At 33.4% G+C, this 72,089-nt stretch overlaps 3 protein-coding genes across 3 annotated transcripts; 2 read left to right on the top strand and 1 right to left on the bottom strand.

The window, feature by feature from the left end:
* The first annotated feature begins 7,968 nt into the window (after window positions 1-7,968).
* Window positions 7,969-12,242, top strand: LOC131595859 (inosine triphosphate pyrophosphatase-like). Its single transcript, XM_058868361.1, has 9 exons — window positions 7,969-8,099; window positions 8,328-8,474; window positions 8,562-8,626; window positions 9,583-9,646; window positions 9,736-9,745; window positions 11,280-11,311; window positions 11,412-11,524; window positions 11,788-11,864; window positions 11,956-12,242. Exons 2-9 carry the CDS (start codon window positions 8,336-8,338, stop codon window positions 12,062-12,064), a joined length of 609 nt encoding a protein of 202 aa, XP_058724344.1. The 5' UTR covers window positions 7,969-8,099; window positions 8,328-8,335; the 3' UTR covers window positions 12,065-12,242.
* A 21,868-nt stretch (window positions 12,243-34,110) lies between these two features.
* Window positions 34,111-35,845, top strand: LOC131600232 (glycine-rich cell wall structural protein-like). Its single transcript, XM_058872423.1, has one exon. The coding sequence runs from the start codon at window positions 34,461-34,463 to the stop codon at window positions 35,553-35,555; it is 1,095 nt and encodes a 364-aa protein (XP_058728406.1). The 5' UTR covers window positions 34,111-34,460; the 3' UTR covers window positions 35,556-35,845.
* Window positions 35,846-39,968: 4,123 nt separating this feature from the next.
* On the bottom strand, window positions 39,969-44,266 carry LOC131595857 (probable pectate lyase 8). The gene is made up of 7 exons (XM_058868360.1): window positions 44,006-44,266; window positions 43,833-43,892; window positions 43,205-43,279; window positions 41,604-42,246; window positions 41,334-41,437; window positions 40,876-41,014; window positions 39,969-40,765 (listed from the first exon to the last, which is right to left on the bottom strand). Exons 1-7 carry the CDS (start codon window positions 44,110-44,112, stop codon window positions 40,544-40,546), a joined length of 1,350 nt encoding a protein of 449 aa, XP_058724343.1. The 5' UTR covers window positions 44,113-44,266; the 3' UTR covers window positions 39,969-40,543.
* Window positions 44,267-72,089: the final 27,823 nt, after the last annotated feature.

The raw sequence follows: 72,089 nt of genomic DNA, 5'->3' as shown, positions 1-72,089 counted from the left end.
AATTCTTTGAAAACCAAATATCCATAGGAATCGTTTTGAAATTTGAAAATAAATACTTTAGTTTTCAAATAAAAGTCATTATTGTTTAAAATAAAATAGGCATTGTATTGAAAGTGATCCTTAAGATTAAACATTATTATCGTATTCATGTGCTAATTTTGTGTGTAATAAAGAACCATATAAAAAAGGACATGTGAGTTGGAGAAAAAATAAAATTTTAACAAATGTAAATGTAAAATTTTAAATATAAATGAAAAATATGAAATAATTTACTTAATTGTAAATTTAACAATAATTATATAGAAAACAATGATCCACAAAAAAAAATGTTTAAGATAGGTTAAGAACACAATAGCAAAATTGAGTCAGGTAATTTAATAATTGACGGTCCAACAACAATTAAAAGAAAACGATATAGATCACTATGGTTTATTTTTAAATGAAAAATGATCATATAAATTCAATTATATTAAATAATCATATAAAAAAATACTATAAGATGGAGATAATAAAAATGAAATATTAACATTTAAAAATAAAAATTATCTCTCAATTAATAGTAATTGTTGATTAAAATAAAATAGCTACTATGTTGATAATGACCCGTGAAATAAAAAAATAATTTGATGCGATATAAAATATATTTAAAAACAAATATAAAATAAACAATAATCATGGAAATTTAATTGTATTAAATAATGATAAAAAATCGTGAGATGGAGAAAAAAATAAAAATAAAGATATTATCTCTTAAATAAAGACAATGATTGATTAAAATAAAATAGAAATTATGTTGATAGTGACCCGTGAGATAATAAATAATTAAATAGAGAAAAAAATTAAAATAAAAGTAAGAAAGTGTGAAAAAATAATTACTAAATGCATCCTTAGTTACTACAGTTTTCCATGAAATATTTTTTTAATCAAACTTTCTTGTTAATTGATGTTTTATATATATATGTCTAATTTTTTATTTAACCTCATATTTGTAACAAAAATGACTCAAAATCTCAAATATCAACTAATTTTTTATACTTTAAATTGTTTGATACAAAATACTTGATCCAAGAAAATAATTGGTATAGTAAAATTGAGAAGTGGATTGTACATTCTCACCTATCCATTAGTGATTATCCTTCATACTAGTAAGAGACCCGTGCTTCCGCACGGGTGATTTTTTTCCTGGTGTAGTATTTTTGTAATGATATGAATAATATAAATAAAAGGAATTATAAGCAATATGCATAATTAAAAGGAGTTGTTTTACTTGAATAGAGTTAGAGTTTTATTGGTTGCTCTCCCAATTCTTTGAAAACCAAATATCCATAGGAATCGTTTTGAAATTTGAAAATAAATACTTTAGTTTTCAAATAAAAGTCATTATTGTTTAAAATAAAATAGGCATTGTATTGAAAGTGATCCTTAAGATTAAATATTATTATCGTATTCATGTGCTAATTTTGTGTGTAATAAAGAACCATATAAAAAAGGACATGCGAGTTGGAGAAAAAATAAAATTTTAACAAATGCAAATGTAAAATTTTAAATATAAATGAAAAATATGAAATAATTTACTTAATTGTAAATTTAACAATAATTATATAGAAAACAATGATCCACAAAAAAAATGTTTAAGATAGGTTAAGAACACAATAGCAAAATTGAGTCAGGTAATTTAATAATTGACGGTCCAACAACAATTAAAAGAAAACGATATAGATCACTATGGTTTATTTTTAAATGAAAAATGATCATATAAATTCAATTATATTAAATAATCATATAAAAAAATACTATAAGATGGAGATAATAAAAATGAAATATTAACATTTAAAAAAAAAATATCTCTCAATTAATAGTAATTGTTGATTAAAATAAAATAGCTACTATGTTGATAATGACCCGTGAAATAAAAAAATAATTTGATGCGATATAAAATATATTTAAAAACAAATATAAAATAAACAATAATCATGGAAATTTAATTGTATTAAATAATGATAAAAAATCGTGAGATGGAGAAAAAAATAAAAATAAAGATATTATCTCTTAAATAAAGACAATGATTGATTAAAATAAAATAGAAATTATGTTGATAGTGACCCGTGAGATAATAAATAATTAAATAGAGAAAAAAATTAAAATAAAAGTAAGAAAGTGTGAAAAAATAATTACTAAATGCATCCTTAGTTACTACAGTTTTCCATGAAATATTTTTTTAATCAAACTTTCTTGTTAATTGATGTTTTATATATATATGTCTAATTTTTTATTTAACCTCATATTTGTAACAAAAATGACTCAAAATCTCAAATATCAACTAATTTTTTATACTTTAAATTGTTTGATACAAAATACTTGATCCAAGAAAATAATTGGTATAGTAAAATTGAGAAGTGGATTGTACATTCTCACCTATCCATTAGTGATTATCCTTCATACTAGTAAGAGACCCGTGCTTCCGCACGGGTGATTTTTTTCCTGGTGTAGTATTTTTGTAATGATATGAATAATATAAATAAAAGGAATTATAAGCAATATGCATAATTAAAAGGAGTTGTTTTACTTGAATAGAGTTAGAGTTTTATTGGTTGCTCTCCCAATTCTTTGAAAACCAAATATCCATAGGAATCGTTTTGAAATTTGAAAATAAATACTTTAGTTTTCAAATAAAAGTCATTATTGTTTAAAATAAAATAGGCATTGTATTGAAAGTGATCCTTAAGATTAAATATTATTATCGTATTCATGTGCTAATTTTGTGTGTAATAAAGAACCATATAAAAAAGGACATGTGAGTTGGAGAAAAAATAAAATTTTAACAAATGCAAATGTAAAATTTTAAATATAAATGAAAAATATGAAATAATTTACTTAATTGTAAATTTAACAATAATTATATAGAAAACAATGATCCACAAAAAAAATGTTTAAGATAGGTTAAGAACACAATAGCAAAATTGAGTCAGGTAATTTAATAATTGACGGTCCAACAACAATTAAAAGAAAACGATATAGATCACTATGGTTTATTTTTAAATGAAAAATGATCATATAAATTCAATTATATTAAATAATCATATAAAAAAATACTATAAGATGGAGATAATAAAAATGAAATATTAACATTTAAAAATAAAAATTATCTCTCAATTAATAGTAATTGTTGATTAAAATAAAATAGCTACTATGTTGATAATGACCCGTGAAATAAAAAAATAATTTGATGCGATATAAAATATATTTAAAAACAAATATAAAATAAACAATAATCATGGAAATTTAATTGTATTAAATAATGATAAAAAATCGTGAGATGGAGAAAAAAATAAAAATAAAGATATTATCTCTTAAATAAAGACAATGATTGATTAAAATAAAATAGAAATTATGTTGATAGTGACCCGTGAGATAATAAATGATTAAATAGAGAAAAAAATTAAAATAAAAGTAAGAAAGTGTGAAAAAATAATTACTAAATGCATCCTTAGTTACTACAGTTTTCCATGAAATATTTTTTTAATCAAACTTTCTTGTTAATTGATGTTTTATATATATATATGTCTAATTTTTTATTTAACCTCATATTTGTAACAAAAATGACTCAAAATCTCAAATATCAACTAATTTTTTATACTTTAAATTGTTTGATACAAAATACTTGATCCAAGAAAATAATTGGTATAGTAAAATTGAGAAGTGGATTGTACATTCTCACCTATCCATTAGTGATTATCCTTCATATACCATCATCTTCCTTTTTTCATCTTACAAAAACATACACCTTAGAACATAACAGTTGTGTCAATTCTATTGAGAATTGTAGTTTAGGACAAAAAGTTTATTGTAATTTTTGGTATTCAAGATTTGGTCATCCTTTGAATGAAAAATTGATAAAAGTAAATAAAAGGTTTCCTTTTGTTAAAAATATGCATTCTAATACTCCTTGAGATGTGTGTTTTTATGCAAAACAGAAAATACTATCTTTCTTCAATAGTACTCACAAATCTATTGCAAATTTTGATCTTTTATATATATATATATATATATATATATATATATATATATATATATATATATATATATATATATATATATATATATATATATATATATATATATATATATATATATATATATATATATATATATATATATATATATATATATAAGGATATTGAGGACCTTTATCAATTTGTTCAATGCATGGTCATAAATATGATCTCACAGTGGTTGATGATAAGAGTATAATTACTTGGATATTTCTCATAAAATGGAAATTAGAGACTTCTAATCTCATCAAGTATTTTGTTTCTATGGTTCATACTCAGTTCAATATTAAAATTAAATATATAAGCTTAGATAAAGGAAATGAATTTCTTCTTAAAGACTTTCATAATGAATATGGTATTTTACATTAAGCATTTTATGTTGGTACTCCTCAACAAAATTGTATTGTTGAGAGGAAGCACAAACACACACTAGGCACCACTAGAGCCTTGTTATTTCAAGCACATTTGCTATAAAAAAGTATGGTCTTATGTGAAGTTGTGATAAACACAAGAAAGGGGGCTTGAATTGGGTTTCAGGATTTGAAATAAATTCTTCCCAAGTCAAAAACAAAGAACACAAGAACAAAAATAAATGACACCGTTATTTTTATCATGGTTCACTGTTAATGAAGTTAATCCAGTCAGTCCGCCAAGGTGATGTTGCCTTCTCAAACAAGGACTTGATCCACTATAACCAAACTGATTACAAACACACAATAAAGACCAATTGTTAGTGTTGCAAACCACAAAGACTAGTCGTCAATGCCTTCTTGAGAAATTATGACTATATCCTAGTCTCTCAAGGAATAATCAACTTACAAGTTGAAATACTATGAGTTGTGTTTACAAGGTTACGTCTTGAAAGCAGATTATACAAGTTTAAATACAATCAAATAACACAACAACGTTAATAACAAGTTAATGAACAAAAGCTCCTTGCTTGTAAGTTAACGAACAAAAGTTCCTTGCGTTTACAAAACTTTACAAAGAATATATAAGAGAGATTTCAGCAGTGTTTCATCTTAAGTTTTCTAGCGAATTGTTGTTGTCTTCAATCTTCCAAGTCTTCCTTCTATAGTCAAAAAAATATCTTGGAGGATAGAATATAAATACTTAATTCCATATATTTTGTCCATAACGGTCAGTGAGTGAGTGGTAGGCAACATAGTATTGTCCTTGTGTCACCATATCAGGGTAGTGGGAACATTTGTACCTCGTACTATTTCCTCACGCAAATTAATTTTGATCTTATCTTCTAATCTTCAGAGGCTTCTGATGGTTGTTGATGAAGCATGCTTAGAAGGACCAAAAATTTAATCTTTAGAACCTAAGTCTTCAAAGTCTTCATAACTTGTTCATCCATAACCTTGTCTTCAGAATCTTCATCACTTGGTCTTCAGAATCTTCAGAACTTGCTCTTCCAGAAACTTGTCTTTAGAATCTTCAGAACTTGGACAATAGAACCAAAAAGCTAAAGAATTCTTCAGAAGCTCTTCAAGAAGAATCATGATCAGAAGCTTTATCACTAACGTTCATTGGAATCGTTGTTATAGAAGCATTTTGGAATTGATTGGGTCTTTGTAAACACCGTTTGTTTTTTCCAGAGTCCGAGTGTGTTGAGTCCATAACCTGATGAAGTTACATGCCTTATCTTCGGAGTCAGGACATGTTAGCAAAAGTTATACACTAGATAGAAACTTTTAAAGTACTAAATTGTTCTCTAAGATATTATATAATGTTATCATCAAAACTTAAGGCCTGATGCAGAACCAAATCTTGTCTTACAATCTTCCCCTTTTTGATGATGATAAAACCATGTATTTTGATGAACATTTTATACTAGGTTTAATCACATAAAACACATTCAAAGTTAGCTAAACTTCCCCCCCTGAGATTTATACTCTCCAAAATCATTTCAGCTTGTTTAGACGCTCCCTTTTGAGCTCAAGACTTACAAAATAATTTTGAAGTATAAATAAGAAAAAAGGAAAACAATATATCCCTATTTACAACATCATTAGAGTCTGGCGAGAAATGTATGGTTCTTCATCTCAGATCCTGGCTTGCTATCAGAACACGATGAAGTATCAGAACCGAGTTGTGAATATGCACTAAGCATCAGAACTTGATTCATGTTGAATCTTTACCATTTTTAGAAGCTCTATAATCAAAGGGCACATCATTGTTTGTATGGCCTCCAGAAGTTCCAGATTCTTCAGTCATATTTTTCTCTCAGGATCTTTTTTGAACCACTAGTAAGTGTTAAAGCACAAAATGTGCTCTGATACCAACTGAAGGTGAGAAAAACACAAGAGGGGAGAGGGTTGAATTGTGTTTGCCTTTTCCTTCTTTTCTGAAACTCTCGTGTGAGATTCTGAACCAAAGGTTTAGAATATGATACAGAAGTGATACTTTGCAGCGGATAAATAATGATCAGAGTTAGAGAGTAAGAGAAAGAGAGACACAAACAATATATCCTGGTTCCTCCCACAAATTAGGAGTAGTCCAGTCCCCTTGCACTTCCAAGAGATTTTCACTATAATCAAATATGATTACAAAGGCTCAAGCCCACAAGCAAGAGACTTCCAATGCTCAAACCCTCAAGTAAGTGACTTCTAATGCTTAAACAGACAAGCAAGAGACTTCATATGCTTAAGCACACAAGCAATAAAATTGAAATACTAAAGCACACAAGCAAGAGACTTTTGTAATCTAACTTGGAAAGAAAGACTCTTTGAGTATTACACTTGATATACAATCAGAGATGTGAATAAAATACAACACAAAAAGACTCTAAGACTCGGGAATTTCTAAAATATACAAGTGTTAAGAAATTCTAAGTTAGGCTTTTGCTTTGTTTTTGACAGAGTTACAACTATTTAGTTGTCAAGATGCACTATTTTATTTTTCTTCAAATCTTTAGCTCCTTAAATAGAGGAACATAAAAGGGTTGTTGAAGAAGACTTCATGCGCAACAAGTCTTTTAGAGAAACATCATCAGAGACGTTGGAAAGTTTCCTGATATTGTTAATGATGTTAAGAGGCCATTTGAAATTCCTTTGCTTTAAGAGGAATTAGTTGTTGCATTCCTTTTGTCATTTGCAGAATTGTACTAAGTTTTCTCGTGTATAGAAGAGGACAAAATGTCTTTAGAGTTTGCTAGTTATTGGACATAGTCTTGTTGATCCTTGAACTTTGACTGACTTCTGAGTCTTCATATTCTAGATCTTCAGAGGTTGACCTTCTTTAGAAGTTGATTTTTTCAGAGTTTGAGCCTTCAGAGTGTGGATCTCCAGAGTTTGACTTTCTTCAAACTTCAGTATTCAAAAATTTACCTCTTCAAAGAGATCTTGATCGTTAAGTGCATCCAACAGCCATCCGCAAAATTTACCTTGATTTTGAATACAATTTAATTTTGAAGCGAAATCAAGGTAATAAATTTTGAATACAATTTAATTTTTACTTTTCTCTATCACACACCGAGTTGAACGTTGGAGTGCTAATCTTGAAGGTATCTCCATTCCACCACATTAGATGTTACGATCCACCATCACCTCCATTCAATTTCTCATTTTTAGTTCCCGAACGAAACATATTTTATATGGGATATTATTAAATGACACCAAGGTGTCAAAGTTTAATTTGACATTAAACCTCAACCGTTAATAGTTTTCGATCAAAGAGTCATATAAATAGTCTATTTTTTAGAGAAAAAAAATAAGGTATATATATTTTTTATTATTTTATTTCATTTAATATGATCGCTTGATCAATTACTTTAACGAATGAGAATTTTTTTTTTAAAAGAACACATATAATATATTTTGTTAACGTATTTAATTTTATTTATTTATTTAAATATATTTTTAATTTAATTTATACTTTTTCTAGTTTCATTAAACTTTTTCAGCACCAAAATTAGTCTTCAATGAAATATATTATTAATATTAATTATGCAAGAAAGAATACATCGAGGTTTCAAAGTTTGAGTTACTCATTTCATTCAACCTAGCAGCCACCACTGTAATTGAAGCTTGCCGCTCACTGGTTCGTATTATGATTTTTCATTTCTTCTTCACCATCCATCTTCCATCTCTCTCCATATATTTGTTATATTTTCAAAAAATCCTCATTATAGCTAAATGCAACGTCGCGAAATGCATCGGACGCAACCGCTCCCCTCCGCACCGCCGCGAACGCGCCGATTTTGGACGCGATTAACTAGTTAGTTATATATACAATATTAGTGATTATGTTTGCTTCCTGTAACTCCAGGAAAAACAATGGCTGCTATAAAATCTGCTTCCGCGGGGTTGGTGCTGCCACGTCCGGTTACTTTCGTTACCGGAAATGCGAAAAAGCTTGAAGAAGTTCGCGCCATCTTGGGACAGTCCATTCCTTTTCAATCCCTCAAACTTGACTGTAATGACACTCATTCCTCATTCTGTCATTTTCCTGCTTGCCTTTTTTTTTTTTACAGTTTTATGCTTTTTGTTTGTTATTTTGTAGTGCCTGAGTTGCAAGGAGAGCCGGAAGATATCTCCAAAGAAAAGGCCCGTTTGGCTGCTATTCAGGTACTCTAATCTATTTAAGTGTTAGTAAATTAGTGGTTATAATTAGGTGTGGCAAACGGGCATGCCCGTCCCGTTTAGGTCTGCCCTGCAAAAGTCCGTGAAAAAACGGGCGGGGTGGGAGGAGCATATTTGACAGTGCGAGACTAAAACCTTGTCCCGCCCTGCAAAAAGTGAGGGCGGAGCGGGGAAAGCCCGCGGGCATTGAACCTTTTAGGCATAAAAATAGTAAAATTGTATGAAAAAGCTCATGCCCACATTAATGGGAGCGGACACATTAATGGGAGCGGGCCTAAAATCTTGCCCCGTCCCGCAAAAAAGTGTCGGGAAAACAGGTTTCCCCGCGGGCCGGGTCCGTTTTGCCACCCCTAGTTATAATCTCTGGAAAAATGTGTGTTTGAAACCAACGTTTGTGATTACGTTGAATTTATTTGTTTTTTCGAATTATTAGGGATGTTGACATGTCGGTGTCGTCTCTCCGGAGTTTGTGCTACATAGGTTATAATGTTTTTTTTTTCTTTAAAACTCTCTAAGACTATGTTTGGATTGATGGAACGTAACGGAGCAAAGCAAAATGAAACATAATATAATAAAATGGAACGGAGCGGAATAGAATATAAATTGCACTCCATTGTTTGACTATTTTATTAAAAATAGCTCATTCCATACACCTCAAACAGATGGAACGAAAAATGGAGGATTGAATGAAATGAATTCCATCATGTTCCATTCCACCCCATCTATTATTTGCAAATTCAAATAATAGAATCGCATTATTTACCATTCCGCTCCGTTCTGCCACATTCCATCAAACCTAACATACCCTAGGTGTCTCTTACCTCACCGAAGGAGTTACCTACTCGATAGTAAATACAACACACCTAGGTTTGTATGCTTTTAGATTGGTTTCCAGTTGTATTCTCTATATTAGCTTTTTCATTATTTTTATTTGTGGAAAGGTTAAAGGACCTGTTTTGGTGGAAGACACTTGCCTCTGTTTCAATGCCTTGAAGGGTCTTCCAGGTAGATATAATTTTCTTATTTTTCATGCTATGAAAGCGACTTTGTATTGCTTGGTACTGGTTTTAATTGAATATTTCAAACTTTTTCAGGGCCTTATATGTAAGCTCTCGATACCCCTGAATCATTGTACTCGAGGTTCTCTTTATCCTTCTTGTTTTCATATCTGTTTAGGACCTCATAAAAGTGTTGTTTATTTTACATTATAGTTTATAAGAGCACAATACTATGGACACATGAAAGTGTGCGGTGATATATCCATTTTCTTCATATCAATTTGTGGCTCCTAACTAGTTTTTGTCCTTAAGATGGGTATTAGTCCTTTTAATTCTGTTGCCCCTTCTAGCTCAGTTGTCTTTCAACTTTCTTCTTCCTTCCAAATCTAAAGAGTCTTTCTCATATGTTGGATACGGTTGGATCAGTGGTGCTTGTTATTTGTGTTGTAGGAAGTTGTGGAAGGCAAGCATATACACTAGAACATAAATGCAGAAATAAATCCTTTATCCTACTAAATGAGATTGGCACATGGAGTCTAGTTTCCTAGTGTGCCTGATCCCTGAAGGTCTCCCACCTTTTTTCATTTGGATTCACCTCTACCAATTTTGAGGCCTTGTTGGCCGCCATTTTCTCCAATTTCTCCAAGGGACTATAAGCCATTATTTGGATACTCAAACTAATTTTGGCTATTCACCATCAAATATTCTTCTATTGCTGCCGTTCATTCACTGAAAGTTGCATGCTTTGTGTCGCGACTGAATAGTATTATGCTCATTAATCATTACTACTATAGAAACTTATATTATCTTCTGTTCCAAAATAAACTTACAATGTCTTGTTTATAAAAAATTAGTTGAGAAGTACTCTACTCGTTGACATATGATATACCCTAGCATTCTCTTAAAATGATGACGGCACATAGCAAATAGTTGAGATAGCTCAATTGGTTGAGCAGAGAACAGAAAATTCTAATGTCACCAGTTCAAAGCTTGTTCTTGGCATACAGTTATTTTGTATTAGTAACTATCCATTTTCATTATAATAACAAGCCTACAAATAGTCTTGTAGCATGGTTTTGAATTGTCCGCTTCTAAGTAAGTGCATTATAGCTCCATAGCAGAGAAGAACGGCCACTGGGCGCTACAAGAAGTGCAGTAGCAGAGAGCTTCAGTGTAGTGCAAGCTTATCCATAATCTGAATTTTCTAAAATTATTGCTAGTTAAACTTTTATTTCCTTTACATGAAATAAAAGTTCAATTCTTAAAGTGTTATATTCGGATAGAGCACTGTACAAGCCTAGCCCAATAGGAGGGAACGTTCTTGTAGGCTAAGGATTGACACACTTATGTCATCATTATTCTGTTCAAACCCATAGTGATAGACTGGTAGGCAGGAAGAGAATGTTTTCTTGGTTATCATTGTATTTTTTTTTTCCCTCTCTCTTATCTCACGTGTGTACCATAGAATTAGCTTATAAAAGCACATTTATCTGAGTTCTTTGAAGCTTAACGTGAAAAGTATACTTGTTTCTAAAGCATCAGCAAGTGACATTTTTTTTTAATTCATTATAAGCATTAGGCAATATGGTTGTTAAATTCTTCAGATTATCATTGTCTAATTGCTTTGTTAAATCATGCAGCAAATGGTTTCTCCAGAAGATTGGTCATGAAGGTTGTGCCATAACTCTGTAACTGTGGAGTAGTCCTAAAACTTTTGCCTGGGTTTCAGGATATCTCAAATTAATGCATTCTTTGCTCTTATCATTTTGCAGGTCTCAACAATCTGTTGATGGCATATGATGATAAATCAGCTTATGCATTATGTGTATTTTCCTTTGTAGTCGGTCCAAACAGTGAACCTATCACATTTTCAGGAAAAACACCGGTATCGTTTCGAATCCTTCGTGCTGTTTACTAAATACACAATTATGTATGCATATATTTTCTTTGAATTGCATATTAAGACTGCACGCAAATTTTAAATTTTATAGAATCTGCTAAAATATAGTGGTTTCCCCGGTAAAACATGTTATTCTTGATCCTGACAATACTTGTGTTAAAGATGAATAGCCCAACCAAACTTGCGTGTTAACGATGACGAATAGAAATGAGTAAGGATGACTAAGTCATTTTGTGCTGTTATTTTAGGGGAAGATTGTTCCTCCAAGAGGACCCAATGATTTTGGATGGGATCCCATATTTCAACCTGATGGCTATGATGAAACGTAATTCTATAATTTATTTCATGTCATTTTCTGTATAAATGATTTAATGTAATTGTTTGCATGAGCTAATTTATTTCATTTAAAATTGTAGTTATGCAGAGATGTCCAAAGAAGAAAAGAACAAAATTTCTCACCGCTCCAAATCTCTTGCACTGGTGAAATCACATTTTGCTGAAGCTGGATATACCTTTCAGATCTAAAATGGTAGACTATAAGTAGTCAGAAGTTATATATTAGATAATAAATTTAAGCTTGGTTGAAAATGAATTTGCTCCAACACATTTAAATGCATGATTGATAAATATAATTTGGTTGAATGATATTATTGAAAGTACTTTTTGAATATATATGAAGAGATATCATCTTCTGAAACTGAAAGTCATTGGAGATAGTTGCAGTACCCAAGACAAATCTTTCCTTTGGCAAACTGAACACACAAGCTTAAGTCTTTGAATTGAACTCTTTCTTGCTCCCTTGCCGACACCGATGCCACATGTAGTGTTTTCCTACTCAAATTCACAATCTTTTAAGAAGTCCATTTATCACATCTACCTCATGTTTAATTTCTTCTGAATGATCAAATACTCCAAGCTCTTGTGATCATTATTGAATGGAATAAATCCTGCTATTGATATGTAATGCCTCTAAATCTTCCGGGCAAACACTTTGACATCAAGTAACGTGTAGGATAGTTCCTCTGGTGACTCGATTTCTTTGACAAACAGTCTAGTCTATATGATGCATCGTACTATGCGCCAAAACAAATTGTCCAAAAGAATTTAGAGAGACTAAGGGTGTGTTTGGCCTGACTTTTTTAGACGTAAAAGCTGCTTTAAAGTTAAAGCTAAAATTAAGAAGTTTAGAAATGAAGTTTAAACTGTTAGGTACTCCCTCGGATCAAAATAAATGTTGCATTTGTTATAAAAAATTAATTCAAAATAAGTATCATTTTTAATACAATTTTAGTATTTACTTTCCAATTGTATCATCTAAGTAATACTCCTAATTTACTATTTCTATCACTTTGTAATGATAATTAGAATACTTAATAGCCAATAATGATAATTTGATAAAATTGTTACTCTCCTCTTTCACTTAGAGATGATAATGAGTAGGATTTGAGTAGGGTGACAAACGGGGCCCTCCCCATTTAGACCCGACCCACAAAAGCTCGAAAAAATGGGCGGAGCAGGGTGGACATAGTTAGGGATGCATGCAGGCCTAAGACCTTGGCCCGTCCTGCAAAAAAAATGAGGGCGGGTGCGGGCTAAGTCTGCAGGCACTACACTTATTAAGCCTAAAAATGCAAAATTTTATATTAATTTCCATGCCCGCATGAAAAATGAGGCGCAACGGGACGGTCATATTAAGGGGTGAGGACCTAAAACCTTGGCCTGTCCGCACTAAAGTGCGGGCAAGACGGACATGCCCAATAGGTCGAGTCTGTTTTGCTACCCCTAATTATAGTATCCATTCCCATATTTACATTTTGAAAAAAATCTCCGTGCCCGAGTTCATACGCGCGTGGGCACCAACTTTTATACTCGTGCCTGTACTCTATGAGTACTTAAGTATCGATACCCGTACTCATTACCCGCAGTTATAGTACAAACATATTGATAAATTGAAAAATATGATATCATTTTATATTTTTAATAGCATGAACAAATATTTTAATTTTTTTATTGTTAAGTTATGAAACAATATGTTCCTGCATAACATTTTAGATTACTCCACGAAAGAAGATTCCGGTGAAGTCACACAAGAGTTTGTAAGTGTTTGGCTTTAGAGATTTGAGTCGTGCAAGTAATGCAATCTCAAGATAGTATGCGTCTTGCTTATCCCTCGATCGGGAGCCATATTTATAGTTGTTGGAGCAGTAGTCACCATCATAAATGGAGGAACCTTGGATTCCCTCCATAATGAGCAAACTACAGTAACCCCCTCCGTCTGGAAGTTAAGAGATTGTAACTCCTGTAATGGCGGAGTTCCTTCGTGTGTGTATAACGGTTACAACTGACTAGGTTAAATGGCTCCGACCCTGCTCGAGGTAACGTCCTCCGACATGGAGAATCCATCTTAACCGGGTTGAAGGTCATTGTCGAGTTGAAGGTCTTTGTCGAGCCGAGTTCATAGTTTCTTAAGGTCAAACCTAACTCTTATATATCTTGTCTCGTGCCTACCTCTCCTTTTTGGTGTCGGCTTGCTAACCGACTTAAAGATTCTAAATATGTACACAATTGAACACTTATATAAAAATGCGTAGTAGTTGAATGGTGATATATTATTTTAAAAGTGATAGATATACAATTTTATATAATAATATAAACGAAAATATATAAATATATATTGTAGGGGTATGAGAACCGACACTCATACCCTCTTATTTTAGTAGGTAATTATCAGTTCCCGTGCTCATATCCATTTTGCGGATTTTTATCATATTTGTTCAGTTTGAATATCAGGTCAGCGCAAGTTATGTCCTCGCAAACCTTAAACTGAAGTGACGACTTCTCACCATTGAAATACACAAATGCAAGGTGGGGATATGTATTCATTTTTTGATATCAGGTGTTTTGTAGAAAAAATGGGATGAGAGACACCCTATTCATACAAGGCTTAGATCACTTCGGACCTTAGAAACCTTATCATGTCATCAGAGAACTTTTCGGAGATACATTTCCGGATGAACCATATTATTTTACAAAAAAAGTTTATTCAGATATACACATCCGAAAAGTTCTCTGTTTAAAAAAAATAAAATGAGATTTATCGGGATATGCATATCTGAAATAAACCATAGACTAGAACCAAACCAGGAACTTAGAAAATATATATAGAAGTTGTAAACCATAAAACGAGTAAACAAAAACCCGACATTTGCGCAATAATTACTGATTATATATATATATCTATATATATATATATACATATATATATATATATATATAACTTATGTATTAAATTGTCTCAAGATTATATCGTTGACGATAATACATTCAAAAAGTGTATCAATTACAATCTAAAACGCCTCAAAAGATGCATCACCGCATAAATCTACGACTGGTTCCGCCTTCGACTTTTTCTTATTTGATTCACTTTCGAATTCGCTTAATTTGGTGAACACTTCCATCCTCTTCAAAAATTGATCCGACCAAGTTTTTGACTCTTTTGTTAAATGTGTCGTCCACTCCAACAATGTACTTGGTATAAGACACCCCGATTTCAAATAAACCTCAACAAAATTTAGCGACTTTCAAAGCCACCATATGCACATGATGCGTCAGGAAGGATCTTTAGGTGGGCCAATCCGAAGTGGAAAAAAATGTCTCTGAGAAACAATATCTTGTCATATCGATACACACCCTGTCATATGCACTTGCTATAATATGGCCTATTTAAGGAAAGCACGTCCATTTTGAAAACAATGTGGGACCGCTGACACAAGGAGTAAGTGAATCTTGAATTGAATCAAAATATTATTTTTTTTCCCGTATAACTTTGTGTAGAATTTCCAGTGCGCCGTCAACTCTTTCAAAAGAGCTTGGCGAACAAGAAAATCATTTTCTTCTCCTTTACTGAGCAAGCGGGATACGGTCTAAAAACTACAATTACCATCCTCCTTAACATTAAAATCCGCTCAATATGTTTGTGTACAAAAATCGTCATTTCTTCAATGAAGATTATTTTCGGCATCGCGACGAAGGAGGTGGTTTGCTAATGCGAGCACCCTTGTACACACTTTTTTGAGATTTTGGAGTCGGAGAATCTGAGAAATGTGAATCAACATGTTCAAAGTATGATGGAGACCACTTCGTTGAATTGTCATCATGTGTCAGTTTGACCTTTTTAGGAGCACCTTTGGTTTTATGGAGTGTGGGAGGATGATCATGCAAGGTGGTGATATATTCAATTTCCTACTTGACATTTTCGAACTGAATGAATAAAATAATTTTCATTGAAAAACGCTGGGAAAATGGGTTCAAGGATGTTTTCGGATTTGCATACCCGATACACTTAAGAAATATTCACAAAAGCATCTCCCAACCAAATTTTGACAAATAATTCATGGTGCATTCGGAAATGCTTCTCCGGAAATTTTTAAAAATATTTTTTAGTTTTTAGAAGTGTAGTTCACACAACAAATGTGAGAAAAAAATTGCTTTGACTATATACCTCTGTTGTAGACCGTAGACCGGTCTGACCATTTTCATTCCTAATCACCACCTCCCAACTGTTAGCGCAACATTGGGGGAGGGTCGAGTTCGGGAGCACCATGTGGAGATACTTTCGATACAAGTAAGTCGGTCCCTTTTTCGAACCAAAGGCTCATGATACCATTTGTTAACGCAACAATTGGGGGAGAGTCGAGTTCGGGAGCATTGTTAATTTCTGGGACATTCCACTTGAGCAACACACATTTGTGAGAGACACACCATTTCTCCACCTAAAACTTTAAGTTGATAGGTGAGAGGGGTTTCCCACTTATATATACTCAAGTCACCGCATACATTTTCAATGTGAGACTATTATCCACACTCTCACTTGCATTATTCTCAACATCAACGTATGTTACATTCTAAACCTAATTATCATTAACTTAAGCAATGAAGTGTTTGCAAATACACTTCTCTCTGCTCGGGCCGAAGAAGAGAATTTGATCAAACACGACCATCAAATTATGATCCATTGATCTGTTGTTGCTGTTGTAAACTCGAGTTTTAAATAAAAGAAAATTCAAATATCCTTGTATCTTCCTTAAAAAAAGTCTTATTTCAAAGTATATAGGAATCAACTAACAATGAATTCATAATATGATATTGTTTAGATATGGAATGAAAGTATTTTGACCCAAAAAACCATATCACTGTAAGTCGGAACTGTAATTATCTTATGTCAAGAAACGATGAACTAAGATAATTTAATTTTATGAATTTAGTAAAGTAGTACTTATTACCAATTAGAGAATCAAAACCTATAATTAAGACGTGCTTACAATTACACACTTTTACATGAGACATGAGAGTGAATCATACATCATAATCAATCAGTTTGAAACAAGAATATTATACAATTTCATTATAATCATTGCATGGTAACCATATTAACAAGCATAAAATTGTTACAATTATTCTTTTACGACCACAGGACCACCCTTTACAAATTTGTATATATGTTTCACATCATCATATCCAACCTCATGTTTCTGAATTATAAATTATAACATTAATAATTAGTAAATATCATTTGCCAAATGTTGTTTCTTAAAATAAAACAATAAAATCTTGGTAAGTGGGGTTCCTATTGAATCTTTAGGGTGATTATGCCTAAAATTTTCATTCACACAAAGTTTATTAGTATGGAGTTAAAGTAGTGAATAGTAACTCATTACAATTGAATCTAACTTTAAAAGACAAAATAAATATGAAGAAAAAGCAAAGAATTTGTTTTCATTGTTAGTATCCATCAAAAATGGAAAGTAAAGAAAAGTCTGAGGAAGAATAATTTCAATAAAAAGAAAAACAAAAACACATAAATTTTGTATCATAGATTGATGAATGATTTCTTTCATTCTTTTTATAGAAATTCATCGTCTACTAAGCTGGCCAAAGATCTACTAAGGCAAATGTTCAACTAGATGCAAGTTCAAACAAAATGACCTAATGTATAAAATCAATACACGTGAGATTTAAGGTACATTTTTTAATCTCCACTTTTTATTATATTTATTTTAAACTTTGAATTGACTTGGGCGTTGGAATATTAACCTTGCAGGTCCACCCCGCGCCATCGCATTAGAGATCAACAACACTTATTCAATGCCTTCCATCATCAATCAACACCAATTCTGGTTCCATAACGGAACAATGGCGTCGTCTGTGAGAATTGACTCCAAATTCTCGCAAAATTCCATAGATACAACATCCTCGATCAAAAACCATATCTCTACCAGAACCACCGAGAGAAGGAGACAGTCACCTCACACATTGCGATGAAGAGCTCCGTTAGATCTTTTGATTCCGTTCCACCTCAATTGACCGCAATCAGTGAGATCTGTAATGCAACAACATCCAGCGTAGATCCATCACTGAAGCACCTCTTCATAACAACAATTAACATTAAATTGTGAAACGAGGATCAAGTGGCACTAGGATGTCTAGATCGCGAGAACATAAATGAGATCGAAAAAAATAAATGGAACCTCGAGTGCAGAGTTACCTTAAGTTATCATAGTCATCGTCGTTAACGGTCACAAGATCCCTTGTAAACGGAAAAATTCACGTAACAAATTTATAACCAATGTGATTGAGAAATTAAATTTTTGTCAATCTAATTGGAATGCATATGAACGCAAAGATCCACTAGTCTTCGACAATTTGGTAACTCGCTATTGCGGAGTGACGAATCTAACATTATTGATGGAAAAGGAGCAAACGAGAGAAAATTGGCCCCAACTTTCTGAATATTTCTTGTAGGAGCGCCATCAAAAACGTCCTCGGCAAGAAAGAGACACCATGATCAATCTATACCGACCAGAAAAGACAGGGGATATTGAAGAAGCCACCTTTAAAAACTTAATCACTTCTTCAACGGAGATTTCCATGTAATCGAGGCTACTCCAATTGGATACGTGTAGGTAGATTTTGACTTTCCTTCCGAACAACTATTGACTGAACTTCATAGGATTGCTAGAGACCAATGTTGTCCCTAAGGTAAATAAATGAAAGGGATGAACAACTCAGGCAATCATTCATAAGAGCCAGTCAATAACAATCACTCAGAGGCGACCTAACCTCTACAACTATGGGCAGGTACGATAGCCACAAAGACATTGGTCACCAGAAAACATCCCTCGAGCAAAGGCACGCAAAAGAGACATCCTAAGAGACAGTTGTAGTTGTTGGGCATTCAAAGAGAAGTACCACACCAGCAGCGTCCAAGAAACATATCCTTGCAAAAGGAAACTGACTGATAAACGCATCCACATCAATATTTCCTAGTTATATCGTCGGTCAAGAAGAGAATCTAAGAGGAGCACAATACGCTTCCTTTGCAATTCTCTCGGCAAGATAAGTATTTTGTAAGGTTTTATGCAATTTTAATAAATAATTTTCTAAGTATGAGAAACATTGTGAATGCAAAGAATCTTATAACATTCTGTAGGACGACGTAAATTGCTCTCGAGGCAGATTCCTCAATTGGTGAACACACTTCAAGTGTACTTGACGCACCCCCTCTTAGGAACTAGCCACTCCAAGACTGTAGGTTATAGAGCCTGGAGATGTCCTCCCAAACCAGGGAAAATCTGGGGGGAAGGACAAAGACCTTAACTTTAACCGGAGATAGTTCCTAATGACGTTGAAGAATGAGGCAAATATACATCACCTATGGTCGAGACAACATAGTCGATAAGCACCCTAGACATTTTCGCTCCATCACCAAGAAAGCACCGAACGATCCCAAAGGTTTAGAGATGATAATCAAACTCAAACACGGCGGGGGGAAATGATTAATAAGATGTGATGAGTCGAAAGAATACAGAGATTTTAAATGAAGAACATCATGCACAATAATATAAATAAAGGCACTAAACGGAAAGGTGTATATATATATATATATATATATATATATATATATATATATATATATATATATATATATATATATATATATATATATATATATATATATATATATATATATATATATATATATATATATATATATATATATATATATATATATATATATATATATATATATATATATATATATGGAGCGTATCCGGTGAGAACTGATAACTATTGTGAGAAATGAGAACTAACGATATCAATCGTTTGATTTTATTAACGCTTAGGATTTATTTATTTTATATAGAGATCACCTTATTGAATTTTTTCTTTTATGTTTAAGATTTACAAATTCTATAGTAAGACAATCTTACCATAAATAATTATTCTAATATTTAGAATAAATTAAAGACTATTTTTTTCTAATTTTTTTTATTTGACAAAATTAAACAAATAACAGGATTAAAAAATTTAATTTCCCAACATCCAATATGCATCTCAACCATAATTTTAAATCAATAATGTGTTTTTATTTTAAAATAGTCACAATAGTAGAACATTCAAAAATAAAAAATTGATTTTATTTATCATAAATTAAAGAACTATATTAATTTTAAAGTATAAAAAATATTATAAATAAAATCAACTTTTTTATTTTAAATATTTTAGTATTGTGATTATTTTAAATAAAAATACATTAATTATTTAGTACTTGTATTTTAATTTTATTAAAATATTCGATAATGTGAAATTATTATTATTATCAATAGTTTAGTTTGATTTATTTATTTATTTGAAAGTTAGGATATTATTCATTTTTGTAAATTCTATAATTCAGACAATTTAAAATAAATTCTACCATTTTAACAATATTATAATAGTTGAGGTGCATATTTGTTAGGTGCCAAATTGTGTTTATATTTAGTTTAATTAATGGCACCTTTCGACCGTTTTTATCGGATATTCGTACAATTCCCTGAAGTTTTAGATAATTATTTATGGTTTATAATATTAAGCTTTCATTTTATGTTAATATGTGTTTTAGTTATGATTTTGTAGGTTTTAGCCAATTTTGGGGAAGTTTGGAGCTTGTTTTGAGCTTTGCAAGAGAGTGCCTGGCAGAAGTATGCGCGCGTCGCGCTGGGATGTGCGCGCGTCGCGCTCTGGGCAAGATATTTTGGAGCTTCCAGACAGAGAGTTGCGCGCGTCACGCGCATGGGCGGTTTATAATTTTAAGTGTATTGGCGCGAAGCGCGCTGGAGGGCGCGACGCGCCCTTGACAGATTTCAGAAATACTATATAAAGGAGTTTTCTGATATTTTAGGTAGTGGGCTGATTTTGAGAGCAAAAGAACACTTGTGCACTGTAGCAAACAAAGAATCGAAGACTGGAAGCTTTGATCGTCGATTAATCGCCTTTGATGCTTGTTGATCTTCATCCTTTACTTCTTGAGCAAGCTACCATTTTCATGGATAGCTAAATCTCTTTTGTATCAAGATAAGATGTAATCTTCCTAGCCTTTTGTAGGTTTTTCTTGTGAATATATGTGTATGAACAAGTGATGATCAATATAGATGGTTTAGTTTGTTTATTAAAGCCTTTTCTTTGGTATAAGTGTTTGAGACATCAATATTTGTATCTAGATCTAACTTTATCATCTATCAAGCTATAAATTGCAGACATGGATTTAGCGTTTGATGTTTACTTAGTATCGGTTTTAAAACGTTATTTGTATTGTTTAAACGGTGGAGAAATCGTCGGTTAAACAATACGGTAAATCTAACTATATCGTTGCGGACACGGACGATATAGGCGTCGATACGTAATTATGTTGATCGTTACCATGTTCATATACGTATATTTATAAGAAGACATACAAATTTAGGTCGATGAAATCGAATCTTGATACATTTTCTTTAACTTAGAACTTTCATTAATTTACTCTTTGCTACTAAAAGAATTGAATGACCTTTTGCAAACCCAAATTTAAAGTAACATTAACTCAAGACAAAATAGGCTATAGAACGGCGGTGATATCGCAATAATCCCTGTGGATACGATAATAACGAAAAGTACACCACAATACTCTTTCAACAAAATGGCGCCGTTGCCGGGGATTGTTGTTTAGATATTGCAAGCATTGCAATAGTATGTTTTGTATTGAGTCTTATAATTAATATCTTGTTTCTAAATTTATTTTCCTTGTGTTTGTTAATTTGCTTGGTTAGTTTTTCAGATTACAGTTTATGCGAGGACGTGTACCTGCAGATCAACTCCTTTTTGATCCTGAGATTGAGAGGACTGCTCGTAGAGAGAATAGCAAAACTCGTAGGAGGAGACAACTAGCTAGGGAAAGAAGACAACAACAAGAGGCATCTTCTTCTTCAACTCCGGTTGAAAACTTAGTTGAGGGAGAAATGGCAGGAGAGATTCCTAATGTTCCAGCTCGAGGGCCTTGTGTTAATAGCCCTCGACTCAATGCACAATTTGCTCGTGATCAAGCCAATGGAAGAAACTCCGAGATGAAAACGGGGTTACTTCAATTACTTTATCAGAATCCTTTCACAGGGGCAGATCACGAGGATCCATTTACTCATCTAACAAAGTTCTACGAGATCGCCGGAACAATTGGTGCTCCGGAAGACCAAGAAGAACAGGTGTTCAGGAGACTTTTTCCTCATTCCTTAATTGGAAAAGCTAAGGAATGGTACCTTGATCAACCTAATAATGTCATGACAAATTGGAACGAGTTAGAAGAGAAGTTCTTGGATCGGTTCTTTCCTCACAATAGGTTCATGGAAGCGAAAACTTCTATTGCGGTGTTCTCTCAAGGGTCGAATGAATCTCTCAATGAAGCATGGGAGAGGTTCAAGTCCATGGTTAGAAAGTGCAAAGGTCATGGGTTTGATGAGTTGTCTCAAATCCATATCTTTAGAAATGGACTCCAACCTCAACCAAAAACTCTTTTAGATGCTACCGCGGGTGGTTCGTTGATGTCAAAAACTGCTGCAGAAGCGATTGCTATCATTGATAGAATGGCTTTGAATGATCATCAAGGGCAACACAACCGTAGTGCATTGCAAAGAAAACCGGGAGTTCTTGAATTGAATACTAGTGATGCAATACTTGCTCAAAACAAGTTATTGACACAACAAGTAGAATTGCTCACTCAACAAATGTCAAAACTCCCTCAACAAATCAAAGAGATAAATGGGAGCCCTTCTAAAAATCAACATGTGATGTGTTGTGAATTGTGTAGGGGTGACCATCAAACAGGTTTTTGTCCTCCACCGGGTGAAGAGGTGAATTATGTGTCTAATCCTAATCAAGGATATGGTGGAAGACAACAACAACAACCTTACAACAATAACCAAGGTTACCAACAAAGAGGTAATCAAGGTTATCAACAAGGATGGAGGCCGGAAGCGGGCCCATCGAATCGTCAAAATCCTTACCAAGGCGGTTACAATCAACAACCTCAACAAACAAAGCTTTCTATCGAGGACACTCTTAGCCAATTCATGCAATTGCAAATTGCAAGCCAAAAGAGTACGGATGCCGCAATTAAGAACCTTGAAACTCAAGTCGGGCAATTGTCAAAGCAACTTGCCGATCAAAACAAAGGTCCTTTTCCGGCTACTACACAAGAAAATCCTCGTGAGCATTGTAAGTCAATTCTAACTCGTAGCGGTAGAAATATTGATATGGGTGTAGGAGAAATAGTTGAGGAGGAAATTGTTGAGAGTGAAAAAGATAGGGTGATTGAAGTAGAAAAAAATGTTGAGGGTGATTTAGTTGAAAATGAGAAAGAGAAAGAATTAGTGGAAAAAGAAACTCTTGAGAAAGTAGTAGAAAAAGAGAGAAAAAAATTGAGTGTGAGTGAAAAGGGAAAGAAGAAGGTGGATGATTCTATACAAGTGAAGAAATTACCTTACCCTCCCGGTCCGTCAAAGAAAGAAGATGCAAAGCACTATGCTCGGTTCTTGGATATTTTTAGCAAGTTGCAAATTAATGTTCCTTTTTCCGAAGCATTAGAGCAAATGCCGATGTATGCAAAATTCATCAAAGACATCATCACTAAGAAGAGAAGATTCTTGGATCAGGAGGTAGTAACGGTGAGCTCTTGTTGTAATGCGTTAATTCAACGCACTACTCCGATAAAATCGAATGATCCTGGGCGGGTAACCTTACCGGTGTCTATTGGAAATGTTCACATAGGCAAAGGTTTGGTCGATACCGGTTCTAGCATTAATTTGATCCCATTGTCTATGGTGAGAAGATTAGGAATCAACGATTTGAAGCCGACAAGAATGACGTTATCATTAGCAGATAAATCCACAGCTCATCCTCATGGAGTTGCGGAAGACTTGCTTGTCAAGGTTGACAAATTTTGGTATCCTGTTGATTTTATTGTCATAGACATGGAAGAAGATCCTGAGATTCCATTGATCTTAGGAAGGCCTTTTATGAAGACGGCCCGAATGATGATAGATATTGATGATGGCTTAATGAAATTAAGGTACCAAGATGAAGAATTATGTCTTGATCTCTTTGAAGCCATCAAGCATCCTAATGATGAGGATGATTGTTTTAGAATCGATGCTACCGAAAGGGCTATTATGAAAGTGGAGAATCAAATGCACTTGTCAAATCCTCTTGAGAAGACTTTAATGGAAGCTCTCGAAGTTCTCACCAAAGATCAAGAGAAGGAAATTGAAGATTGCTTGAGAAATTTAGAGGCTTGTGAGGAGATGAATCCATTTGAAACTCAAATTGAAGAGTTGAAGGATGAACCTAAAGTTGAAGAGCAAAAGGTGGAGTTGAATGTGTTACCATCTCACTTGAAATACGTGTTTCTCGGTGACAATTCTACTAAGCCGGTTATCATTAATAGTGGTTTGTCTAACAAGGAAGAGCATCGATTGAAGGAAGTGTTGACAAAGAATCAAGAAGCAATAGGATGGGTTTTATCCGACTTGAAGGGTATTAGTCCGGCCTATTGTATGCATAAGATTATGTTAGAAGATGATTTTCGGCCCGTGGCACAACCTCAAAGGCGATTGAATCCAACCATGAAAGAAGTTGTTAGAAAAGAGGTTGTGAAGTTATTAGAGGCGGGGATGATTTATCCCATCTCCGATAGTGAATGGGTGAGCCCGGTGCACGTGGTTCCTAAGAAGGGTGGATTGACAGTTGTGAGAAATGAGAAGAACGAGTTGATTCCTTCGAGAGCGGTGACCGGGTGGCGAATGTGTATTGATTATAGGAGGTTGAACCAAGCAACAAGAAAAGATCACTTTCCATTACCTTTTATGGATCAAATGTTAGAGAGGTTAGCCGGAAGAAATTTCTATTGTTTCTTGGATGGTTATTCGGGATACAATCAAATATCAGTGAATCCGGCGGACCACGAGAAAACTGCTTTTACATGTCCTTTTGGCGTTTTTGCATACCGAAGAATGCCATTTGGACTATGTAATGCTCCTGCAACATTTCAAAGGTGCATGCAAGCTATTTTCTCAGATTTGATCGAAAAAAGCATGGAGGTGTTCATGGATGATTTTTCTGTGTACGGGTCATCATTTGACTTGTGCTTGAAGAACCTTGATGTGGTGATGGAGAGATGCATTGAGACAAATTTGGTTCTCAACTGGGAGAAATGCACTTTCATGGTGACGGATGGGATTGTTCTTGGCCACAAGGTTTCTTCAAAGGGGCTTGAGGTCGATCCGGCAAAAATTGAAGTTATTGAAAAGCTTCCCCCTCCGGTGAATGTGAAAGGCATAAGGAGCTTCTTGGGACATGCTGGGTTCTATAGAAGATTCATCAAGGATTTCTCCAAGGTCGCAAAGCCTTTGAGTAATTTGCTCAACAAAGGTATGGAATTTAATTTTGATGAATCATGTCTAAAAGCTTTCCTAGAACTTAAAGCAAATTTGACCACCACACCCATAATTGTCGCTCCTAATTGGTCGCTTGAGTTTGAACTCATGTGCGATGCGAGTGACTATGCGGTTGGTGCGGTCTTAGGCCAAAGGAAGAACAAACAATTCCATGCTATACATTATGCGAGCAAAGTTTTAAATGAGGCACAGGTTAACTATGCCACTACCGAAAAAGAATTGCTCGCAATTGTATTTGCATTGGAAAAGTTTCGCTCTTACCTCATTGGTTCTAAAGTGGTGTGTTATACTGATCATGCCGCAATCAAATATCTTCTCACCAAGCCTGATTCAAAACAGAGGCTTATTCGGTGGATTCTTTTGCTTCAAGAGTTTGATCTTGAAGTGAAAGATAAGAAAGGTACAGAAAATTTGATTGCGGATCATTTGTCTCGGTTAGTGAATACCGAGGTGACAAACAATGAAAAAGAAGTGAGGGAAGAATTCCCCGATGAAAAACTGTACATGGTACAAGAAGTTAGACCCTGGTTCGCAGATATGGCTAATCACAAAGCATCTGGCTGGATACCGGAGGATCTAACTTGGAATCAAAGAAAAAAGTTTTTGAACGATGCTAATTTCTATGTTTGGGATGATCCTCACTTATTTAAGTTGAGTAGTGACAATCTTCTGAGAAGATGTGTCGCGGATGAGGAGGCGAAAAGCATTTTGTGGCATTGCCACAATTCGCCTTATGGTGGTCATTTTAATGGTTTGCGTACGGCCACAAAAGTCCTTCAATCGGGATTTTGGTGGCCTACTTTGTTCAAAGATGCTTACCACCATGTTGCCTCATGCGACAGTTGTCAAAGAACTGGTGGAATAGGGAAAAGAGAGGAAATGCCCCTCCAAAGTATTGTAGAAGTTGAGGTATTCGATTGCTGGGGCATTGATTTTGTTGGACCATTTCCTTCCTCAATGTCAAATGAATACATCTTGGTAGCTGTGGATTACGTGTCTAAGTGGGTGGAAGCGATTGCTTCACCCAAAGCAGATGGTAAGACCGTGATAAAGTTTTTGAAGAAAAATATATTTTCGCGGTTTGGCTCGCCAAGAGTATTAATTAGTGATGGTGGATCTCATTTTTGTAATGCTCCGCTTGAAAAAGTGTTGGAGCAATATGGAGTAAAGCACAAGGTAGCTACTCCATATCATCCACAAACTAATGGGCAAGTTGAGAGGACCAATCGTGAGATTAAGAGAATTCTTGAGAAAACTGTGTCTAGTTCTAGGAAGGATTGGTCAATGAAGTTAGATGAAACCTTGTGGGCGTATCGGACCGCTTTCAAAGCACCGATCGGTCTTACACCATTCCAAATGGTGTATGGTAAAAGTTGCCACCTTCCCGTAGAACTAGAGCATAAGGCATATTGGGCCTTAAAGCTTTTGAATTTTGACCACAAGTTGTGTGGAGAGAGAAGAAAAATTCAACTTAATGAGTTGGAAGAGATGAGATTGCATGCCTATAAGTCTAATTCAATTTACAAAGAAAAGACCAAATTCTATCATGATAGTAAGGTTAGAATGAAGGACTTTAAGGTAGGGCAATTAGTTTTACTCTTCAATTCCCGGTTAAGACTTTTCCCGGGAAAGTTGAAGTCTAAATGGTCCGGACCGTTTTTGGTAAAAGAAGTGAGAAGCCAAGGGGCTATTGTGATAGAGGACCAAAAATCAAACCAAGAGTGGGTAGTAAATGGTCAGAGGTTGAAGGTGTATCGGGGAAGCGATTTTAATCGTGAAACTTGCGTTTTATCGTTTGGCGATCCTTGATTGCCTTTGACCGTCGAGCTGACCGACGTTAAACAAAGCGCTCTTGGGAGGCACCCCAAGTTGTATATATTCACTTGTATTTGTGTTATTTTTGCAGGTGGGATTTTTGAGTTGTCGTCGAGCCAGAAACGATCTACCGGTATTTTTGGGCGTGCTGAAACAATGCAGTTTTTCTGCTGTTTCTGGTGTAGCGCGCGTCGCACCCATTAGCGCGCGTCGCGCGCTATGTGTACTCAAGGACCCCTTCCAGGCAGAGATGAGGGCGCGTCGCGCCGGTTCTGCGCGCGTCGCGCGCTGTACATATTTTTGAAAAAAAAAATAATTTTGTTTGGGCCCACCCATGCTGGGCCCGACCCGGTTTCATTTGCAGAAGGTTTAGTTAGGGTTTTGGGAGGTCTTTGCCTCCATTCCACCCTTTCTCCTCTTTGTTCCAAGAAAAGAAAAAACACAACACACACTTGTTCATTTAGATTGTTGCATTTCCTCACTATTTTTGTCTCTCTACCATCATCAATCATCAAGGTATGTTCTATCTTCTTCTCTATTTCCATTAAATTAGTTTTAGTTATTAGGTTTTTAGATTTAGGAATATTTTGAATAATTTTGAAAAATTAGGGTAGAAACCACGCTTTGACTGTAAATATTGCTTGCTGGAACCCTTAGAAGTGAGGAGAAGTTGGTTCTCCTCTTCTGTTTTGCAGAAAAATGAAGGATTTTTCTGGGTTTCGCAGAGCGCGCGTCGCGCCCTGTCCAGCGCGCGTCGCGCCCTGGGTTCAACTTTGAAATTTTTTTTATGCATTCTGAGTATTTGTTTAGGCCTGTTTTGTGATTGATGATGAATGTGGACTGATGTGGGTTTTTAGTTGAGAGGTTATGCTAACTTTGTTTCAATTGTGCGTGTTTTGTTTGAATTACAATTGTGCAGGAATGGCACCTTTTTTGAAAAGGAAGAAGACTGGTTCTGGTGAGGGATCTTCCTCACAAGCTGGCAGGTTTGATCGGACGAAGTTTCTAGGTCCGGAGCAAGAGGCGAGGTACCATGAGCTTGAAAGCCGCGTTGTGTGGAGTGAACGCACGGTGATTCCTATTGACCACGGCCTCTTCCAAAGGGCGTGGACTGCTTTGTCTGAAACATGCTGGGACAAGTTGTTCACTCCACCACAATTCTATCAGGTGGAGATTGTCAGAGAGTTTTATGCAAATGCCTTGCCTCCGAGCAGTTGGTCAGGTACTGAAGCTTACCCGTTTAAAACATGGGTGAGAGGTAAGGCCATTGATTTTAGCAAAGAGGCAATTTTTGATTTTCTGGATAACCCTCTTGCTTTGGTAGAAGAGTGTCAGTACCATCCCAAGTTGAATAGAGGAAATTGGGATGTAGACAGCATTAGGGACAGGATTTGCAGGACTGGTTTCACCTATACTCTGACTAGAGATGGGCTGCCAAAGACTTTTACTCGTAGTCAGTTGACGGAGGAGGCTCAGTTGGTGACTTCGGTGGTCCTTTACAACATTAGGCCACGGAGTCACACTTCTTCCCTCACCATTGATACGGCAGGTTTGGTTCAGGGTATTCTGAATGGTGATAACATTGATGTGTCCAGGATTGTGGCGAATGAGCTGAAAAGAGTCGCCCTGAATGGGACTCTTCATGGAGATGGAGTGAGATGTAGGTTGATTTTTCCTGGTCTAATAATGGGTTTGTGCAGGAAGGCTGGTGTCCGGTTCCCAACTGGTGGGATGATCCCCATGGATGGTATTATAGATGATATTTTTGCTAACAGGTACTGTTTGCCTGGAGGTCGTCCTTTTGGTGTTGCTGCTGGTGCATCTAACCTTCCCGATGCTTCTCAAGCTGTTCCGGTTGCTGCTGCACCGCCTGCTGGTTCACAGTATGGTGATGCAAGTGATTGGAACTATCAGATGCATATGGCGCATCAGAGAGCGTTTATGTTTTTGCAGGATTCTATCCGGCAGCTTTCTCTGCAGCAGCCTGTTGGTTCCAGGGATGATTTATCTGCCTATGCTTCATGGCCTGAGGGCAGGCCAGATCCTGAGGAGGGGATGGAGCAGGATGATCCGGAGACTTCCGATGAGGAGTAGACTTTATTTTTTTTTTACTGTTTTATGTTTTATTGTTTTTAGTTTTATGTTAGAACAATTTTTAGTTACTTTGTTTTTAATGTTTATAGTTTTGTTCCATCCTTTTGGATGAGGTACTTTGAAAGGCTAAGTTTACGCCTTTGGATAGTTAACACCTGTTTGGTGTGGTTTTTATTTTATATAAGTTCAGTTTATTTTATTTTTGCATTTATTTATTTTTAAGTAGTTTATTTTAGTTTAGTGTTTATATTTTAGAAATAATGGTTTGATAAGTTGTCCTGATGATTAATTAGCTGGAACACGAATTTTTGTTGCCACAATGAATTTGGATGATGCAACACAATTTGAGTGGTGATGATATAAGTTGAAAACTGTACGCGCAAGGTACATCCTTTATCAATTTTTTTTTTATTAAGTACCTTCGATTCTGATGCTTTTAATTGTACAAATTAGTTGTCATTAATTTCTGTGGATAAAATTAGTTCAATTGTGAATCACTTTAGCCTAGCTGTAGTTGTGAGGAGACTTTCCACTGTGTATATATATAAATTGTGCTGGATACCAGCAATGTGCGTTTTAACTCGTTTTTATTATGATTAATCTTGCATTGTTATTAAATTGTGTTAAGCATGAAAGTGATCAAGGCGTTTTGTTCTGCACTATGAGAAAAACTTCCAATCCAAATATAACCTACCCGGTGAGTGTGTGAGTATTTGTTAACCACTTTGAGCCATTTTGCCAAGATTCAATCGGTATCATGTCATGCCTTATAATTGCCGATTTTTGATGTGAATCTTGATGACTTTCTTTGAACCTTGAAAAGTACCATGAAATGTGGTTAGGATTGATTCCTTTTCGCCTTAGAATAGGGAGCATTCGTGATTATGTGGTGGTAATATTCAAGTTGGGGAGAATAAAATTTTGATCTTGGTTGTATTGGTGTGTAGAAGAAAATAAATAATTGCTCAAGAGAGAAAAAAAAAAAAAAAGAAAAAGAAAAAAAAAAGAAAAAGAAAAAGGAAAAGAGAAGAGCTTTGTGTATAGCTAGTTCTTTTAAAATAAAAAGATTAACTCTTGAGCAATAAAATTGTGTGATCGGTTGATAAGGATGTGTGGATATTATCATGATTTGAATGCTCTCTTAGGAATTGACCCCTTTTGTTTCAATGGCCTTGAGAAATGACACTTCCTTGTTAACCAAGCCAAGCTACAACCCGAAAGTCCTTAGTGATTCATGCTTATATACTTTTTATATATCTTATGCTTAGATGAGTTTATAATTAATTCGGTATGTTTGCGTCATTGTCTGGTGAGTGTTAGATCCTCCATTTTTGTTCTCTCAGTAGAGAAATACGTAGGTGTGATTCATTCTTGAACTTCTTTTGCTTTGTGGAATTTCTGACATAGAATTTGTATATAGGATTAGCATTGTTATCATGGTACTTTGATGAAAACTGGTAAAGCTTGATCTTTGTGTACTTTTGGAATTTGAACCATTCAATTGTTCTTGTTTCTACCTTGTTGTTTCATTTGTGATATTTTGTGTTCCCGGAAATTTATCATTGTTTTGTTTGAGGACAAACAAGAGTTTAAGTTGGGGAGAGTTGTTAGGTGCCAAATTGTGTTTATATTTAGTTTAATTAATGGCACCTTTCGACCGTTTTTATCGGATATTCGTACAATTCCCTGAAGTTTTAGATAATTATTTATGGTTTATAATATTAAGCTTTCATTTTATGTTAATATGTGTTTTAGTTATGATTTTGTAGGTTTTAGCCAATTTTGGGGAAGTTTGGAGCTTGTTTTGAGCTTTGCAAGAGAGTGCCTGGCAGAAGTATGCGCGCGTCGCGCTGGGATGTGCGCGCGTCGCGCTCTGGGCAAGATATTTTGGAGCTTCCAGACAGAGAGTTGCGCGCGTCACGCGCATGGGCGGTTTATAATTTTAAGTGTATTGGCGCGAAGCGCGCTGGAGGGCGCGACGCGCCCTTGACAGATTTCAGAAATACTATATAAAGGAGTTTTCTGATATTTTAGGTAGTGGGCTGATTTTGAGAGCAAAAGAACACTTGTGCACTGTAGCAAACAAAGAATCGAAGATTGGAAGCTTTGATCGTCGATTAATCGCCTTTGATGCTTGTTGATCTTCATCCTTTACTTCTTGAGCAAGCTACCATTTTCATGGATAGCTAAATCTCTTTTGTATCAAGATAAGATGTAATCTTCCTAGCCTTTTGTAGGTTTTTCTTGTGAATATATGTGTATGAACAAGTGATGATCAATATAGATGGTTTAGTTTGTTTATTAAAGCCTTTTCTTTGGTATAAGTGTTTGAGACATCAATATTTGTATCTAGATCTAACTTTATCATCTATCAAGCTATAAATTGCAGACATGGATTTAGCGTTTGATGTTTACTTAGTATCGGTTTTAAAACGTTATTTGTATTGTTTAAACGGTGGAGAAATCGTCGGTTAAACAATACGGTAAATCTAACTATATCGTTGCGGACACGGACGATATAGGCGTCGATACGTAATTATGTTGATCGTTACCATGTTCATATACGTATATTTATAAGAAGACATACAAATTTAGGTCGATGAAATCGAATCTTGATACATTTTCTTTAACTTAGAACTTTCATTAATTTACTCTTTGCTACTAAAAGAATTGAATGACCTTTTGCAAACCCAAATTTAAAGTAACATTAACTCAAGACAAAATAGGCTATAGAACGGCGGTGATATCGCAATAATCCCTGTGGATACGATAATAACGAAAAGTACACCACAATACTCTTTCAACAATATTGGATGTTGGAAAATTAACATTTTAAATCTTGTTATTTGTTTAATTTTGTCAAATAAAAAAATAAAATAAAAAATAGTCTTTAATTTATTCTAAATGTTAGAATAAGAAATAGAAAATTATTTATAGTAAGATTGTCTTATTATAGAATTTGTAAATCTTAAACATAAATGAAAAAATTCAATAAAGTGATCTCTATATAAAATAAATAAATCCTAAACGCTAATAAAATCAAACGATTGATATCGTTAGTTATTATTTCTCACAATAGTTATCAGTTCTCACCGGATACGCTCCCATATATATATATATATATATATATATATATATATATATATATATATATATATATATATATATATATATATATATATATATATATATATATATATATATATATATATATATATATATATATATATATATATATATGGAGCATATCAAGTGAGAGTATTTTTAAATGAGAGATGAGAGCAAAAAATATCAACCATTAGATTCTTCAAGAGACAGAATGTTAATACATTAATGAGGTTATTAATTTTAGGGAGTCTGGGCAAAAATTTTACATCCTATTTTTACTAATTTTAAACTGTGTTTCTACTAATTTTGCCCTAAATTTTGTCTAAAAATTCTGCCATTGATTTTGTCCAAAAATTTCATACCATTTTTTTATTAATTTTGTCTAAAAATTATTAATTTTGCCTTTGATATTGTCTAAAAATCGATTGGGATTGAGTCCGGGCGAGTGTTCGGGTTCGTTGGGTTGTAGCTCCGCCCATGCACTCAAATCTACCCACCCAGTAAATTGATTCGTTTTCCGGCTTTAATTTCTACCTCTTCCTCAAACTTTTACCTAATCATTTTTGTTGGAAAGCTCCCTGCCCCTTTTCTACTTCTATAATATCCCTCCACCAATAGTAGTTACAGTATGTGATTTGCTTGATCTTTTGAAGGTTCTTCCTTGTGCTGTTGATCAGGATATAGTGATTGAACCTTTTTCACTATAGGGACCAATAGGACTGACCACTAGAACAACCTATGCACCATTGTCGGTGCAAGAAAAAAAGTTGACCAATATATTCTTTACTTATGACTTTTGTTTCAATTACTATTGGACAGAAACTTTTTACCACAATTCTCAAATTTTGCTAAAAAAGTCTTCTTCTTTTTTTAATGTCAAAATCAATCTTACTCCCTCCGTCTCATAATAAATGTCCTATTTGAGCAATGCGCGGTTTTTAAGAAAATGATTAGATGTGTTGGTTTTAGTAAAAAAGTTAATGTCATTTACTAGAATACCCCTATTAATAGTAGTTGAATAACGTGAAAGTTACTAAATAGGGGTATAATAGTGGAAAAATAATAATGATTGATGCATTGGAATTGTAAATGGACAATTAATTTGAGACAAGGAAAAAATGCAAATGGGACACTTATTATGAGACGGAGGGAGTATTAATTACTACTCCTACTACACAATATTGAGATGCTCCTATCATGCTCTTTCTTCTTTACACTAATGCCAATGTAGTATCATGAAACTATTTGCGGCAATCTTGGAGAAACCAACAAGAAAACGATGGATTGGATGGACTTAATTGCTTAATTCAACAAGTAAACTGCTTCTAGTAGGTACCAATATCAATGTCCCTATTGCTCCTAAAATATTTGACTTGATCCTAAACTGCTTCTAGTAGGTACCAATATCAATGTACCTTAAGGATCAAGTCAAATTAAAGCTAATAACAATAAATTGGTCAAAGTTATTAGTTAGTTAGCTTTGGAGAGTAACAATACTCAACTCAAATTTAATATACTAAAGAACTCACCTTTTCAAATGTTACTCTATAATATCCTCAAGGCTTTGAAGAATAAACAAGTCACATTAAACCGTGTGTGTTACACAAAAATTAAATGGATCGGAATTCATATAAATGTCAACAAACAAATCAAAGAGATTGGCCAGTGTGGGTTGCAAATATCTATAGAGATAGAAAATGTATTTCAACTTTTTCTATAACAATAAAATTGATCCCTAACTAGGAGCCATTTGTGGCATTGGCGTGGAGGAAGAGAAGCATGGTCCAATACTTGCTGTAAACACAAACTGTTATGATTTGGACAATTACTATATGAGCGATAACCCATATGACCTTCTTAAATTTTCTCTTCTTTTGATTCTACCTACTTTTCTGATTTAGCCCTAAATTTATTAAAGTCTTCCCATGCATTTTTGACACTTGACAACTCTTTATTACCTTCACTTGCTATCTTTTATTACTCTCAACTGTCCACTATACTTATTCCACTATTATATAAGGCACCCTTTTGCATGCAATCTACAGCATCATAACAAGTTTTTCCCACTGAAAAACCGAGACAAAGAGTTGAAAGGTAAGTGTAAGATGGCTAAGTGGAGTGGAGTTTTTGTGTTTGTTGTACTTCTTGTAGTGCATGCAAGTGCAGCACGTACGGTTCCAAATGGGGGTGATGATGAAAAAAAGGGTGTGGTGCATGCAAGTGTTGCGCCACATGCAGAGAATTTAACTGGTAAGGGTGTTGATGAAAAGAAGAACTTTATAGGTGGTGGATTTGTGGGTGGGGCTGCTGGGATTGGTGGGTTTGTTGGTGGAATTGGGAAGGCTGGTGTAATAGGTGGTGGAATTGGAGGTGGAATTGTAAAAGGTGGTGCGATTGGCGGTGGGATAGGCGGAATAGGTGGTGGAATTGGGAAGGTTGGTGGAATAGGTGGTGGCATTGGAGGCGGAATTGTAAAAGGTGGTGCGATTGGTGGTGGCATTGGAGGCGGAATTGCAAAAGGTGGTGCGATTGGTGGTGGGATAGGCGGAATAGGTGGTGGAATTGGAAAGGCTGGTGGGTTAGGTGGTGGAATAGGAAAAGTGGGTGGAATTGGTGGTGGAGCTGGAATTGGTGGTTTCCATGGTGTTGGTGCCGGAGCTGGAATTGGTGGTTTCCATGGTGTTGGTGCCGGAGCTGGAATAGGTGGTTTCCATGGTGTTGGTGGTGGCATTGGGAAAGCTGGTGGGCTTGGTGGTGGCATTGGGAAAGTTGGTGGGATTGGTGGTGGAGCTGGAATCGGTGCCTTCCATGGGATTGGTGGTGGAGCTGGAGTTCTCGGTGGTCATCATGGCATTGGTGGCGGAGTTGGTGGGTTAGGTGGTGCTGGTGGTGGTGTTGGAGGTTTGGGTGGTGCTGGTGGCGGTGTTGGAGGTTTGGGTGGGACTGGAGGAGCGGGAGGCTTAGGCGGCGGTCCTGGAGGCTTGAGTGGTGGCACTGGTATCGGAAGTTTGGGTGGGCCTGGAGGAATTGGAAGTTTGGGTGAGCCTGGAGGAGTTGGAGGCCAAGATGGGACCGGTGGTCCGGGAGGCTTAGGTGGTGGAAGTGGTGGCTTGGGTGGTGGTTCTAGTAGTACGACTGGAGGAGATGGAGGACAAGGAGGTGGTAGTGGTGGTTTGGGCGGTGGTGCTAGTAGTCCTTAATTAGATTCATTTTGATGATTTGCATGCATGTGGTTGTTGTTGATTTATTGTGCTGCCAATTCAATATTGCTTTTAGGATAGATAGTCTTAGGTTTCTTTTACCAGCCTCGTATGTTGTTTGTCTTGTCGGGTCAATTTAGAGTTTGAAGTTTTTTTTTTGTCAACCATGCATGGGTGATCAATTTAATGTTATTCCTTGTTTGTAAGCAAAAGCTCTTTTTGGAGCTATATCTTTCAAGTTCATATTGGACTATTTTGTCGGCAACCTTAATTAAACTACATTTTATTTATTCCATAGTGTATATATTTTTCCAATTCAATTTTTAAAATTATAAAAAATTACACCTTTTGCATTGCTTCTATGAACAATTTACCCAAAAATTTAAATAATAAGAATGTCACATAATCACATATATCTACTTCACTAATAGAGAAAGTAAAATATACTGAATTAAGCGATATGCATTGGAGATATTCTGAACTACATATACTAAATAACTCACATTTTCAAAAATAATTAAAAGAGTGTCACTTTAAATTTTCTATGTTATATTAATTGATTTTTACCAATTATAATTTCTAATTAATATTATATACATTAATCACAAAATCCATCCCCTTTTAAAATAAGTATCACTTACAGTTTTTATATGCATTAAAAATGTAAAAAAAAAAAAAAAAGGTGTGTTATATACCAGCATAGTCATTTGTGAAGAATCAATTACATAGTCATTTAAAATATTATCACTTTCAATTTATAAATTCAATTACTATTATATTAAGTAATCACAAGTCATTTTTTCATTTTAAAATAAATGTTATTTAAAGTTTTTACATATTTTTAAAATATAATAAAATTGTTAACAGTATGACATTTTTACTAAATTAATCTAATAAATCATTTGTGTGACACTATCATAAAAGCAAATTGTAATATAATAATTTGAAATTAAAATATATTACTAATGATCAAAATATACAATTGAAAAAATAGAATAAAATTCAGTTTCAGACAATAACATTCATCATGAAATAGAGAAAGTATTATTATTTTTAATTTAAAATTAAAATAATGAAAAATACACAAATAATTAATAAAAACTAATTTAATAAAATCACCATTGACCTTTTTAATCTTTTGAATTCATTAAAAAGCCACGGATATTTCGAGAGTGATGAAGTATACTCTTTCCTTTGGGAGTAAATGAATTTTGAAGTTCCGTTTTGCATGGCTGCCATATGTAAGTTGAGAGTAATAAAAGATAGCAAGTGAAGGTAATAAAGAGTTGTCAAGTGTCAAAAATGCATGGGAAGACTTTAATAAATTTAGGGCTAAATCAGAAAAGTAGGTAGAATCAAAAGAAGAGAAAATTTAAGAAGGTCATATGGGTTATCGCTCATATAGTAATTGTCCAAATCATAACAGTTTGTGTTTACAGCAAGTATTGGACCATGCTTCTCTTCCTCCACGCCAATGCCACAAATGGCTCCTAGTTAGGGATCAATTTTATTGTTATAGAAAAAGTTGAAATACATTTTCTATCTCTATAGATATTTGCAACCCACACTGGCCAATCTCTTTGATTTGTTTGTTGACATTTATATGAATTCCGATCCATTTAATTTTTGTGTAACACACACGGTTTAATGTGACTTGTTTATTCTTCAAAGCCTTGAGGATATTATAGAGTAACATTTGAAAAGGTGAGTTCTTTAGTATATTAAATTTGAGTTGAGTATTGTTACTCTCCAAAGCTAACTAACTAATAACTTTGACCAATTTATTGTTATTAGCTTTAATTTGACTTGATCCTTAATCACCTTTACATTCCCCCGGTTGTAACGACACTAAAAAAAAAGGGTCATGCTAACGAGTGCCCCAGGGGCACTCTTTAAGCATTCTAAATAAAGAAAATATTCTTTCAAAAGTTCACCATTTCAATTTTCGATACATTAATTACGCATATTTCCAAGAAAAACTTACTTTTTAAAGCTATTAAAGAGTGCCCCTGGGGCACTTGTTAGCATTTCCCAAAAAAAATGGTAAAAGTAGAATTAGTGAGGATATCAACGGTTTGATCCAAAGTTGAGATGTGGTGAGCCTCAAGTTCTTTGTTTTTAATTTTCTCACAAATGAAATGAAGTATGGATTAAGTTTAGGGTGTGTTTGGTTATAAAGAGAAAGTGAGAAGAGAGAAATAAGTGAGAGAGAGTGTGAGAAGAGAGAAATAGATAAAAAATAAAGAAGATTTATAAGGTTGTTTGTTATAAGAGAAATATGAGAGAAATAGAAGAGAAAGAAGTGTGCAAAATTTTGAAAAGACAAATTTATCCTTACTATAAAAATATATAAAACATTATATATTTAATTTCATTAAAAAGATGCATGGACAAAGATGTAATAAAGCAAAAAAAAGTTTCTCTTTCTCCTTTCTTCTCATTTTAGGGGAGATTAGAAAAAGTAATGGGGCCCACACAATTTCATTCTCTCTTCCCTATTTCTCTCCAAACCAAACAAGAGAAATGATTAATCTCTCTTCAATTTCTCTCTCACCAATTTCTCTCTTTCCTACTTCATCTAAAACAAACACACTCTTAAAGTGTTTAGTTCTAAATTGAAGAATAGGGGTGGAAGAGACCTGGCCAAAAATTGAGATTATTAGACATAAAGAGGTTGAGGCTCACACGCAAAGTGCATGAACTCACACGCAACCCACTCAAATCTACCCAGTAAATTGATCCGTTTTCCAGCTTTAATTTCTACCTCTTCCTCAAACTTATACATAATCATTTTTGTTGGAAAGCACCCTGCCCCTCCACCAATAGTAGTTATGTGACTTGCTTGATCTTTTGAAGGTTCTTCTTTATGCTGTTGATCAGGATATGGTGATTGAACCTTTTTCACTATAGGGACCAATAGGACTGACCACTAGAACAACCTATGCACCATTGTCGGTGCAAGAAAAAAAAGTTGACCACTATATTCTTTACTTATGACTTTTGTTTCAATTACTATTGGACAGAAACTTTTTAACACAATTCTCAAATTTTGCTAAAAAAGTCTTCTTTTTTGTTTTAATGTCAAAATCAATCTTATTAATACTCCTACTACACAATATTGAGATGCTCCTATCATGCTCTTTCTTCTTTACACTAATGCCAATGTAGTATCATGAAACTATTTGCGGCAATCTTGGAGAAACCAACAAGAAAACGATGGATTGGATGGACTTAATTGCTTAATTCAACAAGTAAACTGCTTCTAGTAGGTAGTACCAATATCAATGTCCCTATTGCTCCTAAAATATTTAGTGCTAAATTTGAATTCAAAGTTTAGCAACAACTAGAACCACCATAATAAATGAGTCTTATTTTTCTTTGATTATAGAAATAACTTACACACAATTAATTTCATGAATATCATGTATAGTAGTAGTATGTGGGAGATTTCAAAGGGAAAGTGCAATGTTATTGAGTGAATGGACAAGTCTCCTAACTCAATCAAACCTCATATGATCTGTAACACAATATTGGCCAAAGAACTTCCCACATGCCATATGGGGCCCTATCTCACATGCACAACCAATGAAAGTCTTTATTACAATCTAAACCATGTGCATTCACAACACTTATCACTGTCTCTTTTTAGCACTGTCCATTGCTTTCTCCGCAGGCATTTACTATATGCCTCTTCCTCACAAGAGTTGTGAGGGTGCAGTACATTTTCTACCTTGGGTTAATTAAGAAAGAATGTGACATTTTAACTTAAAATCTAGTTTTGTTAAGTCATTGACTTCGCATTTTTTGTTACACACTAAAAAAATCACGCAGACATTAGTAAATTTATTGACTGCTTGTATGACCTGACTGCGTGAATGTATAGAATTACCAATAGAATTTCCTATTACAAGGAAAAGTGATTTTTTTAATCTTGTAGTTTAAAGTTACTCTAATATGATTTCAATTTTATAGTATTAGTAAGAGTGAGAGGGTAACTTTAGGCTTTAGCATCCTTCAATTAATACTACTTGGAGGTCTTTTGAGACTTTAATTGTTAAGCAAGCATGCCTTCAAATGATTGTGTCTTGTCCATAACTTTAATCCATGATGCTAGGATTAAAAGCCAGGTAAATCTAATAGTAATACTAGTAGTTAGTTAGCATTAGGTTATTATTTTGGAGGGTGAGAGGGGACAATGTAGGTAAGAAAGATCATCATGGTAATTAGAAAGATATTAAAGAGAATCAATGTATCATGTGCAGCACATGAAAGAATCAAACATGTAGATAGAGAAACGCAACATTGGCAGATATGTTTTTTAATGATATACAACCATAATTGCATAACAAAAAAGCAAAGATTACTTCCATTGACAATGAAAGAAAAAAAAGGCTAAAAAAAGTGACAAAAAAGTTTAAAAGGGAACAACACCAATACTATATTTCTATTCCATAATCACCATAATAGGTAAAGTGTTTCCATTACTCCATTACTCAACTTTGACAATCATAACTTTTTTTTCTTCTTGGTATAATTAACTCAAACAAAACAAAAGGTAAAAAAAAAAAGTAAAAATATTTATATATATCTTGGCTTCTTGAGATTCAAATCCTATAAAATAAAACTGAAAAGGACTGAACAGTGTGTAAAGAGACATGATTTGACATATGGAAAAATATGCATATGAATTGATGGTGGGTAAGGTTGGTGGTGAAGGACCAAAGTAGAGAAGCGCTTCAGCACCTGCTCCTACAACTTTGCACTGTTTGTTTTCAGTTGGAGCAAGTTGAGCAGCTAATAAGGTTTTGGTTTAGGTTTAGGTTTTGGTTTTGACACACAATAATAACATAATGACATGTGTAATTAATGTACACTTGTCAAGAATGCATGATGATGCAGAGGAAAAAAGCATACTATAAAAAAAAAAAAAACTGAAAAATCAAACACAGAAAAATGGTTGTTTTGATGATTCCTTGAAATGGTTTTTGTTAGCACTGACGGCCTCTTTTGCAACCTAGTGCACCAGCATTTGATGTCATGGTGCCAACCATAGCTGAAGATTTTGCTCCTAAGCTTGAGGCTCTTGCATAGCTAGCTGAAGCACCAGCACCAGAGGCTGTGAAGTATGCACCATTTAGATACAAATCTCCCTCTGATCTCCAGTTCCAGCCTTTCCATTGGCTTTCAGCTGTTTCCACTCTCTTAGTTACCTGCAAATGCATACCAATTTGATTCAATCAATCACCAAAATTCAAATTCAAAATTCACAGTGAAACTCAATTTTGAACATGTTTGGATTAATGTACTATTAATTGTATACCTCTTTGGCAAAAGGGTTAACAGGAGCATTGTATCTGTTACCCTGGCTGTTGATTGTGGGCTCAGCACTTCCACCAATAGCATACATCTCCCAGTGAGTATAATCATTGTTCACCACATGGAAATAACCATGTCTACACCTGCATTTTTCATGATCAATAAATTGTTAGATTATAGTAATATTCAATTGGAGGAGTAGGGACATAATGTCCTATTCAGTTGTTGAATTAAGCTATTGAATATACACACACCATATGGCCCCATCTTCTAACGATACATGTACAAATGTTTGTGATTTTTTTTGAGCTAGAGGAAACTTAAAATTAATGCACCAAAAAGGGTTGTTGCAGGCAACAAACCAACCTGTCTTATGGTTTAACATTTAAAGCATTTAAAGCATACAAATGGAAAAGGGGAGAAAAAGAGGAGTATCAAAATTAAAGTGGCATTAAATATTACCGAGGCATTCTCTGAATAAGTCCCTCTCCGAAATGGTTATAAGCTATGGTCACTTGCATTTGCTTGTCCCTTGTGTAGGAGTCACTGTGGCCCAACAGAATCACCTGCATTTGCAATAAAACAGATCAATAAGGTAAAAAAAATGCAAAATGAGTCGCGCAATGCAACTCAGTGAAGCCCTGATACAGACACGGACACAACCCTGATAATCGTAATAGTTTGAAAATTGAAGTTAACTATATGTTTGTGTAGGAAATGCAGCCAAAGTACCTCATTGTGGTGGGTGAAATGGTTGTTTGAAATGGTGATGGCTGTTGAACCGACGACAGCATCAACAAGACCATCAGCGCAATGAGACAGAGAATTATGATCAACCCAAATATGACTTGAACCAAAAATAGAAACAGCATCGCCATCGGCCATAGTCCTCCAACCAAAATGTGTTTCAGAGCTTCTCACCATAGCATTACCAGTTGGTACACAATCATGAATATGAAGTCCATGAATGATAACATTAGTAACATACTGAATGGTAATGCACGCTCCATTCGCGATATGCACATTCGCTCCTCTTCCATCAATAGTCTTGAAACTGTTCATAATAAGCTCTTGTTTCAATTGAATAACCATGTCTCTCTTGAACACAATCCAAAGTGGCCTATCTTGAATAACAGCGTGACGCAAAGTTCCCGGCCTTGGGTTAACAGGGTCATCGTCTCTCGGGTCAGTGACAACATAGAACTTTCCATCGCGGCCACCGATAGCGTTCCTGCCAAAACCAATACCGCAGTCTGCTAGACGCTTCCTGTTCTGTTGCCAATTAGGGTCACAACGCCAGCAATCGTCAATCGGGTTACCCGTTCCACACGAGAAATATCCAAGGTTTCTTCTTTCAGTACTGTTCTTAATGTGCCTGTAAAATCAACCATATTAATTTAGAATGCAAATACAGAGAAAAAGCACTGGCTTGTGGACCAAGCAAACAAACAAAAAACACAAAACAGTTAAACATATAAATTAAATAAAGCCGTTACAATATTAATCAATAAATCATTGAATTTTGTACAGGTAAGAAACTATGCCAACTATTTATCCACATGATAAGTGAATAAAATTGGAATTTTCTCTCAATTGCAACGGCTAATATTCTTGTCTTCACATGAGGCATAAGATATATGGTGAATATGCCTTTTTGCCACTATTACTTAGATCATGACCAAATTATGCTACTAGCATCACATGGTAAAATTATTACTATTAATCACATTATGGAACAAAAAATAGAGATGTACACGTAAGTACAAAACAGTTATAGAAAACATTTCACTAGTACTAAGCAATGGATTGAGCTAAAAAGGCATTTATTTAATGGCAAGAGAATTATTAGCGTGAAAGACGGAAATAAAAAAAGAAATTGCATGTGACTGATAACATGAAAAGGAGAGTAATGAAAGAATGTAACAAACTTGAAATTCCAAAAAGGGCAAACAAAATATGGGTGAGTAATCATAAATACAAATTTATTCAACTATGTCAAAACCAGGAAAATGACGTGGCATAGAAAAAATGGGTGAGTTGGGGTAGGGTGTTAGGTTTTCATTTCACAAAGGAAAGTTAATGTGAGCACACCACTCTGCCCTACACCATTACATGTCTAGTGCCTAAACCATGTGCATTTGTATTAAAAAATTATTATTATAAATGCATGCAACCAATAAAATCACTCCTCAAAAATTATACAATTAAATCAGAGTCGTTCGATAATATATTTAACGACTCAGATTTCATTGCATAACATCTGGGAGTTCGATTTCGTTGCATGCAGAAAGAACCCAAATTATCAATGTAGAATGATAGAGAGAGGGACCCACATCTCAACCATAGAAACAACCTCCTTTGGATCAGCCACGGCAGCACGCTCATTCAATTTCTCAGCTTCTTTTTGCCTAAAATAAAACATTAAATTCCCAAATTAAAATCACCATATGCATATAAATAAATAATTAAACAAAAAAACATGTACTGTAACATGTAACTTTAAATAATAATTATTAGTTTTTTTAATGAAAAAAAAAGTTTATATATATCTAGTACTACCGCAACAGAGGTACGGTAAAACAAACACAAAAACCGTTAAAAGCATTTTGGAGAGAGAGGAAGAGGATTTATCCAATAATACAAAAAGACGAAAATGCCACCACCGGCAAATAGTAATAAGAGATGAATTTTGAAGGGCAATTTCGTTAATATGACAAAAATTTGTTGACGGTTAACTAACACTTTTACTTTTCGCGTATGTGACGGACAAAACACATGCAATGGAATCCGAAGAAAGAACATAACCGAATAAACGATCCAGATCGAGAGATACAAAGATTAATCAACGGTTGTAATCGTTAGTTGAGGATACTCAATCTAACGGCATAAAAGATGAAACTAACGGTGGAGATCAACGAGTTTGTTTTCTTGAAAAAAAGTTGAAAAAACACAAACACCAACCTTGCCGCCATTGATGAATCGTTAAAGCTTGTTAACCTGTGTGTCTCAGTATCCACATTGCTGATAACAACAGAAGAAGAAACTGTGTCAGAAATCAGAACAATGTGGCTAACAACAAACGAAGCAACAAAAACAGAGTAACTCTGTTTCAAACAGAAAAAACAACACAATACCTGAACTGAGAGATCTGTGATGAAGCCATAGCTTCATCTTCAACGAGCAGCACAAAAAGCAACATCAAGAGACAAACATTGAGAAACCATTTCACAGAAGCCACCATTGTAAAAAGCTCGAAAATCACACACTCTCTCTTTCTCTCTCTAGAATTTGCTTTAAAGAAGAGAGAATGTGGAAGCTGAAGAGAGAGAGAAGAAGAAAAAAAGGGTCGGTAGAGAGAGAAAGATTAATTGTTGAGTGGACTCGAGAGAACAGGTTCCAACATAACGGCCATTATATAGCCTCATAGCAATAACGTCCAACTCTTAACGCCGTTAATTAACTGATCGTTTTTCTTGTTTGGATCCTTTTCCTTCATTTAACGCCGTTAACTAACCACCCTCGTCTCTTTTTAACCTCTTAACCCTAACTTTAACCGCTTCTTCATTCTACCATGCACGTGGGTTCAGTGATTATCACGTGCCATTGCAGGGTCTAGTTACTACCACTATTTACTAACATTAGATCTGAAATGGTTCATACATATACACAACTTTTTCTCTTTTTTACTTTTTTTTTTTTTTTTTTACTTTATCCATTAGTTATTGCTCTTTTCCAACTAACTAAAACGGTTTTTAATTTGCCTATCCACAATTTATTATATACTCCTATATATAAGTATCATGAATATCATGTATCATAAAATTACAATTTAATGTTTCGTGTAATGTTACTACTTTTTTGCGTCAATGTAATGTTACTTATTTACTAGTACTAGTACTTTACTTGTCCTTGTTTTCTTTTTCTTTTTTGACAAAAGGTTTAATGTTTCTTAACGAGTTTCATTTGGCTTTTTTAGCTTTATTATAGTGCTTTAAAAAATGGTTTCTTGTTAATTTTCTTTACAAAAATATTAAAAATAATAAACTATAAATTATTTGAATTAATTTATTTAAAAAATTGATAGATTAATAAATAAATTATAAATTTGTGCAAATGTGATAATTATTGAATATATATTTCTCAAATATATAGATTTATAAACTATGAGCTAAAAAAGAAAATTTCTTTGCCAACCTCCCTACCTTCTAGTCCACCTCTGGTGAAAACCCCATACTACCCCTGACTTTGGAAATGCACTTCCGAAATACAAGAAAAAGGTGTTTTCGGAGATGCATCGGAGATGCATCTCCGAAAGCGCCTTTTTTTTTTGAAAAATTGTCTTATTTCGGAAGTTCATTTTCGAAAACAACATTTCGGAAGTGCACTTCCGAAATACTGCGATTTCTGCAGATTTATCAAAACACTCCCCCTCCCCCATTCATTTACCCTAACTCAAATCAAAAACAAGCAAAGGCGAAAATTTGTGCAAACAGAATTCCAAGGCTGCATCAAGGCTCCAATCACATTGCTAAACAACATTCAAAAGCCCTCAAATCACTCAATTTGTAAGTTTTGAATATGTTAGATTCATTATTCAAATGCATGTTATTTAGGGTTTCAATTGCATAAATGATATATGGACTCAGGGGCGGATCTAGACATTATATATTGGTGTGGCTAAGCATGAAAGAAAGTATGAACTAAATTATATTATAGAACCTGGCGGTCAAAGCTAGGAAACCTGCTGTTTTTAGAAACTGACAATTTAATTGCTTACTTTTTTTCTCAGACAAAATGACGTCGTTTTGATAATTTTTTAAAAAAAGTAAAATTAAAATTATTAGACATTACGATATTTGATTACGTTATTTTGTATTTTGTACTAATTTGTTGTGTGTGATCACTATGTTTAAAATTTGAATGTAAAGAATGAATTTATTAATTATGATATTTTGAAATTTCTAAGGTCTCATGATTTTTTTAGAGATCGAGGCATCCGGTTCAACGGGTTTAATAACTATATAATTATATTTTGGAGACTATATAAATATCTGATTTGATCAGATTTAGTTATACAATTCGACCAGTAACTCGATGATTCAACTAATAAATCAGTGACACAGTACTTTTTTATTAGATGATTGGTTCCGTTTTTAAAATACTGGTGGTGAGGTTGGAGAAGAAGAAAAAATATAAAATTGTGAGAGAGGAAAATTAAAGAAAGAAAATTAGTTAAGTTATAGTTTTATTTTTAATTTAAAAATATTATATATATAAATATGAAAAAAAAATTAAAAAAAATTTGGTGTGGCTATAGCCACACCATGCCTCAACATGTGTCCGCCCATGTATGGACTGGTTGTTAGTAGTATTTAGGTTGTTTAGAAGCTTTTTGAATTGGTTTTATATTTGATTTTGGGGTCTGCCATGGAAGTTGCAGAAAACTCCATCGCAGGGGTGTTTCGGAAGTTCATTTCCGAAAACACCTCCATCCCAGTTTTCGGAAATGAACTTCCGAATTGTATCAGAAGTTCAAATTTTTTAGTTTTTTATTTTGTCTCGCATATTAATCGATTTCAATTGTTTACAGGAACATGTCAGGCAACCAACCAGCACGCATCAGACATGGTAGGGAGACCCAGACTGTGTCGGCTAGACGCGAGCGGGCAGCGGCGCAGCTGGCGTCGACCCAGGGACGGGGGCATGGTCGGGGACGCTGTGTGCGAGTTCCCGTGGGCGAGGGAGAGGGTACATCTGCTTCAGGATCTAGGAGTCGGCTGGCTCGGGCATCTTCTTCCCGCCAGCGAGAGGAGGAGGAGGAGGAGGAGGTGGCGGCAGTGACTTACCACGAGCCAGAGGGGGTACCGGAGGTTGACCCTCCAGCCGGGGAGGATGATGAGCAGGAGGACGGCTATCCGGGAGGGCCCTTTGACACCTCCGTGCTGATTAGCTGCCACGATCACGTCGCTCGGCGTATCTGGGAGGGAGAGGTATTTTTTATAATTTAACCGTTTAATTGTCACCATTTTTTATAATTTAACCGTTTATTTTTCGCTTATTTAATATATGTTGCTTATTTGTTTTTTTTGTAACAGGAGCGAGAGCCGTTGAAAATGGTGAACCACGCCCGGAAGATTTTCAGTCTGTTTAAACCAGCAGCTGAGTGGTTTAACGACCATGTGCGAGGTTCAGGGCTTAGCGGGCTCTGCATGACGGGGTACACCACCATCAGCACCGGCATGCAGGGGGCATTTGTGGAGCGCTGGCACAAGGAGACGTCCTCTTTCCACTTGCCGGTTGGGGAGATGACGATCACCTTGCATGACGTGCAGTGTCTTCTCCACCTGCCGATTAGGGGGCCGCTGTTGACCCACTCCAAGATCCAGAGGGTCGAGGCCATTGAGTGGATGACGCTCTATTTGGGCATGGAGCACGAGGTTGCTCACTTTGAGTGCGCCACGACATCTGAGTCTCATGTCCGATTCACCACACTGAGCTGCTATTTGGAGCACCACCTGGACGCGGCTGCCGAGGCTGAGGGTGAGGGTGACGAGTTATTCACACAGTATCACCGCGGCTGCGCTCTCCGGTGCTGGTACATGTTTGTGGTAGGCGATGCAGTCTTTGTGGACATGAGTGCAAGGTACGTCGACGTGACCTACCTTCGCTACTTCATGGACCTGGATACCGTTCACCAGTGGAACTGGGGGGCAGCTACTCTGGCATACCTCTACCAGAAGCTGAATGAGGCCTCCAACTGGAGGACGAGGCAGTTGGTCGGATCCTGCACACTACTTACGGTACGTTTTATTTTAACACATTATCGTATTTATTTATTTATTTATTTATGTTTCGTATTTATTTTTAATACATTATCGTGTTTGTGTTTCAGAGCTGGATCATCTCCTACTTCTCCCGCATCCACGGCTTCCGCTACGATCCTGCATACGTGGACGCCATGCCCAGGGCCGCCAGATTCGCTCTCCAGAGGGGGAACGATGCGGTGGGATCATACCGTTTGTACTTGGACCGCAAGATGCACGACGACGTCACCTGGAGGCTGTTCGTCGACTACGCTCAGATTGTCCCATTTGACGGCATTGCTCTATATTCAGGCTGGTTGGCATGCGGGACCGGCATCATGGTCCGGTATCTCCCTGAGCGGTGCATGCGTCAGTTCGGATTCGTGCAGCGGATACCCAGGTCACCCTTTGAGGCTGCTCCCGACACAGTGACCCGAGTGCAGCTCACTGCCATATGGGAGGACTGGCAGCATCATGTGGTACCGCAGGAGTACCGTCTCACTCGGGTCACACAGGACTGGCACAGTGAGGAGGGGTACGTCACATGGTTCTACCGGGTGTCCCATCCTCTGCTGAGACCCGACGTTCCCGGCGCTCCTAGGCCAGCACATGAGGAGATCCTGGAGAACCAGCAGGCCGAGGATGACCACGTCATTGATCTCATGCCGATCTGCCAGCGAATAGAGATGCTTGGGCGGGACGCGTTGGATCGAGGTATCGTTGATCAGGGCGGTCCAGAGGCAGTCGCCGTGATGGAGATGATCGTCACTGATGCGGGCCGTGCGGCGGGGTACTGGCGGCAGAGGAGGGCCCAGGGTGAGAGGGTTAGGCACACCCAGTAGTGGTCGGGTTTATTTATTTTTTGATTTCGGATTGTATCTTTCGCACAATATTATTATTATTTTCGGTTTGTATATATTATTTGGATTGGATTTATCATATTAGTATTTTCACTTTATCTGTTGCTTATTTTATTTGGCGTTTGCGTTTAATTAAAATGCGAGACTGTTTAAGAAAAAGCATAAAAAAAAAACACAGTTTCTGCATAATTCGGAAGTTCATTTCCGAATTCACCCCCATGAGGTGTTTTCGGAAGTTCATCTCCGAAGACACCCCCCATGAGGTGTTTTCGGAGATGCACTTCCGAATTGTGGAAATTTTTTTTTAAAAAAAAGCGCTTCGGAAGTTCATTTCCAAAGCAGGGGTATTTTGGGATTTTTGCTGGGGGTGACCCCCATAGGGAGGTGGCTAAAAAAATTTTCCTAAAAAAAGTATAACCTTCCAAACATAGCATTTGTCATTTAAATTTTGTGCTTTCCTCGCTCTTACCAAAACACGCACTGTACTTTAACAAAGGAGACAATGTGCATACATTAACAAAGGAGGTTATTTTGATAAATAACGTTGACATTATTTTAATGTTGCAAATGCTTATCAAAATGTATTTCCCATAGTAATAAGTTCAATTTTAATGTGTTGTTTTTAATAGTTTTTTTTAATAGCTTGATAAATATGTAATGTGGGTGTAAAACAAGTTTACAATTTGTTGCTAAGTTGTTAGCAAAATTGGTTAAATTTGTTACTTAATTAACTAGCCAAATATAAGAGTTGTAACCTCATTTGATTATTAATTAGAAATTATACGAATTACTATTGAAAATAACAAATGTTAATTAAAAATATTGAGAAACAAGGTGTGGATAAGTCTCACATTGATTAAAAAAATGGAGATGTGAGTATTTATAAATAAGTGAACACATACACTTATTACTTTAAGATTTTGGGTGAGTATGTAGTTTGTCTCTCATAAGGTGTTTTGCTCATAAAGAAAGACACCAACGAAAAATGTTTTCTCGTGTTGAACTCTCAAAGAATTGACCATCTAACAGTCATATCATGAGTCGTTGGTTCGAGTGAAGAACCAATTCACTTGTATCGAAAGTCCTTCCCACATAATGGTGGATAGGAGGCATGTCTGTCTTGCTGGAAAGTATCAACGGTAGTACAAGTGTATGTGGATGAAATAGCTTTCTCTTGAGGAGGAAACATTATGGATAGACGCATACTTGAGGGAGAGTGTTGAGAATAATAAGTGTGAGTTAGACATATTGTGAAACAAAGTATGGAGAAGTGCCATATTGGTTAGAAAAGTAGAGACTTGAGCATTTATAAATGAGAGAACCCATACATATATTACCTTAAGATTTTGGGTAAGTATGTGGTGTGTCTCTCATAAGGTGTTTTGCTCATAAAGAAAGGAACCAACGAAAATTTTTCCCTCATGTTGAACCACCAAATCGATGGCCTAATAGTTACAATATCATCTTTATATTATTGCGTGTTTTCATAAGAGTAATTAAACAGTAAGAAACATATAGTTGTGCTAACAATTGGCATCAAGAGCATTGATTTTGATATTATAGAAATACGAGAGACTAGTGAGGGGTCATATTATTAGGAAACACTAAGTGAAATGTGTGATTTCAGCGCTCCCGCTCAACAATCATAATGAAATAAATTGGGAAAATGGAGTATTTTAATGAAGTCGTTTTTGGAGCTCAAAAAGTGCATGAAAATGTGCATAATGGTTATGAGGAATTCGGTGAACCTACATATGCACATAAGGCCATGTTCATTTTGAAAAGATTTTAAAGGTGACAAGATCAAATGAGACATGAGATATCCTTGAGAAGTACCATGATGATGGAGAAAATGTGAAGCAAGTGAAGCTTCAAATTTAAAGGAAAAGATATGAGTTAATGGAGATGGAAGAAGACTAGAAGATAAGTGAATATTTCTCTAAATTGATTTTGGTGAATCAAATGAAAATATATGGTGAAGTCATTTCTAATTAACAAATGGATGGAAAGGTTATGAGATCTTTGACTATAAAGTTTGATTTTATAGTGGTGGCAATTCAAGAATACAAAGATGTAAAAATGATGTAGATTGAGGGACTACGGAGTTTCTTGAAAGCTCATGATCATGATCTTTGATAGAGGAACCGAGAGGTTAGTTCAACAAGCTTTGCAAGCTCAAGTGGTGAAAAAATATAGTTATGAAAGGAAGTTCAAGAAGAAACACAAAGGAAGTTTCAAAAATGGAAGTTTAACAATTACAAGATCAAACTTGATGAGAATTGTAAATCCTCCAAGAGAGGAACAAGTTTTGACACCACCAGTCAATTAAAGAAGAAGGAGTCATACAAAAGAAAAGTGAATTGCTACAGTTATGAGAAAGTATAAACATTTTGTTGTCAAGTGTTGGTACAAGAAAGGTGGCAATAAAAGTTTAAAAAAGAGCGATGAAGAGACACATATAACTCGTGATGATGATTATGATTCATAAATAGTCATGCTAATGGCTGAAACATGTGAAAGAAATCATATATGTGAACTATGGTATTAATAACTTGAACACATAATAAACGTTGATCTATAGTTAATCAGGATGTTCACATAATATACTATAATTAACAAATGGTTAAAAATGTAGTGAGATCTTTGATTACATAATTCGATTCTTCAAGAATTAAAAGGTGTAAAACCCATGAATATTGAGGAATCACAAAACTTCTTAGAAGATCATGAGCTCATTTTTGCAAGGTCAATTCACCCATTTTTGCAAGCTCAAGTGGTGAAGAAATATTGTCATGAAAGTGAGTTCAAGAAGAAAGACAACGGAAGTTTCAGAAGAGGAAGTTGGTCCAACAATGGCAAGGCCAAGTTTGATGACAATAAACTTTCATATTCAAACTATAATTCAGGATGTTCAAATCATATGACTGGAAAAAAATAATAGCTCACAAACTTTAATCCAAGCAAAAGAACCAATTTCAACCTAGTAAATAATAGTTGTCTTAGAGTCTGTTTGGTAAGGCCATAAAAAGAGTTTTTAACTTTTAACTTTTAGCTTTTCAGTTCATATAAATAAAAAAACTCTGTTTGGTAACTGTTTTTAGTTTTTAGCTTTTTTACTAGCTTTTGTCTTTTTTTAAAAAAAAAATTATTTGAAGTAGCTTTTGAGCTTTTAGCTTTTAGCTTGTGACTTTTTCTTCCATTTATACCCTTATTATTCTAACAAAAATTTATTTTTACCCTTCGATATATATATTATGATTCAATGTTTAATGTTTTTTTTTTAATCTTTAATATTTCTAATAACATCTAAAGTATACATACAATAAATTTTGAAATAGTGTTGATAATTCTCAAATTAGTGAAACGTAATCGAAGAATCAATGAGATTAACCGAGACGAAGAAAATTAAAAATTTTGTTATATTTTTATGGTATAATATTAAATAATAAACTTATTTTTATATTAATTTTGATTAATTTAACTGAATTTAAATTTCATGTATTTTTTAAATTTATTTATATACAAATTTAAAATATTTTGATGTTTCTTAAATTTTTCACATATATTAAAATTGTTTTGTAAGTTTGTATTAATATATTTATTTTTATCCAATATAAATTAATTTAATAATATAAAAATATAATATGATATGATAAATAAATCACAAATTTCTTAGTAAGAATGTCCTTTTGTTTCATTTTGTATTTATCAGCTAGTGTAACAGCTAATTTACCAAACACTCAAATTAACTTATCAGCTACCAGTCACCAGCTATCAACTACCAGCTATCAGTCACCAGCTACCAACTACCAGCTAATTTTACCAAACAGAGCCTTAGAGCATTAAGCATAAGTGACATTGACATCAAGAGAAATGAGGCGGGAAATGCACTCATAAAAAAAGGTACTATACGTACCCAGTATGATTAAGGATGAAAAATCGAATTATATCTAGTGGGTGCCCGCAAAAAAATGTCCATAATAAATAAGATAAAAACTCGCAAAACGCGTATAGACACGTGCACATTTATTTAAGTGGGTATGGATGTGGTTACAAATAGTTTAGTATCCACCCTTCAATACCCCACAATACATATTTATATATTATCATTCAGGCATATATATATATATATATATATATATATATATATATATATATATATATATATATATATATATATATATATATATATATATATATATATATATATATATATATATATATATATATATATATATATATATATATATATATATATATTAATATAGCTATTCGTTTATTTCATAGCCTAATAACAAAATCTTAGGATTGTTTAATGTTATTAAAAACTTAATATGATATGATAATTTATAGTTGATTTTTTTTTGTTTCTAAAAATATGGGTAAATGGTACGGGTATGGGTACTTAGGTATTTATAGGGTATTGGTACAAACATTGGTGCCCATAGAGGTATAGGTTTGGGTATAAATATTTTTTCAAAATGTCGGTATGAGGACAAATATTATAATATCATGCCCAAAAGCTGCTCATTGTCATCCCTAAGTATAATGTGTAATTTTATTAGAATTTGACAATTGGTTGATAATATATTCTTAGTTATCATGAATGGTAATTCCCTATAACTTTTTTAAATGTCCATATAGTCAATGAACATGACCTTTAAATGTAGCATTCAGATTGTAAAGGAGATGATCTTGTCAAAAACCACTTATGAAGATTATGAGTGGCTTTAGCATACAAGGTATGGTCAATTATACTTTACAAGGATAAGTGAACTGTGTGAGTGCACCTTCCCATTAGAGATATTTTACATGATTTTAAAACATAAGGACAACTTTTGCATTTCCGTATATTGGACGATATCTCTGATTCATAATGTACATCTTAGTATTAGGAAGCTTATAATGCATTTAGAAAAGGTTTTATGCATTAAAAGCTTTTTTTTATATGAATAACATGTCTATGTATCGACACATTTTATCTATGAGTCGACACGTATAACAGCATTTTGAAGTCTATAGGCTCTATTTGCATGTGTCAACATATAATGTAGCTTCTGTGTGCATGTGTCGACACATAATGGCTTATGAGTCGACATGTGTAGTTGTTTTTTAAAGCATATAGCTTCTGTTTGCATGAGTCGACTCATAAGGCTCTTCAAGTTGACACGTAGAAGAAAATTTACCATTATGTGTTGACACATGACATACATGTGTCGATACATGTGCCAAAATGAGTAAGCGCATGACTTACATGTGTACAAGTTTTTTTGAAATTTTGTATTCTTTTCTAAACGTCTAGTTTTCCTTTTTCCTCCAACTTACACACATATAAATACCTCATACATGCATCATTTCAAAGTTGATGAAAGCATAAACATACAAAGATTGCTCTTCATCTTCAACCTTACATCAATGCATTCCATAAACAAACTGTACATAATCATTTTTTGCTTGGGTTCCATCTAAATTAGGTTGATAACGTCCAATTTAAGTTGTTGAATTATAAATTGAGTTTAGAATCTTTGGGGTTTTCATTAGGAAAAATTGTGAGGGTTTGTCCTCTAAGATCAAGATGTTGATTTGGGGGTTTTGCACAAGACTTCTCAATTCAGATTCAGTCGAGTGAAAGCTTCGAAGAAAGTGGTTTTGTTGAAGGAGTAGCGGTAACCAGAGGTTCTTTTGGAAGTTTTGGGTCACAATAATTTGCAATTGGATTTAGCCGAGTGAAAGCTTCGAAGAAAGTGGTTCTGTCGAAGAAGTAGCGGTATCAGAGCTTGATTGAGCTCAAGATCAAGTGAAGAGAAAGAGTTAGGATCAACAACAAACATTGAATTATTAGGGTTAGATTTCTAAATTTCTCTCGTAAGTAGATTTTGTAAAGTAAGATTGATTATCTCAATTCCATTTGGAATTAGGCGCAGACGTAGCCTTAGCGAGAATGATTGGTGAACTGCCTAAAAATCTTTGTGTCCTCTCTCTATCTCTCTCATTTACTTTCAATAGTAAATTATTGAATTCTGAAATTGTGTAATAGATATGATTAGATTAATTCTATATCATTTCAAAATTGTTTTGTTGTGTTGATTACAATCATTGTGATTGTAATTGGTTTTCAAATCAACAAAACCTTAATAAAGTTCTGATCAAAACTAACTTCACAATAAGTGTTTGATGAATTGCTTCTCTTAATTTTTGCTTAATCATTCCATTGGAAGTAGATTACTTGCGTGTTTAAGTTCAGACGTATTGTGTGGATTGTTAAAATGTATTGATTATACTGTTTTTCATTATCATTTCAATGTTAGTGGTTTAATGCATATCCGAGTTTTCCGATAACAGTTCGGATTAGACGACTTGATTCAGGAATTTTCTGCTGCCCATAGTTAAAACGTTTTAAAACAATTTTTCACCAAATATTTTTAATTGGGGATCTATTCAACCCCCTCTAGATAAGTTTCATTCGTCTAACTGACTTAGCTCTTAATGTCTGACATATCTAAACTAAATGCAAACAAGATGTCATGTGAATCATCCTTGAGAGGCAAATAAAACATAATGTCCTTTGCATCATATATGCCTAAAATATCCAATGTTGCACTAGAAGTTGTGCATTATGATATATATGGTCAAACACATGTGAAGGCACTAAGAATAAAGAAAGTTCCTAGTAGACTTGCACATAATAAGCTCATTAATATCCATTTAAATTGATTTGATCCTATTCAATCTTCCAAATAAATCTAAATCACACATTGTTAAAAGATAGCAACAAATCACATTGCACACTCCTAAAATCATGTTTAGATCAGCTCCAACATTGGCTTGCTGACAAGGACCCGATGTTGCACACATGTTGTAACATCTTTTCCAACATGTTTCCTTTCTTCACCAAAACATTGTGTACACCCCATGTTATTTTGCATAATCAGCCAATCTCATAGAACTATAATCTCTCCCTTTAGAAAATATTGGCAAAATAAACTCTTGTAAAATTTACAATCCGTGCATGGATAAAATTTCAAAAATAATAACTCAAACTGAGCATTACAAGCACACCACACAAAGAACATTCAGAGCAAAAAGCAGCAGTAGCAGAAGTAGAATAAAAGAGTTATGTGGTTGCCACACAATCAAAACAGTAACACAATGCTCCCATACAGTCAGGCATATAATCAATCATGCATGCACATAAGGTCAATAGTAAGTCACACCATAATCACTACACATCACAGCCATAGCCATAGCCATATCACAAGCTGACATTCAAACATGCATACACAAAAGGCCAGATACTAGGCCATATGCTTCAGCATGTAAGTATATAACAATATTGCAACACATACACACCACTACTCATTACTCTCCCTTTTTCACAATTTGGCAAAGTAAGAGAAAATAATGAAAATAAACCAAATAGCTAAAACTGAGGTCCAAATCTAGAGAATATCATAACTGATCCAAGTTTGTTAAGGAGTTATTGCAGATCCAGTAACACAACATAGAACATTGCATTCCAAAAAAACTAAAATAGAAACACTTGGAATCATCAATCTTTAGACTTGTTGTCCAGACCTACCACCTGAATCAATGAAAGTAACCTAGTCTTCATCAACATCTGAGTCAGACTCATGAGTTTGAACATGTGTCTTCTTCAAAGTATTCATCTTTGTCTATGAATTCTTCCTAGTCATAGATTATCCAACAAATGGTCTAGTTTTTCTCCATATCAAATGACCTCTTTATCTTTAGCTTTTACATATGATTTACTCATTTTTGAAAGGAATGGCAAAACTTGAGAGAAGGGAGAGTGAACAATATTTTGAGCCCAATAGAAAAAGAAAAGGGGAGTATCCTTTCTTGTAACGATGGGCCAATTAAGGAGAGTTTTAAATAGGAATAATCAAACTTATTTCATGGGCACCACATACCATAGGAATAATGTACTTTCTTATTCTCCTCACACGCCTCCCTATAATTGATTATTATAGACTCTCACATATGCAAATACCAAGAACAACCCTTAACTTTTCAAACTGAGCAGTATCCAAGGCTTTGGTGAAATGTTAGCCAACTATTTTTCAGTTGTTATATGCTCAAGGTTAACAATTTTATCCTCCACAAGTCCCTCATGAAATGATGATGAATGCCAATATGCTTGATGCTACTGTATCGAACAAGATTCTTTGAAATTTAATAGCACTTAGGTTGTCATAGAATAATATCATGACATCTTGTTAGATATTTTACTCCTTTAACATTTGTTTCGTCTAGAGCAATTGAGTGCAACTACTCCCTGCAGCAATGTACTCAGTTTCTCCAGTAGATAATGAGACACAATTTTGCTACTTGTTGAACCATGAGATCAAATTGTTTCTAAGAAATAAGCATCCTCCTAATGAACTCTTTCTATCATCTGCACTTCCAGCCCAATCAGCATCATAATATCTTATTAGTATAGAATTGGTAACATGAGAATATATAATTCCATAGTCACAAGTCCCATATATATATATATATATATATATATATATATATATATATATTATTTTTAAATATTTGTTTGAGAAGAAAATAATTTATTTATCTAACCATTTTTTTTGTTTTATATTAGAAACAAATGCAAGCAAAAACAATTGAAAATATTCTGGCACCCTACATTTGATCTTCCCCAAAATTTAATGATTCGAAGATCAACATTTTATCTTCACTGACAAATCAATTTTTACTTTAATATTCTGTGTAAATAATATAATATTCTGGGTAAATAATGTAGTTTGTAAACAAATTAATTTATTAATATTCTGTGTAAATAATGTAACAATTTTTTATTTAAAAAAAAACTATTTTATCTCTAGATTTTATTTATAAACCGAGAGGTATGATGCGCTAGTTTTGAAAATAATAAAAGTGCAGATGATGAAGTTTGAACCCGTGTGCAGATAACGTTACCCCTCGGTATTTTAAAAACTGAGGGGTAAAGTGGCAGTTTTTCTTAACATCATTTGTTACCTCATTTCTTTATGTGAGGTTAAATACATTTTGCATTTGAGGTGAAGTGTGTTTTTTAGTAGTGCATTGAAAATTTTGATTTGGTTCATATGGACATTTGGGGTCCCTTGTTCATTCCTTCAATGAATGGTCATAAGTATTTCGTCATAATTGTTGATGATACAAGTTAGACTTACATGGATTTTTCTCATGAGATGGAAATCTAAAGCCTATAATCTCATTAAATATAGTATTTCTATGATCCTCACACAATTAAAATAAAAGTCAAATGCATAAGATCAGATAACATAAATGAGTTTCTTCTAAGAGAAATTTATAATGAAACTGGTATTTTGCATCAACCATCTTGTATTGGTACTCCTTAACAAAATGGTATATTGAAAGGAAGTACCAACACATCCTAGGCATTAACTAAAGCACTTCTATTTCAAGCACATTTTCTTAAAAAAATTATAGTCTGATTTAGTTTGCCATGTTGTTCATCTTATAAATTGATTTCCAACTCCTTTCTTGCATAAAAAGTCACTTGTTCAAGTCCTACATAAAATCCTTACCCGATATAACTCTTTTTTAAGTTTTTGGCTCTCTATGCCTTACTTCAACTTCACAAGCTAATAGAAAGAAATTGGATTATACGCACTGAACAAGCAGTCAATGGAACATAAAACTCATTAAAACTCTACTTCACTCATGTTATATCTAGTCTAAGTCTGACTATTCTTTGTTTTTTAAGACTAATGGTATAAAACTCACCATGATCCTAGTCTATATAGATGATTTTGTCTTAAGGGGGACTGATGTTGATGAAATTGTCAACATTAGGACCTCATTAAATGACAAATTTAGCATTAAAGCTTAATGAGTTCTCAAATACTTCCTAGGTTTTGAGGTTGCTAGTTATCACATTGCGTCAAAGGAAGTATACATGAGATCTCTTACAAGATACACACCTTACTGGAGTAAAGCCATGCAACACTCCTATGCAACCTCGCTACAACTACATAAGAACTCTGATCAATCATTTTCTGATCCTATAGCCTACAAAAGATTACATGGGAGATTTCTAGGCCTAAAATCTCATATAATGTTAGCAAGCTTAGTCAGTTCCTAGTTGCACCAATTGATGAGCACATGCTGGATGAATTACATGTTTTGAAGTACCTAAAAATAACGGTGACAATGGTAAGTTATTTAGCTCATCATCTACACTAGCTCTCAAAGGATTCTCTAATTTTGATTGGGGAGTATGTCCATATACTAGAAGGTCTATAACATGATCATGTTTCTTTCTATGAACCTCACTGAGTAGTTGGAAGAGTAATAAGCAAACAATTGTGTCTAAATCTTCATTTGAGGCTGAATAAAGGGCATTAGCTCAAGTCACAATCAAACTATTAAATTGTATCAACGAGAACTACATTCACGTAAATTTTATATTTTACAATCATATGTATGATTTCAACAATTTCAGTTCATAAATTTTTAACTACTTTATTTTCAACTATAAAAATGTGTTTTGATTAGGGTTGTTCATGGTACAATATGTTAGAAAACTAAATCGAACTGAACCATTATATAAGGTAACCCGAACTATACCGAATCGTTTCAATTTTATAGAACTTAATTAAACCAAATAATTTTAGTTTGGTGTAACAGTTCTGAATTTCAAACCGTACCAAATCATTAGAAGACAATTTTTTTAAGACTGAACCATTTGTTAAAGAATCGAACCGTTATACTCAGTTATGAATTTTATTTAATAAAAAACCTATTTAAATTTATTTTATAAATTTTGTTAATATACTATTTTACATAATCGTATTTAATATATATATATTTTTGAATTTTTTTAATTTATATTGAAAAAATTGGCTTTTAATTTATGAAAAAAACTGAATTTTTTTAAAAACCGTCTTTTTTTAAGTTTTGAAAAAAATTGACTTTATTTTTATTTTCGAAAAAAAACTTTTTTTCCAAAAAACCGACTTTGTTATTTTTGCCAAAAATCGACATTTTTAATTTTTATGGAAAAATCGTTTTTTTTTTTGAAAAAACAAACGGTTTTTCTAATTTATTGAAAAAATTGACTTTTTTATTTTCCCAAAAGTCAATTGCTTTTATTTTTGGAAAAATCTCTTTTTTTTATTTTCGAAAAAAACTGAATTTTCCTGTTTTGAAAAAAATGGATTTTTTTATTTTCAGAAAAAAAAATTGACTTTTTTTTTCCGGAAAAAAGTTGCTGTTTTATTTTCAGAAAAATCGATTCTTTATTTTCAAAAAAAATCAATTTTTGTTATTTTTGATTTTTTTATTTTAATAATATTGATTTTTCTAATTTTTCTGAAAATTGAAAATTTTTATTTTCGAAATAAATGACTTTTTTTATTAAAAAAAATCAACTTTTTTAATTTAAAAAAAAGACTTTTTTTTTTCAAGAAAAATAAATTCAATTTTGAAACTAAAGTAACAACGGTTCAGCTCGGGATTTGTAATCGAGTTTGTTTAGCGGTTCAATTTTATAACTATGTAAAATATAAGTTTAATTCACTAACCATTAATAATAGTAATAATTTATTTATTTTAACTCCAATTCGACGGTTCAGTTTGAATTATATTTTTCTTTAACAATCCTAATTTTGATGCCAAAACAAATATAAGGTTACGTGTGGCTTACTTACTTTCAATTTCAATTCAAATCTATTTAGTATGTTCAAACTCGGTAATTAATTTTTCTTATATTAGGCTTACTTATTTTCAAAATCTAATTTTTCAGTCTAATATATTTATTAGGTACAAGTTTACTTTAATATCTAATATATTGTTTGTTTTGATCAGTCATTTAATCTAACCTAACTTACATAATGAAGGTGGTCCTTGGATGAACCTTGAACTATTTCATTGGAACATGAATCAAGATGATAAATATGTTCTCTTACTACAATGCTTATCCAAAAATAGTTGTGCAATTTGCATAAAAAGATGGAAATAGTTCAATTCCTTCAACTTGTGGATTGGAAGATACAATACGTAGTTAATGTTTATTGAAAATAGGGTTAAATTAGTTTTTGGTCCCTATAAATATTGCAGTTTTCATTTTTAGTTCTTCCATGCCTTTAGGCAACGGTTTTTTTAAAAAAAATGTTGTCAAAACTAGCTAAAACCGTTGTCAAAACCCAGGAGGGACTAAAAATGAAACTGCAATATTTATAGGGATCAAAAACTTATTTAACCCTTGAAAATATTAATGAAGTGTGAATTTCATTGAAAATAGTGGACACTTAAGGACGTTCTCATGGACCATAATTGAGAGGGCTCCTCTTCTATTGGTATTAATGCTTGATCAACTTGAGCAATATGATAAGGCCTCTTTTTTTAAGAATTTATTTACTCTCTTTTGGGTATTTTTTTTTTTTAAAATACAATCTTGATTATATATGAAACTATAATAAATAAAAAATTAAGATTAAACTTTTTTTTACTAAATTAACTTTATTAACTATTAATATATTTTTCACAAACATAAATAAAAAGTGAAAGATAATATTTTAATAACATATTTAGTGACATGTTAAAAGACATGATGAAATAATGATATCATATATTATCACTTTTAAGTATTTAATGAATCCTTAAAAAAGGGGTAATATGTGATATTTTGAGTAAGAATATATCATTAAAAAGTGAGATAATATTCTTATGAGATATTATTTAACTTTTTTGAGAAAATGAGATAATATATCATATATTATCTCATTTAAGTATTTTAAGTAACTTTGCATTAAAATTAAAATAAAACTTTAACGGTTAATTTATTTAAATTAGAATATCTTTAAAGAATATTCTCAAAAATTATAAATTATAAATACAATATGAATTTATAAACAAATTTAATATAATTATTTTATAAGGGTAGTTTTGGTATTTACATATAATATATATTGTATTGGTATATTTTTAAAGGGATCATCTCATAGCATTTTCTCGATCGCTCGCTTACTAGATCGACCATTTGTTTACTAGATGTGACACTTATGTCTCTAATACGATGCTCACTCCTTGGATATCTTGCCCAAAGCGTGAGTGCGTGGAAAGTGATGTGTTGCAAGTCCACAACAGTGCAAAGAATGAGTCAAAGGGAAATCAATCACACTCTTTCGGATAGTTGCGGATTAACTGTCTCATTCCCATGCCCTCTTAGAAGAAGTTCCTACTTCCTAAAGGGGGTCCAATCTCATTTACATATATACCACATATATAATGCTTCTCACCTTTCTACGTGGGCTAACTCTAAACTTACAAGAAGTCGTAAAATCCTCTGACAATCCTTAATCATCTAAGGTTGTCACGTACTGACTTGGGTTACACACAGTCATTGTTACCCTTCATTTCTTTTCACGAGGATGTTTAAGCAAAGCTCTGATACCGATGTCGACTCCATCGTCTAGGGTTTCACTGGCGGTGGAGAATCTAGTTCCTCCCGAAGAAAGTACATCACACAAGTTTTGACAGCAAACATCATACATACTAACATTACCAAAATCTACAGAGAGAACAAGGACCCAAAATCACCTTCTAAAATAAAGATGTTGTTAGGGTTCTCTCCCACAATAATGACCCCATGGTCGTTACAGTGCAATATGACAATTGGGATGCAAACCGAGCGTAAACTCTAGAAGCTCAAAAAATGTCTTATTCTAGAGAGCTTCAAAAGGCTCAAACTTAACCCGGAGAGCATTAAAATGTTCCAAGATTCTCTAGTTGGTTTGTCAAGAGAACATGTACAAGTAAAGTGCAAGGCAACAATCGAAACGATGTTTGATTCTGAGGAAAACGCAGAAACACTTAAAGTGAAGTATCTAATTGTTTCCCTACAACGCTATCTTGGAGTGTATTTTCCTCAACTTACTAGGGTGATCTTGTCCCCTTTCATTTGAGCCTAAAATACCCATTAACCAATGGGAAAATTGGATTAGTTCGGGAAACTAGAAGGTCTCCCATAAATGCTATCAGAACAACTTGGATATGAGAAGAAAGCATGTTGCCTAAGGTGTCGCCCCCATCCAAAAGCGTGTAACATAAATGTAGCAAGACGGGACCCTATAGTAGGACCGAAAATAAAAAACTTACTCCAATAGAGGACTTGAATGAAGTCTAAATTTGGCCTTTGGACAACCAAGTCACCGAGGTAGGCACATCTTTATCTTAATCTGAAAAGGAATAGTTGGTCTCTCTACTCAAGAGGAACATCAATTTGTTTGCTTGAGTCACTTTATATATGTCAGAGATTTTTGTATGTATGTATGTATATATATATATATATATATATATATATATATATATATATATATATATATATATATATATATATATATATATATATATATATATATATATATATATATATATATATATATATATATATATATTTAAGAGTGGTATGCCACTAGCTCGCCATTGATCCCACTCTGAAACCAGTATCTCAAAGGAAACACAAGGTAAACGAGGAGAATAAATGAGTCATTGATGAAGAAGTGCAGAAGCTGAAAAGCGTTAGTTTTATAACTGAGGTAAAATACCCATTTTGGTTGACCAACATAGTTATGGTAAGGAAGTCACTTAACAAATGACACACATATAACAACTTCATTGACCTTAACGCCACATTCCCCAAAGATATGAATCCCTTACCCAACTTAGATTGCCTAATTGACAAATCTTCAGACTACAAAACGTTGAGTTTCAAGGACAAATATACCAGATACAACCTGTTGGATCACGATTTTAACAATTTTGCCACCAAAGAAATTACCGGGTCGAGTTGCGGATCGGTACGCTTTCTTTAAAACGTTTTGCGGTATTGCCAAAATTATGCAAAACAGCTCTTAATAACCACGACGCCTCCAGGATAAAACAACCCAGTTCTATACTATACGATTACTACTTGCACGGTAGATAATCGGTCTAGAAATACACCTTCAGATGGTACTAGGACCATTCAAATATGGTATCAATACCATCTTCGTATCTGGTATAACGATCAATCGTAGTAATTTCTCAAACCAAGAGAAATTTCAATAATTCTCTAAAGAGAATCCAATAAAAATTATACTAGATAATTTCTCAACTCAAACGAGGAGAAATAAACATTATTCTCTAAGGAGAATTCAAGAAAATACTCGGAAAATTCAACGAGTAGAAAGAAAGGGGGAGAAGTTGGCGCTTTGACAATTCGAAAGACGCGGAGTTATGAGAGTGAGGAAGGAAAAACTCAAATTAAGTTTTTGGTGTGTTTTGGAATGAAACAAATGACTTCCTTATATAATGAAGTAAACTAGCCAAAATTTCTAATCTAAGCGATGTGGGACTAAGGAATTTTTCCAACTAACATACAATGTGGGACTTGACTTAATGAACTTTTCAATTCATCTCCCTATATTGGAATATATACATAATGTTCCAACACAACGTGATTAAGATGGATCTCGTGGACGCGTCCAAGACATCATTCATGTCTAATCATGACAACTATTATTACAACTTTATGCATTTTGGGCTAAAGAACATAGGTGTGACCTATTAGAGACTCATGGACATTGTATTCTCAAAACTGATAGAGCATAACCTTGCAGTTTATATTGATGGCATGATAATAAAGACCTTAGATGTGGGGCAGTCACACATACTTAGAAGATATTTTAGGATGATTCAGAAACTACAACATGCGCACAATTGTTTCTTGTCGTTGATGTATGTCCACTATAGATCAATAAGATTAACTAAATTATATTTTTAAATAAGTAAAATAAATTTATAATTTTATTGTTAAGAATCTCACATCGGACAATATGTGACATGAACATATATTTGTAAGTGGGGGATCTTCATTTTATAAACAAATTTTGCAAGGTTTTGTTGAGCCGGACCACAATTATATGATACTATCAGAGTTCAGTACAAGATCGGTTAGACCACCTGCTATCATATCACATCAGATAATATATGATGATGATATGTTTACAAAGGGGGATAATAATATTTTATAAGATTTATTGTTTGAATGCGCAATGAATATGTAATCAATCTTTTGAAAACCAGACTGATCATCAAACCAGTGAAGGTACTAGATCACTGCTCCATTGGGCAAAGAACTAGGTCATTGGTCGAATCGCATGACAAAACTATATAATTATTAAACATGTCGAACGGGACCCGGTCTATAAAAAAAAAATCACGACATCTAGAAAATTTTCAAAATTTATCATAATTTCACAAATCACAAGTTCATTATTTCAATTAAAATTCTAAACATTATCATCAGACACAAGTATAAAATACAAATACAAATAAATTTTGTGTAGCATTAATTGAATAACAAAATAAGTACATTGTCTGATAAATTTAATTTTAATAAGAGAAAGTTGTTTCAAATAAATTTTAAACAAAATCTACTTATATTTTAATTTTTTAAAATGATCAAAACGGCATCGTTTTGTCGAAGAAAAAAAAAGCATTTAATGTGCTGATTTTCTAAAACGGCCAGTTCTTTAATTTTGACCGGTATCCATTGGTGTAATAGTTTATCCGATCCAACAATTAAATCATATTGATAATTTTTCCAATTTTTTATTCAACGGGTTCGACCGATCAGTTCAGTCTAATTTTTAAAACATTATACATGTAATCATATAATCAAGAATAAAAAAAATTCATTTTGATACAATAAATACACATAACACAACAAAAGCCAGCACATTAACCAAAAAAAAAAAACTAGTTGAAATAGAACTAGAACTCTGCACATCCTATGATTGATTCCATGGAAAGTAACCATAAAAAAAAGGTGTGTCATTGGAATAAAATCAAATCACATGCAAATACAATAAAAATAAGAAATAAAAACAATTTATTAACCTTAATATTATTATATCCATATAGCATAAGATGAATATTAAAGTGGTGGGTAAAGAAGGTAGGGACCACACAAGAAAAATGTGGGACCAAGAAATTAAAGGATCCCGGGAGTTTGGACCGTACAAATTTGATCAAACAGAAAAAACACAAATCTCACAGTTTACTGCTGATTTCACGCTAAGCAATTATTTGGCCAAACAACGCGTAAGAATAAAGACAAACAAAGATAATTTAAAAATTTAAAAACTAAACGAATAAAAGAAAAGGAAAAGGAAAAATTGAATTAAATATAGTTTCTGTTTGGTTGAGTATTATTGAGATTGATTCCGCTGAAACGTACGTCCAAGATATATGCGCTAATCACGGGAAGTGACTTTAATTTTAAGCTTAATGGCTATTATTCCTTTTCATCTACTTTACTATATCTAATTCTCTGTTCAATATTTCAACTCTTACCAAAAAAAAAGTTAATCCTTGTTTATTTTTGTGTTACCTACTCAACTAACATCGTTTTTTAAAAAAGATGAAAATTAAATTAACAGTGGTGATTTTGGTAAGTGAAGTTGGTGTGATTTATTGGCAAGGAATTGATTCTAGAAGTAAAATTGATTGTATAAAAGCAGTTGACCATTGGGAACTCAATTAGAAAATTCTTCCGATGAATAAGGTGAAAACAAAGTAGCTCCAAATTGGAGTGTTGGTCAAATACACATATTAGTCAGTAATTTTTTTTCCAAAAACATATAATGACATTAAATTTATAATTGATTTATTTATTTTTATTAGAAATGCAGATATGAGTATTAATATGAGCACTTATATATTTATATAGTATAAATACGTGTGTTAATGATGGTGTACAAACAAATATAGATTTGAGTACTTATACTAAGATTATTTTCGATCGCAGTATTAAGATGTGTATTATAGTATCCTGTTCAAACTCTGCCCTTTATAATCCCTACATGAAAACAAGCCGATGTTAATAATTTGATTTTAACGGTCACAATTTTGTAATTCAGATATTCTATGCGTATAAGAGATTATTCCCTCAAACTACAAGTTTAAATGAGAATTTGATCTATAACTTCTGATCCCTTAAACTTTTTCCATTATATTTCGGTTAATGGAGTATGCCATATATATTATCGTACTATTTTTAAATATCGTCTTATAATTTTTTTATTTGTTATTGATGAAATTGGACATATTTGTTGCAAAACGTGTTTCAATACATTTGAACACGCGACTTATTATAGAAATTTTTTAAGTTTTAAATACCAATAAGATTTTATTAGACATGTTCTATTTAATAAATTTTGACCGATCAAATAAATAAAAATGACATATCTTATTGTCAGTTTGATTTTTATTTATGCATAATTTTTATTATATAAATTAGGAAAAAGCTAGCACGTGTCATAAAAGCACAAGTTAATAAACTATTTATAAAAATATTTTTTTAAAATACGTGCATTTAATGTATTTAATTTTTAAATATGACTTTATTATATTTAATTTAATTTTTTTAATTATAGTATCATTAACCGAGCATATGTAAACGTCACCATATAAATTATAGTACTACCCAATGAGAGGTAAATTACCTATATTTTTATTAATAGAGGTTGAATGATATCAAGCAAGAGATTTTATCCCTTTTATGAGAGATTCATCTATATGATTTTCCTTATATTTATTAGAGATTGTGCCACTATGAGTGGGGCTCGAGCATAACTTTCCAAATGACTAAATTTTTGAAAAAGGGACTGAAAAGTTTTCCATTATTTTTTTGCGTTGCAGCTAGATTTCCATTCATCAACTTAATTTGTTTTTTATAGCTCCATCTTTTCATCCATCTAGATTTTCAATTTTCATACAAAATCAAATTATTCCACAATTAATGCCATATTTCCATGCTCAATCTATTTTCCATATTTTCAAGATTAGGTTATTTGTTGAAGCAATTGAAATTGGGTATGAAAGTGGCAGTCAAAGAATGAAGACTTGCCAACCTCTTAACTAAAATGGGAAAAATGAAGGATAGAAACATAATGGATAACATGTGAATGCATCTATGGCACATGTGATATAAGTGAGAACTTCAGAATTCATGTAGACTTTAATGTAAACCTTTCTGCCATTGATAAGGCTAAGACACACGACCATAATGACAGTACAAAGAAATTACTAACATGGAGATTCACGTTTTTATTGGGTTGCATTTAAAATGTTTTTGAGTTGGATTTCAATTTTAGGATTAAAATTGGTTAAAGAAGATTTAAGGTTAATTTGTTTTGAAAGCAAAATGATTCTTACTGTAAAAATATTTAAATTTAAATAATTTTAATGTAAAGAATTTGAATTTTTAAACCCTATGTGGAACCGGTGGATAGAAAAGTGGCTCAGGATCACTTTTCTTTCATACGGTTTTTATTTTTTATTTATTTTTTAATTGGTAGTATTTTTTTTATGTTTTTTAATTAATTAAAATAATTTATTCTCCCCATGGTTTAAACCTATCGAAAATATGGCTTAGGGATAAAACATTATATTTTTACTTTTATTTTTTTCAACTGGCGTATTTCTTATTTATTTATTTATCATTTATAATTTATCTATTCTTCGACTAGGAGTATCGGCCAAGAGAAAATCTCAACTTAGTATTTAATATGATACTTTTCTTTTTATTTAATTATTTATTTATCTATTTACCTACTCCTTGGTTGAATGGTCCAACCAAGAGGAAATCTTTTTTCATATATTTCTCAGAATTAGACTTTATTTTTTCATTTACTTTTCAACACTCATTTCATCTTTATTATCAAGTGAAACTGAATGATCTCTTAGTAAAACACACTCTAGGTGATTTTCATCACCATCTTCTCTATCGAAAGCTCTAACATATTTATAAACTCAGCTTCCATCATCATTTTTGAAACATCATCTCTTTTAACACATATACGTGTTCGAAACATCAATTCTTCCAACACACTTATGTTTCCTCCCTTCGAACGCCGTTAACGACATAGAAACACCAACGAAGCTTGAAACAAAGGAAAGACAACCAAACTCGAAAGAAGCTTCCTTCACCATTGTCGTAACTTCTTCATCACATTTTTTTATACGTAACTCACTTTATATGTGCATGTAACTTAGAAGTGTTAATTTTGATTATTGTGAATTGCTTATTTCTTATAGATTATGTTGAGGAAGATTACTTTTTCTGTTATTATTTCTATTATACTGATTATGTGTTGATAGAACATGAAATAGGTTTTTCCTTTTTAGTGTTAATGTTGACAAAAGTTCATATGTACCATAAGTCACATTAGGTTTCTTTGTTAATATTGTGTTGAGTAAAATGTTTATGAGGTTATTCTTATGAAGTGCAGTTAGGAAGTATTGATGTTTTGTAAAGTAAAATGCATCATATGTACCATGAATCTCTTATTAGGTGCCTTTGTTGAGGCTATTCTTAGTAAGTGCTCTTAGATTTCATTGTTGATGTTGTGTTAAGTAAAATGTATATGTGACTATACTTATGAAGTGCTTTTAAGAAGTATAAATATTGTGTTAAGTAAAATGTACCATGAATATCATATTAGGTTCCTTTGTTGAGGCTATTCTTATGCAATGCTCTTAATAAGTGTTGATTTATGTTAAGTAAAATGTTTATTATCGTTGTTGTTGTTGTTGTTTAAACATATATGGATGATTCATCTACCAACTCTCCTACAACCACCTCTCTAACAAATGAGGGATTTACTACTAACACTAAAAGTACAAGAAATTCTAGAGTTGTCATGATGATGGTCAAGTTGACAAAAGTTTGCATCACAGTAATAAGGATGCCGGTCGATTTTGATTTAAAAAGAGAGAAGTGTTATGGTGGACATCCTACCACTTTTAGGAGTTACATGACATTACTTGGTAGAAAAAACGAGCATTTTATTAGAAGATTGAAGTCAGGTTGAGCATGTTATATGACCGATGTTTCGGTATTTATTTTAACTTTCATGATTTGTTTAACAAGTTATATGACCATGTTCTTTTCTGTTTAATATTAATACCAACTTAATTATATAAATGTAGAATATTTTTTATTGTTCTAAAAGATGATAGTAAATTGGAAATGAAATGGATTTTATATGCTGGTGAATGTGGGAGGGCCTTTATGACACAACTCACAACATATTACATCACAAATACAAAGAGTAACTTAAAGCATCCACCTAAGATGTATATTTTTATTGATCCAGACACTTGGGATAAGTTTGTTGAGTCTCACAATATTCCTGAATTTTGAGCTAAGAGTAAAAGAGGAAAGGAAAAGAAGGCAAAAATAATTTATCCACATAGATTATCTCATGAAGGATATGATAAACTGGAGGAGACAATGGTTAAAGAAAAAATAAAACATAAAGAACACGATCCAAGATATCTTCATTAAGCTTTGATTGAATCCCATCTCCATCATCACGCCATGAGAAATTGAAGAGAGCACATTAAATACTAGGAGACAAATTCACATCAGAGACTACACGTGTAATTACTGAGAAGATTATAAGTAGATTATTTTGTCAACAATATTAGTTGTAGTTAATTAAATATAGTAATGAACTTTTATTTATGTTGAAGTATTCGATAGTTGAAAAAGTTAATGTTGGTGTCTTTGTTCCACAACAATGCCATGACATATTGGTATAAACGATTGGAACAAAGAAGTATGTAGGGCGTGTATGTGGTATTGGATGAAGTGTCGACATGCGGTTAATTTTTAGGATCATCTTCAAAGAGTGAATAAATGCGCTATAAATGGATTGAAGAGTTAGTTAATCGGAGATTGAAGGAAAAATTAGAGGAGAAGCTAGAAGAGAGGCTGAAGGAGAGCCTGAGTGAGAGAATGAAGGAAAGATTAGAAAATGAGCGGGTGGTTATACGAAAGAGTTTGACCCGAGATATGATTGAGGTAAGTATATGTTTAGTTTTGGAACTTCCTTTTTCATTTGTTTGATTAAAAACATGTGTTGTATGTTGTTGGTGTTATTTTTATTCTTAAAATTATGTATTGGATTGCTATTGTTTTTATGATGCAGCAATTGAAATTGATGGATATACTCGAACACCAAAATTTAAATCTATTAGACCTATCGGAGAAAGTTGTTTTGGATGATGCAAGTATGAAAGATAGTTGTTTAGCCCCCATCACAAGATTGAGACTCTAGTACCTCAACTAGTTCATTTGCCAAGATTGACAAGTATGGATAAAATACTAGAGACTCCCTTGAGATACAATTACAATGTGATCCAGATTAATTTTATGTACTTCAAAAGGGTTGTATTATAGATTTTATGCATGGTAATAATTGGCTTGACATAACCATACTACAATTATGATGGACTTAAGTACATTTTTTTTTGGGTGATTTCAATTTTTATTCATTCTTCTCAAACACTTTTAATGTCAAGAATCACATCAAAATTTGACTTTTGTGTTAACATTTAGGTACATGTATCAGATTTGTGAAGAAAGAAATTTAGAAAAGTATGCTTTCTTGGACCCCTTCAATATGACCAACGTGCATCAAATGATATCCAAACTTACATACAAAATAAGTCAATTCAATAGAAAATAAATTTTTACCTAGGACCATTTATCATTAAGTATATCTGAATTTGTATTCAATTCTCTACCTATTATTAATTATTCTGGATATTCATGCAATGGACATTGACAATTAATAATAATTTATCCTAAGTATAGTTGCATAATTATGCTATGCTCGTTAGGCAATCATCTTGATTCAAAGATAAAAGATATTACTAACACATACGTGGTATTATTTAAAATACTAAATTGTTCACTTTATTTTTAAATAATGTTTTATTTATTTTTCAGCATGTAGAATTATGGAGGGATACACTATTATGTGTCGTGGTTTCAGAAATAAAAAGCCTATATTTATTTTCCCAAAAGTAAGTGGTATTATTTGTAATATTTGCTTATTTCTGCTAACGTATTACTTGTGCTTTATGTGTGTATTAATCACTATATAAAATTATTTATAGACGCGACTACAACCAAAATGATATGAGTGTGGATATTATATTTAGTGGCGGAGCCAGGAATTTTAGGCAGCTTCGGCAAAAATAATTAATTGGGTTGGGCCATTGGTTATTCATCTGTTTTAGTTTTTACACCCTGTTTTTACTAATTTTGCCCCTAGTTTTGTTTAAAAATCGACTATTAGATTAGGGGAATACAAAGAAAGTAGGGGGTTGAGCCCGAGCGCGTGCCCAGGCTTGCTAGACTATAAAACCGCCCCTGATTATGTTATGAAACACATGTTGGATATTTCACAATATAATCACAATCTTGAATAAAGCGGATTAAGCACAGCTCCAGTTACAACCCAACTCTTAAAATGGATTTTTCAATCTTTCAACATTGCGACAGATCTCGTGAAAAAACAATTTTAAAAACTAAGAAAGTAGAAGAATAATAAAAAAAGGTTTCTATTCTTAAATCTGGTGTAAATGAAATGGGGAGAATTCTCCTTTATATAAAAAAAATTGACTAAAAAGGAAACTATATGTGGGCCAATTTAAATAATTTAATTGATTAACAC

The sequence above is a fragment of the Vicia villosa genome, linkage group LG4 (genome assembly GCF_029867415.1).
Source record: "Vicia villosa cultivar HV-30 ecotype Madison, WI linkage group LG4, Vvil1.0, whole genome shotgun sequence".
In the NCBI taxonomy this organism is placed as follows: Eukaryota; Viridiplantae; Streptophyta; class Magnoliopsida; order Fabales; family Fabaceae; genus Vicia; species Vicia villosa.
The sequence above is the reverse complement of the archived record's forward strand: the minus strand, read 5'-3'. Positions and strand labels throughout refer to the sequence as shown.

Coding starts and splice junctions, on each gene's coding strand:
- LOC131595859 (XM_058868361.1), top strand. CDS start 8,336: ATGGCTGCTATAAAATCTGCTTCCGCGGGGTTGGTGCTGCCACGTCCG. Junction 8,475..8,561: donor TCAATCCCTCAAACTTGACT/GTAATGACACTC, acceptor GTTATTTTGTAG/TGCCTGAGTTGCAAGGAGAG. Junction 11,865..11,955: donor CCTGATGGCTATGATGAAAC/GTAATTCTATAA, acceptor TTAAAATTGTAG/TTATGCAGAGATGTCCAAAG.
- LOC131600232 (XM_058872423.1), top strand. CDS start 34,461: ATGGCTAAGTGGAGTGGAGTTTTTGTGTTTGTTGTACTTCTTGTAGTG.
- LOC131595857 (XM_058868360.1), bottom strand. CDS start 44,112: ATGGTGGCTTCTGTGAAATGGTTTCTCAATGTTTGTCTCTTGATGTTG. Junction 41,438..41,603: donor ATTTCACCCACCACAATGAG/GTACTTTGGCTG, acceptor TTGCAAATGCAG/GTGATTCTGTTGGGCCACAG. Junction 40,766..40,875: donor TTAACCCTTTTGCCAAAGAG/GTATACAATTAA, acceptor ATGCATTTGCAG/GTAACTAAGAGAGTGGAAAC.